This window comes from Phocoena sinus, chromosome 10 (assembly GCF_008692025.1).
Source record: "Phocoena sinus isolate mPhoSin1 chromosome 10, mPhoSin1.pri, whole genome shotgun sequence".
Taxonomy (NCBI): Eukaryota; Metazoa; Chordata; class Mammalia; order Artiodactyla; family Phocoenidae; genus Phocoena; species Phocoena sinus.
Window position 1 is genome coordinate 35,407,458 of NC_045772.1, and position 72,089 is coordinate 35,479,546.

Sequence of the window (72,089 nt, forward strand, 5' to 3'; positions counted from 1 at the left end):
CTAAAAGCTGATTCTTTGAGAAGATAAACAAAACTGATAAAACATTAGCCAGACTCATCAAGAAAGAAAGGGAGAAGACTCAAATCAATAGAATTAGAAATGAAAAAGGAGAAGTAACAACTGACACTGCACAGATACAAAGTATCATGAGAGATTACTACAAGCAACAATATGCCATTGAAATGGACAACCAGGAAGACATGGACACATTCTTAGAAAACCACAACTTTCCAAGACTGAACCAGGAAGAAATAGAAAATATAAACAGACCAATCACAGGTACTGAAATTGATACTGTGATTAAGACTCTTCCAACAATCAAATGCCCAGGACCAGATGGCTTTACAGGCAAATTGTATCAAACATTTTGAGAAGAGCTAACACCTATCCTTCTCAAACTCTTCCAAAATACAGCAGAGGGAAGAACACTTCCAGACTCATTCTAGAAGACACCGTCACCCTGATACCAAAACCAGACAAAGATGTCACAAAGAAAGAAAACTACAGGCCAATATTACTGATGAACATAGATGCAAAAATCCTCAACAAAATACTAGCAAACAGAATCCAACAGCACATTAAAAGGATCATACACCATGATCAAGTGGGGTTTATCTCAGGACTGCAAGGATTCTTCAATATATGCAAATCAATCAATGTGATACACCATATTAACAAATGAAAGGAGAAAAACCATATGATCATATCAATAAATGCAGAGAAAGCTTTCGACAAAATTCAACACCCATTTATGATAAAAACCCTCAGGAAAGTAGGCATAGAGGGAAGTTTCCTCAACATAATAAAGCCATATATGACAAACCCACAGCCAACATCGTCCTCAATGGTGAAAAACTGAAACCATTTCCACTAAGATCAGGAACAAGGTTGCCCACTCTCACCACTATTATTCAACATAGTTTTGGAAGTTTTAGCCACAGCAATCAGAGAAGAAAAAGAAATAAAAGGAATCCAAATCGGAAAAGAAGAAGTAAAGCTGTCACTCTTTGCAGATGACATGATACTGTACATCGAGAATCATAAAGATGCTACCAGAAAAGTACTAGAGCTAATTAATGTGTTTGGTAAAGTAGCAGGATACAAAATAAATGCACAGAAATATTTCATTCCTATACACCAATGATGAAAAATCTGAAAGAGAAATTAAGAAAACATTCCCATTTACCATTGCAGCAAAATGAATAAAATATCTAGGAATAAACCTACATAAGGAGACAAAAGACCTGTATGCAGAAAACTATAAGACACTGGTGAAAGAAATTAAAGATGATACAAGTAGATGGAGAGATATACCATGTTCTTGGATTGGAAGAATCAACATTGTGAAAATGACCAAACTACCCGAAGCAATGTACAGATGAAATGCAATCCCTATCAAACTACCACTGGCATTTTTCACAGAACTAGAACAAAAAATTTCACAATTTGTACGGAAACACAAAAGACCCCGAATAGCAAACGCAATCTTGAGAAAGAACGGAGCTGGAGGAATCAGGCTCCCTGAGTTCAGTGTATACTGCAAAGCTACAGTAATCAAGACAGTATGGTACTGGCACAAAAACACAAATATAGATCAATGGAACAGGATAGAAACCCAGAGGTAAACCCACGCACATATGGTCATCTTAGTTTTGATAAAGGAGGCAAGATTACACAATGGAGAAGACAGCCTCTTCAATAGGTAGTGCTGGGAAAACTGGACAGCTACATGTAAAATAATGATATTAGAACACTCCCTAACACCATACACAAAAATAAACTCAAAATGGATTAAAGACCTAAATGTAAGGCCTGACACTATAAAAATGTTAGAGGAAAACATAGGTAGAACACTCTATGATATAAATCACAGCAATATCCTTTTTGACCCACCTCCTAGAGAAATGGAAATAAAAACAAAAATAAACAAATGGGATCTAATGAAATTTAAAAGCTTTGGCACAGCAAAGGACACCATAAACAAGACGACAAGACAACCCTCAGAATGGGAGAGAATATTTGCAAATGAGGCAAATGACAAAGGATTAATCTCCAAAATTTACCAGCAGCTCATGCAGCTGAATATTAAAAGAACAAACAACTCAATCCATAAATGGACAGAAGACCTACGTAGACATTTCTCCAAAGTAGATATACAGATTGCCAACAAACACATGAAAGAATGCTCAGCATCACTAATCATTAGAGAAATGCAAATCAAAACTACAATGAGATATCATCTCACACAGGTCAGAATAGCCATCTTCAAATAATCTACAAACAATAAATGCTGGAGAGGGTGGGGAGAAAAGGGAACCCTCTTGCACTGTTGGTGGGAATGTAAATTGATACAGCCACTATGTAGAATAGTATGGAGGTTCCTTGAAAAACTAAAAATAGAACTACCATATGACCCAGCAATCCCACTACTGGGAATATACCCTGAGAAAACCATAATTCAAAAAGAGTCATGTCACAGCTTACCCTTCCCCCTCGCCATAATCAAGTCCATTCTCTAGTAGGTCTGTGTCTTTATTCCTGTCTTACCCCTCGGTTCTTCATGACATTTGTTTTTTCTTAAATTCCATATATATGTGTTAGCATACGGTATTTGTCTTTCTCTTTCTGGCTTACTTCACACTGTATGGCAGACTCTAGGTCCATCCACCTCATTACAAATAGCTCAATTTCGTTTCTTTTTATGGCTGAGTAATATGTACATATATACACTACCAAATGTAAAATAGATAGACGGTGGAAGCAGTCGCATAGCACAGGGAGATCAGCTCGGTGCTTTGTGACCACCTAGAGGGGTGGGATAGGGAGGGTGGGAGGGAGGGAGATGCAAGAGGGAAGAGATATTGGGATATATGTATATGTATAACTGATTCACTTTGTTATAAAGCAGAAACTAACACACCATTGTAAATTAATAAATAAATAAATGCAAAATAAAGACTCCCAGACAAAAAAAAAAAAAAGAGGTAACTGTAAAGTTAAATTCCCCTCTATACAAAGTTATGTTTACTTATACCTCCTTCTTTGTGTTTGAAAACATTTGATCAGTATAGAGCAGGGTTATCTTAACTATGCATGACTGGCAAATTTATTATCTAAATTATTAATTTTAAATAAAATAAGTTTATATCCCATAAGTAATTCCCTGGTGATAGAAAAACCTTAGAAGCAAATTAGATAGTAAGGAAAAGTTATGTTTTAATGTAAACTGTTTAGGAAAATCCATATTACAGGTATTATATTTTCTGGCAATCAGCAGTTGACTATACTGAAAACAACAGTGAAATAATGGTTTACATTTAGATGTGTTCATACTTGGTAATAAACAGATTTCTATAAACTGGACTCGATTAAATGGTTATAAAGATAATTTCCTATAAAACCAGTCATTGCATTTTAATCACTGTCTGCAATCTCACTCTGCAGAAAATATTTGAATATCTATCATCATTCCTTAGCTATTATTAGAAAATAAATGTAGCTCAGGGATTTAAGTGTCCCAGAAAACACAATTTTTAAAGCACATTAAAAAGCTCATGGCTTTAGAAAAATAAAAGGTTTTTGCATGACTATTTACCAAAAAAAGTATAAACTACTACTTTGTGAAATCAAACAATTTCACATGTAAGTTTTAGTATCCTTCATTCTGATTTTTTAAAAATCTCTCTTAAAAATATTATAGCATATTTTGGCTGATGTAAAATTTTTAATGTCAAAGGTATACTTTTTTTCAGATTACATTTTTATTTATTCAATCACCATGGCTACTCACATTCAACTCTTTACACCTGCTGGTGAATCAAAGCCAACTTCTAAGATGTTTTGGCATCTTACTTCTTCATAGGGGAAAAGAGAAAGTCAACTCTGGTTTTGCTGACCTTAAATTATAGCTTACATGGATATAGCAGCAGATATCCATGTCATCTCCCTCTGTTGGTCTGCTTTACTCTCAGTGGTTCTTTTCTTCATGAGACTCTGCATGTAAAGATTAGTTGAGTATACATATAAAGGGGAATAATTTTGTTGGTGCTTCAGGATGCTTTGCCTGATCCAACTGTAATAAATTATGGCATGTCTTTATGATTACTTATACTAGATGACTGAATAATATCTCACATATTACTGAACTGTTTAAGTAATCATGTCTGCTATTGTAAGCTTTATCTGAGACTAATGGACTACAATGTGAGTTGTGAGACCTCAATTCAAGCTCTTGTTATAATATGATACTTAACTTCTTTGTCCCAAAGGTTACATGATATGCAAAGATTATAAAAATATGTGTGCATGAACATGTGACTATTGACTAATAATTCTGGCTTCTTTTCTGATTAAGTAAAGAAAAAAGAAAGCACCTCAATATTAATAATCAAGTTTGTTACTGTTACCCATCCATAAAAGAAAACATTTTTAAGAAAAAAGTATAGTTTAATTGATTGTATAAAATGAAAATCTTAAAATTTTTGGCATACATTTATAATTGTATACATATTTATTTATCCAAGTTCTGAAATATTATTCATTCTTTCTTTTGACTCTTTGGTTTTTAGGTGCCAGTGAAAATGGAATTTTTGTTGAATTTCCTGTATTACCCAATTTATTAATGTATGGTTTGAAGCTACAGCATCTTAGGGGACTTAATTTTTTTAACTTTTAAAACCAAGATGGTGTGTTCAAGTAAATGCATTTGTTTTTATTAACTACATAACAAAATGGGTTTAAAAAATGGACAATGAATTTTACTCCCGTTAGATATAGTCACCTTGAATAAAGTCTGTAGTGTTGGGCTTCCCTGGTGGCACAGTGGTTGAGAGTCCACGTGCCGATGCAGGGGACACGGGTTCGTGCCCTGGTCCGGGAGGATCACACATGCCGCGGAGCGGCTGGGCCCGTGAGCCATGGCTGCTGAGCCTGTGCGTCCGGAGCTTGTGTTCCATAATGAGAGAGGCCACAACAGTGAGAGGCCCGCGTACCGCAAAAAAAAAAAAAAAAGTCTGTAGTGTTTACTACGTCTAACCACTTGAAAGACATTATGCAAAGCTTTTAGACAGTATGTTGTGACAATAAAACCAAAACAGCACAAATAATACCAACAGAGCAAATCAGTAAGGGGGTGAGATGTGCCAACCAAAACTTGCTAAATCTAATGTTATGCTATCCCAAAAGAACAACATATTTGCTATACAGAGAGCTGCAATTGAAGAGGGTGTAGAGATATTCTTTTTAGAAAAAATTATTGGAAAGACGCTGTAGGAGTAATCATTGAAAAATTCAGGATAATGGCTTTTCTGAATTGTAACTGTTTTAGAAGAAATAAAGTCAGGAAGATATTAATAGTGATATAATAAATTTGTTTTTGAGAATGGCTTTCTGTATAAAATTTATCATAGGAAAATATATCATAGGAAAATACCAGTTCCAAACAAAAACAAGTTGAATAGATGTGTTAGACATATGTTGGGTATACATTTATCATGATCTAAAAACAATATTCCATTTATATATTTTACCATATTTAATGTACTATCTTTTTGATTAATTTCAGTATAAGAGTAATTATATAATATCTTGTCAAGGGAAGCTATTCATGTTTTTCTCCTTGTGAGGGCAGAAAAGATATTCTACATATGTGTAATCACGCCTCGAGCACATGATTTTCCACTTTTCCAAGAAGCCTACAAAACATTCCCACATACTTAAATTTATGCTCAACATCACTAATTATTAGCGAAATTCAAATGAAAACTACAATGAGGTATCACCTCACACCTGTCAGAAAGGCCATCATCAAAAAATCCACAAACAAGAAATACTGGAGAGGGTATGGAGAAAAGGGAACCCTCTTACACCGTTGGTGGGAACGTAAATTGGTGCAGCCACTATGGAGAATAGTGTGGAGGTTCCTTAAAAAAACTAAAATATAGAGCTACCATATGATCCAGCAATCCCACTCCTGGGCATATATCTGGAGAAAAGCATAAGTCGAAAAGATACACGCATCCCAGTGTTCACTGCAGCACTATTTACAATAGCCTGGACAAGGAAACAACCTAAATGTCCATCAACGGAGGAATGGATAAAGAAGATGTGGTACATATATACAATGGAATATTACTCAGCTATGAAAAAGAATGTAATAATGCCATTTGCAGCGACATGGATGGGCCTAGAGACTGCCATTCTGAGTGAAGTAAGTCAGACAGAGAAAGACAAATATCATATGATACCGCTTATATGTGGAATCTAAAAAATGGTACAAATGAATTTATGTATGAAACAGAAATTGAGTCACAGATGTAGAAAACAAACTTATGGTTACCAAGGGGGAAGCAGGGGTGGGATAAATTGGGAGATTGGGACTGACATATACACAGTGCTATTGGGTTGGCCAAAAACCCATAGCATCTTATGGAAAATCCCGAACGAACTTTTTGGCCAATCCAATATATATAAAACAGATAACTAATAAGGACCTACTGCATAGCACAGGGAGCTCTACTCAATACTCTGCAATGGTCTATATGGGAAAAGAATCTAAAAAAGAGTGGATACATGTATATTTATAACTGATTCATTCTGCTGTACAGCAGAAACAAACATTGTAAGCCAATAAAAATAACTGCCTATTTTTTATTTGCCTATATTTTTTATGTACTTGGCATCCAACCCATGCCAAATACATAAAATGATTACAAATTTAGGTATCTCGTTTAGCAGTAGAACTTAAAAACGTGTCTTAAAAGAATGCATCATCATTCGTGGTGAGGAGAAATTGCAGTAGACCTCTAATGTGAACAATTAGAACTATATTCTAAGCCTGTTTTATACCACACTAGATGCTGTACTAGTCATATTAACTAAACGTCTCTATTAGAATTAAAATTCATTTAATTCTACTAGAACCATGAGTTTTTATTAAATCCACTGAACACTGAACATACAATCAGTACTCATCAAAATAACTGGTAGAACTTTTGCTTAAAAGTAAGTATGCAAGTATGGTATAGTTGGGGAGGTAAGTCCAACATTTTCTTACAGAGTTGCCCATGACTACCATTGGATTCACTTAAAGCAAGAGTTAAGTGGTCCATGCCCTCAAAATTTAGGTGATATATTCTTAAGCTATGTTGAGAACTTATACACAATTTTTCTCTAACTTGTCACCACCTATAACAAAGCAAATAGACTATTGTGGAAATATATCTGAGTTGGATGTAAAAAAATCCATTCAGTTATTAGAAAACTTATAGGAACATATGCTAAATTACATCAAATTCATAAGGAAAATAAAATAGAAACATATGTCCATAGGATTCTCCACAGGAGTAGAAAGAGGAGGAGATTATATATGTGTATGTATGTGTATATGTATATATTACATATATATACATATACACATACATACACATATATATGGGGAGAGAGAGAAACAGAGAGAGAGAGAAAGATTTATTTCAAGAAGTTGGCTTACCCAATAAGCTTATTGGCTTACTCAATAATGAGCTAAGCAAGTTGAAATGTGTATGGCTGGCTCATAGGCTAGAAACTCAGACAGTGGACACCACAGACTTGAGGCAGAATTTCTTCTTCCTCGAAGAAACCTGTTTTGCTAAGTTGCCACATAAATCTAACCATCGCAAGAACTAATCAATTAGTTTGTGACAACACAGCTGTAGTTATGAGAATATGGAATGAAACAGATTTTACATAATACTCTCCTATTAATGCTCAACATGGCCATTTCTTTAGAGTAGAGCTATTGAAGATATCTGACCATGGTGAGAATCTGGGTCCCTCCATCTCTACAGTAATGAAGCTTAGTTTTCTGTGGGTCTATCAATCACTTAGTTTTCTTAGTTAATTAAAGAGACAGTATTGGTACAGAATGAAAATAACTGCATATTCTTGCTCTCTCCTTGAGTTTTATGGAAGGGATGATTTTCTAATGGGAGTGGTCAAGCAATCATATTCTGAGACATGGAATCTGCTATACAGCTGACTGACTTTATTACCACTTCCCCCTCCAGACTTTTACATTGATGTTGTCATGCATTTTGGTTCCAAATTTATTTCAAATTACACAGTCTTTTTAAATACTGTTTTGTATGGACAACATTCATTTATATTTATCCATATTTTCCCCTTTCCACTGTTACTTGTTTTTTCTTGTATCTCCATGTTTACATCTTGAACTTTTCCCTTTTGACTACAGAAATAAATTTTATGTTATTTTTATTGCAGGTTTGTGTAGTGAGAAACTTCCTCAGTATTTTTTCTTGTTTTACAATACATCTTCAAATTTATTTAAAGTTTTTTTCTGGGTATAGAATTCTTGTTTAGAGCTATTGTCTTTCAGCAGGTTAAAGATAGTACTCCACAGTCCTTGTCTTTGAATCAGTTTTGTTGAGAAGTCAGGTCTCAGACTTATTACTCTTCTGAAATTAACGTGTCTTCTTTCACTAACTACTTTAAAGACTTCCTATTTGCCTTTGGTTTCATTTATGATATATTTTGTTATAATTTTCTTTATATACGTTCTGCTTGTGATTCATTTCAATATGTGGATTGATGTCTTGCATTAGCTTTGAAAAATTCTTGGCAAGTATTTCTTCAAATATTGCTTCATCTCCATTCCATTCTGTCTCTGGGACTCAAGGCAGACATATTAGACGTTTCCAGTGCATCTCATGTATATTTATGCTCTATTTTTCTATTAACATTCTTTGTTTCTCTGTTTCAATTTGACTGTTTTTATTCACCTATGTTCCATTTCACAATGATTAAGTTTTCTGCTCTGTCAAATGTATTGTGAAATCCATATGCTACATTTTCAATCAGGTATTTGATTTTCCACTTCCTAAACTTCCATTTAATGCTCTCTTATAGATTTCAATTCTCCAATGAATTTTTCCATAATTTCAAATACTTTTTTCCATTTTTTGCATTTTCTGGAACATATCAGTTGTTACTTAAACTTTTTTCTATTAATTCTAATGTCTGAATTACCTTTTGGTTTCCCTCTATTGTCTGTTGCCTTCTCTAGGTTATCGGTCTTACTGTCTTATATTTTAACATGCCTAATAATTTTTTACTTTATGTCAATAAATTTGTTAGAAAAAGATCATAGAGGCTCCAGATGATGCTGTATTCCAAGAGAAGGTATCTTTCTTCTGTTAGGTGATAGGACTGAATTAGAGATGCTGTGTGGGGATGAAATAGTCTTTGGTGCCTTCAAATTATTTATTTTTTTAATTTATCCAGCTTTTTTCTAGTTGTTATCAGCAGAAGTATTGGCTTCCTATTACCTAACGTATCCTACTTGTACTGGAAGTCATAAGTGGCTATTTTAAATAAAGAATGAATAATTTTCCACAAGATGAGTGGAATGCTTGGAGAAGGAAATGAAAATTTAAGAAAATCCTAATCTAATTTTGATAATGTTCAAGATTCAATAAGCCTGAATCAAAGCTAATATAAGAATAAAAGTAAGATCATATACTAAAAAAAAAAATCTAGATTGTTTAGGAAAGAAAGAAATATTTGTTTTTCCCTATGGTGGTACTCAACAAAAATTAACATTTACTTTCTTCTTTTAGCTCCATCATTCATTCAGTTGTTGTGACGATAAAATGTTATTTCAGATACATGTCATTAGTAATTGTAGATTATGTTCATTTAATTTTTATGTCATGATTCTTACAGGTGCTTTCATTATCATGGTGGTAATAATTATTAGTAAATACAAGTTTTCATAGTTTTACTGATAATTTCTTTCCCTTGTCTCTTTTTTCTTGATTTCTTTAAAGAATAAAATAATTTATCGATAGATTATGTTTTGACTATATTTTTCAGGAGATTTTATGGATGTTTTATTTCTTCCACCCTTAGATATCTGATACTTTGTGTCTTTTGCACTTACACAAGGATTATAATACACCTGGTTAAAGTTCTTCAATTGAAGTACTTTTTCCTTAAACAATTATTACTAAATATTTTTATCACTTAGAACTAATGTTAAGCCCCCACATTATTCTATTATGAAAGTCTGTTTTTGTTTTCCCCTCATATGGCTTAGCCACATTAATTGTTCTCAAGATAAACTTAAAATACCAGGATATTTCTTGAGAGAGGTCAAATTCTATAGATTTTGCTTGTTAATCAGTGAGACATTAGGGGAATTATCTTCTATCTTTTCTTTGATTATTTTCTATTCCATTATAACCTGTTCTCTAATTCTAGAATATTAATTTGTCAGTGTTCCTTCTTTACTCTGTTTTCCATTATTTATGTTTTCTGTAACTGAGTCATTTTATACTTGGATAAAGGACAACAATCCTAATATTAAATGAAGTGATTGGATGTTATTATAATGATACATGTATATGTGAAAAAGACATTTATTTTACACATAAATATACTTAATAAAAACTGAAAAACTCTGATAAAATGCTTGGATCTGGGGACCATAGAAAGAAGCAACACAGCACAGTAGATAAAAGCACTGTCACTAGAATCAGTCAACCTATGAACCTGTGGCACTCTTTAGAAGTTATCTGACCTCAGACAAGTTACTTAACTTTTCTGTATCTCTGCTTATTAAATTACATACGGAGATAATACAATTGCCTACCAAATGGATAAAAATACCTCAGGTTAATCCTTCTGGAATACATAGGAAGAAAGTATAAGTTCTCCCAATAAGAAACTGTGTATTTCTTATTGAATAATTCTTATTTACACTCTGTCATATTCATATTCTTATTGAATGATGTAGTATTCTTTTGAATATTCTTATATCAGTACTACATATTGGAATACTTTGCTTGCTAGATTTATTTTTCCTGAATAAAATCCCCAACCAGATTACACTATAGACGGTTGTTGTTTTTTTTTGCAGTCTAAAAGTGGTGATACTCAAAGTATAAAGGAAACCTCCTCCTTATTTAATTCAATAAGAAATTTACATTAAGTATCTTTATAATTAAGTTTATTCAAGATAATTAAAAATAATTGCATAAGCCATAAAAATATTAATAAAAATTAAAGATAACTCCAATATGTATTAGGTGACATGAATAAAATAGTAGCAAACATTAGTAATCTTTCCCCTCATAGCATCCTTTTCTTTTAATGCTATACTTTTGTTATTGTTATTATGTCAAATATACTTTAAAAAAGTCATTGCTGCCACTCATGAACATAAAGCAAATCAAACCCTGCTAATACTTCTGCTTTTCTTCTTCATCTTAAAGTTATTTCCTAGAAAATTTTTTCATAGAAAAGTTTAAGCAGCATTCCTCACCTCAATTTGATGATTATTATCACTCTTAAAAAAAAAACTTTTACATCAATAATAAGACAATATACAATAGCTATAACTATCAAAACTTTGGAGTTTCTCAAGTGTAAAACTCATCACGACATAGCAATAGAGATTTGGCTTTTGTGTTTTTTTGAAGAATTGATCTAAACTCCACATCCTTAGCTGGAATCCTGCAGTATTTTCTTTGGCTTTCATGTTTTGAAATGTGGCAGTGTAGTTGTAAATGCAATATCTGATGGAGACTGTTGAGTGCCAAAGGGCCCACAATTTGAATTGACAAAGATCCCATTAAAGAGATCAAGAGTTAACATTTCATAATGTTTTTATAAAAGAAATTGACAGAGCGCTGACTCATCCAATTAGAAAACTGGCATAGAAATAAGCCAGGCAGAAAAGCTGGAAATGGACCTCAAATACGGTCCTAGAGAAAAAGAAAGTTAATTAGATTACTTTACAGAAAGCAAAGACTTTAAATTACTAAGACAATGTCTTGAAAAATTTTAACTAGTGAGAGCTGTATTTTCCAAGTTGCAAATTTCTAAGGGAAAGAGAATAATGAACATAGTGGAGGTGAAGTCTAGAAAGTGGTAAGTAGGCAAAGGATTCTCTCTGATAGCTTTGTAGTTAGTAACTTTACTCTTCAGTGGAAAAGTTTGGGCAGTTCAAAGGCTAGTGAAAGGCACATTTTATATCTCTTTTTCATTTTTTAAATCTTTTTCAATGTACCTCGTCTTTGAAAACAGTTTCCATTTTCCCTCATATTTTCTTCTTCAATATTCTACTCATTATGGTGTCTAAGTAATCAGTTTAGAATGTTTCCAGTCTTTAAGCAAAAGACTATTTTAGAATTTGATCAAGATTATAATACCGCTTAAAATGTTAAATGGACTTGCATCAAATGCCAGCCAAATTACATAATTTACTGGGAAGTCACATCATAAATAGAAAACAATGGTAATATTCTGTAATATAAAATAATGGTTTTACTGCACTGTAATTTTTTTATATTTCCCAGTGAAGTTATGTAGAACTTGAGGTTAGATAATACATGTTATGCATGTAATAGCTTCTCAGATCTTTCATGATTGCATATGTTTACTTTTATCTTTTTTTTGATAGCTCAATTCAGCTAGCTGCTATTTACATGGTTCCTTGCAGATAATTATTTTATTATAAAAACATTAATAAGAGTTATGAACTTTAATGAAAATAGTGATATTTATTATTATTAAATGGATAAATCATATTTTGATATAGTAAACATTTCCCTTATTTAAACCTTAATTGAAAGCAAAATAAGATGACTTGTATGCAGAAAGGGTGATGGTAATTGAAAAATTTATTTAGTATGCCAGTTTTTTCCTCAGAATGTCATTTCCATCCTAGCTTTCATATTGCATCCTTGAATAATCCAAAGCCTCAATATTTCTAAAGATTATCAAAAAGAAATTACTTCATAAATTAGAAGTCCCCAAAATTAACTGTTTCAAGATTTGAGTCTTTGAGATGTCACCTATTTTGAAACAAAGAAGAAATTCTAACACTTATAAATAACTTTTTCTCTTTAATTTTTATTTACAATTCTTTTGATTCCAGTGTTGAAGATGTAGTGTCATAAAAATAGCTCATTCAGAAATGTTTCTAAGTCCTGGAAAGATCATATTCTGGATAGACATTATGTGTAACTGAGGTTAAAATTAAACTGCTTCTCCACAAACCCCTTGCAGGACATTTGGTCCTATCCAAAATGCCCATAAGATATTTGGCCCATGCCGAAAGGTACTTGATCCTGTCCAAAACAATTTGTCCTGGATCAAATATGCTTGTGGACATTTTGGACAGGACCAAATTTCAAGGACTTTTTTGCATGGACCAAATGATTTATGGAAAAAATGTCTTATGGAACAATGTCTTATGGATGTTTTGGACAGAACAAAATGTCTGCTAACCCACAAACCTTGTCTCTGAAATTGTATCATGTTTCCTTTCAACTGTGTTTCTTAAAGGTAGTCTTTCTCTCATTTCTCTATTGCCATAATTCATTTATTGTTTATATGGTCACTGACTGAAACTAAAATATAGATGCAATAAAACCTCATATTCCTCTTGTTCATTAATAATCCTCTAATCCATGTTTTTTTTAACATCTTTATTGGAGTATAATTGTTTTACGATGTGTTAGTTTCTGCTGTATAACAAAGTGAATCAGCTATACATATACATATACTCCCATATCCCCTCCCTCTTGGGTCTTCCTCCTACCCTCCCTATCCCACCCCTCTAGGTGGTCACAAAACACTGAGCTGATCTCCCTGGGCTATGGCGGCTGCTTCCCACTAGCTATCTATTTTACATTTGGTAGTGTATATATGTCAGTTTTATTTAAATTAATACATGCTGATGAATATTTCTATTATAAAGATACTGAGCTTTCAATTCAAAGCATACTATAGCCACTTCCTTTCAGCTATTTCTTTACATAACAAGAACTTTATGGAATATGCTGATTGTAAATTTCAATGGGAAAACCACAGCTTTTATACACAGCAGGACAAATTACAGAATCCTTTAAAACTGTAACATTTAGCTTGAATCTTAAAGATGGAAAAATCTATAATGGTTTTGCTGATGCCTGCACAAAAACAAAATAACTCATTTAGTTGTTAAAACTTCATAGAAAGTTACTCTTTAAAGTTTACCAAAGTCTTCTCCTACCTATATTTTGTGTTAACCTGTTCTAAGCATAGAAGTAATAATCCTTTCACAATAGTTATCTTGATTTTATTCTTAGTCTAAAATGAATACTGATATGGAGAAATCATAAAATACTTTTCTGCATCAGTTTCCAATTTTTAAAAAGCTATTAAAATACTGTTTATTGTCTAATGAAAATGTTAAAGTTATCATTGCAATTAATAAAACTTTGGAAAATACAAAAAGAAAAGCAAATAATAATAACAATAGTAGTAGTTTCCACAACACAGGTAATATGATCAGTAACAGTTTGTGTTACACCACTTATTCATTCTTGCAATAATTCTGAATATAGTTAAGATTATACTGTAAATGTCATTTTTATCCTGCTTTTGCTTACTGAAGATTCTTCCTATCATTCTGTTTTTTTCTCTCATTCTGTATCAGAGGAGAATTACTGTGTTACTTATATATTTTTTACTTGCGATATAATGAACCATAATAAATTATCAGCCAAGTGGTAATAACAGGGGTTATAAAATTAGATTCCTGCAGTTTGAATATGAACTATATAATTTATTAGCTATGCTACGTGAACAAATAATCTAACATCACTTAACGTTTTTTATCTACTAAATATGCAAAATAGCACTACCCACTGTATGTCAGTGTTTTGAGGATTAAAGTAAGTAATTCATTCAAAATCTTTAGCACATAGAAAATGCTTAATAGGGGCTTCCCTGGTGGCGCAGTGGTTGAGAGTCCACCTGCCGATGCAGGGGACACCGGTTCGTGCCCCGGTCCGGGAAGATCCCACATGCCGCGCAGCGGCTAAGCCCGTGAGCCACGGCCTCTGAGCCTGCACGTCGGAGCCTGTGCTCCACAACGGGAGAGGCCACAACAGTGAGAGGCCCGCGTACCGCAAAAAAAAAAAAAAAAAAAAAAAAAAAAAAAAAAAAAAAAAAAAAAAAAGAAAATGCTTAATAAGTTCTAGCTTTCTCTCTTCCTCTTTCTAATTTTTCTCTCCTTTGTCAATTACTACTGCTGCTGCTATCACTATTCTCAGGTCAATTACTATTACAAGTAGCGATACGAATACTATCTTCTAATACTAGGTCTAATACTATATTCTACTGAGCAGAAAATGTCAGATTTTGCTTGTCATAACGACCTCCAAGTTCATCCACGTTGCCAAAAATGGCAGAATTGTTTTCCTTTTTTTCTGCCTTGCTGCACGACATGCTGGATCTTAGTTCCCCAACCAGGGATCGAACCTGTGCCCCCGGCAGTGGAAGAATACTGTTCCACTGTGTGTCAAATTTCCTTTATCCATTTGTGCAGAAATGAACATTCAGGTTGCTTCTACGTCTTGGCTATTGTGAATAATGCTGCAATAAACATGGGGGTGTAGATATCTCTTTGATATCCTGGTTACATTCCTTTGGATATATACCCAAAAATGGGATTGCTGGATCATATAGTTCTATTTTTAATTTTCTAAGGAACTTCTATACTGTTTTCCACAGTGTACAAGGGTTCCCTTTTCACTACATCCTCACCAACACTTGTAATCATTTGGGTTTTTTTATAATAACCATTTTATCTGGTGTGAGGTGATAGCTTATTGTGGTTTTGATTTGTCTTTACCTGATTATTAGTGATGTTGAGCATCTTTTCATATACCTGCTGTCCATTTGTATGTCTCCTTTGAAGAAACGTCTGTTCAGTTATTTGCCCATTTTTTTGCTACTGAGTTGTAACAGTTTCTTATGTATTTTGGAGTACATGATACTACTTATTTGTGAAATATAAAATAGTCAAACTCATAGAAGCAAGGGTAAAATGGTAGTTGCCAAGGCCTGGGAGGTGGAGGAAATGGGGAGTTATCAGTCAAAGGGTACAAAGTTTCAATTATCAAGATGAATAAGTTCTAGAGATTTGCTGTAGAGCATAATGACTCAGTTAACAATACTGTACTGTATACTTAAAATATGGTTAAGGGGATAGGTCTTATGTTAAGTATTTTTATCACAAAATTAATAAGAAGATAATAAAAAGGGCAGGAGAAAACTTTGGGAGGTGATGAATATGTTAATGGCATAGATTGTGGTGATGATTTCACAGATGTATACTTCTCTCCAAACTCATCAAGTTGTATGCATAAAAAAATACATAGCTTTTTGTATGTCAACCATATTGCTATAAAGTGGTTTTAAAAGGAAATAAATAAAAACCTCCATCAGAGAAAACAAAAAAGAAAGCGTCAGATTTTGGAGTCAGACAAACAGACAAAATCTTTAGCAGAATTTTATTAACTGTGTGGATTGAGAAAAGTATGTAATCTCTCTTCAACGCAGACTTCTCATTTCTAAACATGGGGATAATAATACAGCCACAACGCTGTCCTTTTTTTATGCATGCCAATGTGGCTTGCAAAACTTCTGGCACACATTAGGCATCAGGTAAGTATTAGTTCCTGTTTCTTCTCCCAGTTTCCCCTCTGCAGTTCAATTATTGGAATCTAATTTTGTTCTAAATCTAATGATCATCAATATGTTCTATAATTTATATTCACCATTTAGTGATGAAAAATATGAATTGCTGAAGGTCCAAATATCTAAAACAGTAAGAGAAGGAAAAGGAGGAAACATTGAAAATGTCACTGATGTTGTAAAATGATTTTCAACATTTCTATTCCTAAAAATCTGTTTTAATAGCTGGAACAGGGAAATTCAAAAGGTTAGAAGAATTTTAACTTAGTTTATTGTAATCTTGTCCATATTTTCTCTAAAGAAAATATGTTATCGATTTATGAGATAGAAATCTCTGATTATGTTCAGTTGCATAGGATTGACCTTTGTGTAGAGTTGCAATTAATACATTACTTTTATTTCAAAATAAATCCCTCAAGAGATGTTAGCTGTTAACTTGGAAAGTGAAATCCTTTTCCACTGGATTAAATACGTCTACATCAAGAGTTATAATAACATTTTAATATTGTAATACTAAGCTAGACCAGTTAATTGTGACCCTTTAACACTTAAAAACAACTTTTTATTTGAATAATGCACTTTTTAAACAAATATGTTTATAATTACAATGAAGGTCTGGAAATAATGTAGGTATTTGCAGAAATCTGGAGGCAAAGGTTGCAAGAAAAACTTTAAACACCTGTTCAAATAGAAGCCATTGGGTATGTTTGAAAAGTATCTCCTGCATAAGATCCGTATATAGAAATCTCCCTTCTGAAATGGTTTCATATTTGATCGCCACAAGACCAATGTTGTGACATTCTATATGTACAAGTTAAGAAAAAAGGATCCGGAGATCACAAGCTCCCCAGTTCATGACAAAATTTTAAAAGGATAAATAATTTTCATGAAGTACTATCAACTATGGTTTTGTTTGAATGCCATTATACATTTTTCTATGCACTTAAATAGATGTTTAGACCATTAAATTTCCATTTCAAACATTTTGATGGGTAGATATTTTTACAGTATAAGCTCCTTATTTTTCTTCTGCAAAGCAATTAGATATAGGCTATTGCTGAATTACAATGTTTGACTAGTCCCTGTATTTTAGTACTTTATATGTCAGTGACATAAACCTAAGATATAGGTTTGAAATCTTGGCATGAGAACACTAGTATCACCAGAAAAGAAAAACAGCTAACGGGGAAGTTATTTAGAATTGAAAAGACAAACAAAAGAGAGGGAAAATGATCTAATTAAGGTCTACGCTAACAAGTAAAAATGATGCATTGATTTTTCCCCATTGTCTGATGCAGTGTACATTGTTACCAAGAAATATTTGCTCATTTAAAATAGAAGCCCCAGTTGATTCTTGCAGTTCGCATGAAAAACTCTCATGTGTAGGGTTGATGCTGTGTGGAGTGGGGTTTGGGATCCAACTCATTCTCTCTCTCTTTTTTTTTTTTCTTTTAAGTCCATCCTAGGGCTAGGCGGGGAGGCTGGAGAATGGTCGCTTCTCAAGACTTTAGTGTGTGCTGAGCTTTCTTTTTGATGCTGACAGGGGAGGATGGGCTCTGGGATGGTGAGTGAGTCCCCTATATCAAACCCTTTGGTGAGCACGAGACTGAGTGCATGAGTTTCGGTTTATTTTTTTATGAATGTCCAGAACTGTTTCCCCCTGCCCTCCCAGATTTGTGTGGCCAGTTAGAAATGTCTGGTTTGTGTTCATCTCTCTCTCATTTCTGGAGCAGGGGCTGAGACCCTGCCACATCTCCTGTGCTCTGCATCCATGCCTTGGACATTAAAGGTCGATTGATGCAAAAAATAAATAAAATAAATAAATAAACAAATAAAATAAAATAGAAGCCCCAAAGTGAGTGCTTGGAAGTTCAGTTAAGCATAATAGAATTAGTTATATAATGAGAAGATGAGTAAAAGCTTTGAGGGTTAGACTTTATTTTTTCATTTAGGAAGAGAATTTATTGTCCCAAGAGGCCATTTGGTGAATCAGTCACTTCCAAGACACCAGAAAATAACTTGAGAGCTCAAAGCAAACAGAGAAAGCTTGATCACCTACTTAATAAAATTGGTACCCTTTAAGAATTAATACATTATATATCTGTTTTTTCTGAGATCGTCGTTTCCAGTTTCTGCTATTCAGATTCCTGGTGCCCTTCACGTACAGGGATTCTCCACCTCAGCACTATTGATTTTTTGCGCTGGATAGTGTTTGTTTTAAAGGAGATGTCCTGTGCATTGTAGGATGCTTAAGAGCCTTTCTAGCCTCTACTCACTAGAAGCTAATACCACATTCTACCTCAATCATGACAGTCAAAAGTGACTCTGCATTTTACTGATCTTCCCCAGGGAGACAACATTGCCCCATATGAGAACTTTTTAATTCCTAGTGGGAATGTAAAGCATTGTTTATCTATTATTTTAGGATATTTAAGGGTTTTTTTCCAGTTTTTGGCTATTGTGAGTAAAACTGTTTGGAACATCTGTTTACAAATCTTTCAGTGGATGTTTTTATTTTTCTTGGGTAATGCCTAGTAAAATTACAGGGGGATAATTTTTCTGGGACATCAACTTTCTCCACTGGTTTCTGCTAAGTGTTCCTCATTCTTATGTGGTCTATGCAGTTCACTGCTAAATTATCTATTTTCAACCTCAGGGTCTTTTTAAGTTTGGTATTCTTTTTCAAAGGCTTACAGGTCTCTCCTAAGAATGGGAGTCACTTTTGTTACAGCTGGCCCATGTTAGGCTGTGAAAAACGCTGGGCTTTTTCAGATCCTTTCATGACACGTCTAGGAAATGGAATATTCCTGTTCCTCCTTTGGAATGTTGAGATATGAGAACTTTACTTGACTCACTAGGCCCACTCCATCTACATTTCTTTTCTGATACCTTACATTCTCCACTGGTTTTATCTGAAAGGAAAAAAACAAAAACAAACACTCTAGGCTCACATCCAACAAACATGTGAAATTCTTCTGTTGCCCCACTACACCAGGTCCTTTTGTGGAGATAATTTCTGGACCCAGAGCTCAGATGTCTACAATAGCTCTTCCCCCATCACTACCTCATTAACTTCCTCTCCTCACCAGGAAACAGAAGAACAGATATATCAATCTGTGCTCCAGGGATTAAGTCAGATCAAAAAGCCCCTGCTGTGACCACTGCTTCTTCTCACCCACCAACCCAAAGAGTGGACATTGGAAAGCTCTTCAGAGCCTCGTGTGTCCTCAACCTTGACAGCTAGAAGCAACAGCCAAGACTTACAGGAAAATTATCTATATGCTGCTTTCCTTTCCAAGACTTGCACAAATGCATCAAATTATCAGAAAAAAAATTATATGCAGAACTCTGGCTTCAAAGAGACTCTCTTTTCCAATTTCTTTAAATAAGAAGAAGGAGGACTATATTAGAATCAGTTCAAATACCCTCCTACTGAGGCCGATTTACTATTTAGCTAGTGAGGGGTAAAACCCTGGCACCTCTCTTATACAGATTTCAATGACTGCTGGAGTATTGGGGAATTGAAGAGTGTTCTAAGTGAAGTAGGAAAGTCAGGTGCAGACAAGAAGTATTACAGTATGAGCACTTATGGTAAAATGCTAAAAGACATCTCAGAAGAAAGAAGTGTGAATCTCTATAGAACATGTGGGAGAAAAAAAAACAGCCCTAATTTTGTATTAATATTTTTGTGTTATTTTTCTTAAAGTTTCCCCAAATTACATAAGTTTTAGGTCTCACAAAACCTGTTTTTGCTCCTGCTTTGTACAGATTACAGGAGGGATGTTGAAATAAACAATTGCCTGTAGTTCAGGAAATATATACGGTCTGGAGATATATTTCTGGGAATTGTCAGCAGATAGAAGGAACTTAAAGCCATGAGTCTATCACCAAGGGAGTAAATACATATAGAAAAGAGGTCTAAAGAAGGATCCCTGAGGCAAACCCCAAATTTAGAGGCCCTGGAGACAGTGATGTTAGACACACTGCAAAAGATGAAAAAGTCAGTAAAGGATAATGGAAAAGAACAGTGAAACAAAAAAATTAAGAAATGTGGTGGTTCAGACGCCAAACGAAAATAAGTTTCTCTAAGAGAAGTGATCAGCCATGCCACATGATGGCTATTCTCATTAATACCAAAGATATACACAGTAACAATAACAACAACAAAAGCAATAGCTAACACAGACCATAATTACCTTGTGACAAGCGGTGTTCTAAGCACTTTAGGTCTAGTCGAACTCACTTAATCCTCACAACAATCTTATGAGGCAAGTCTTAGTAACATTTCCAATTTTGAAAAATTAGAACTCTATGATCCACAAAGGTTAAGCAGTGACACGACCAAGATGATACAACAGGTAAGTAGACAGGATTTGCTCCCAGGCCACCTGGCTCTGGAGTCTACATGGTTCACAACTCTTTTATAGACCATTTGTATATCCTTTCTGTGAATTTTGCCAATGACTATTTCAGACTTGAATGTGTTCATTGTCCATGGAATCTATCTGTTTAGTATAATTATGGGTAATTCATTTCCTTCTTACAAACTAATAACTTATATAATATATAAGGGGACTCCACTGTCTATGTTTTTTGAGTCCAAGACTTTATCCCTGGGAGTCATATTTTTCCTCACTTTATCCTCCATTCTATTACGGTCATCTATCTGCATTTTTCATCTAATTGTCAAACACTGACATACCGCTAAAACGTAAAGAAGGGCAGAAACTGAGCTGTCGATGAACGTTTCAGTGCACCTGTTTCTAATTAGGAGATGGCAGTGGCTGTTAAATGCCTCTCTGTATATCTGGATGGACACTCTTGAGACCACTTCGTCTATTTATCCTCTGAGTTACTCCAGAACTAGTCCAGCAGGGAGGGTCTTCATCCCTATTGCAAGGGATTCTTCCCGCCAGGAGGCACACCCTCCAGCAGAGCCCAAACCATAATTGAGATTTCCTGGCAAATTCCATGTGTGAAGAATCAAACCCTGAGAAACCCTGCAAGAGGAACTTTCCATTGATTTCAGCTGTGCCTAATTTGCCATAAAACTTTAGAGAAGGTAGTAAATTGGTTAGTGTTTTCAGATAGATTTTCCTATTATAGAGGACAAAAAAAACCAGGGAGGAGATGCACTATTTTGTCTTTGAAGGTGAAAGAAATCTGCTCTTTATGCCACTTCAGATACCCATAACTAAACAGGGATGGACATGTTGAAGGGGTGGGTAGAATTCATGTTTTGATGTGAATTTTATTTCAGTGGAACAAAGCTGATCGTTTTCAGCTTATAAAAACAGGCACAGAAAGAATGAAAATCAGACACCCTAAAATTATTTAGTGGAAACTGTGTGATTTGATGTGACAGAGTGTCACTAATACCTATGGTTCAATCTGTATTTATAAACAGTTTGCTACTTGTCACAAATCCAGAAAACAAATACATTTGCTGTACTGTAATGCCCTTAGGAAGAATCACATTTGATCATCTACCTTGGTCCACTCCGAAAGATTTTACTGAAATAAAAGAATCACAGTTTATTTGAACTAAAGGTTCCACTGGATTTATAAAACAGCGTGTCAAAAACTTATTTCTTTGAAAAATTAAAAAGATCCTCAAAGGGTTTGGGGGTATGTGGAAATCCGGTCTCAAATAAAAAGAGGGAGAAATCTCATACTCACTAGGAATGAGTAAAGCAGAAATAATAATTACTTTATTAAAATGATGTATAGCACATATTAAACAAAAAGTAATACCATAATCAAATTTATCTGAGAATTTTACAAAGAATAATTAGAGTACCTGACTGCTATCGTTTCAGTGTTTATATTCTGAGAAAAGATTGTTTTGTCATCAGTTTTGTTTAATAAAAGGTGTCAAGGGCTTTCCTGGTGGTGCGGTGGTTAAGAATCCGCCTGCCAATGCAGGGGAAACGGGTTCGAGCCCTGGTCCGGGAAGATCCCACATGCCACGAAGCAACTAAGCCCGTGCGCCACAACTACTGAGCCTGCGTTCTAGAGCCCGAGAGCCACAACTACAGAAGCCTGAGCGCCTAGAGTCCATGCTCTGCAACAAGAGAAGCCACCTAAATGAGAAGCCCATGCACCGCAACCAAGACCCAATGCAGCCAAAAGTAAATAAATTAAATAAAATTTTTAAATAAAGGTGCCCATAATTGTACCAAATCCATTAGGTATTCTTTTCTGGAGGTCATAATATTCTGTTTCTTTAAATTATTTGTTAAATATTTAGCCATTCCAACAACTTAGAGAATTACTTATTTCCCTAAAAAAGCATATGACAATTGTTTTGAAGTACCCCATACCCTTATCCCAGTTCACACCTAATTATATTCATGACTACTCTCTGTTTCTTAATTAATAGTGTTGAATTTTAAAGTAGGGAAACAGTTCAAGTTACAAATATTCTACATATATATTAAGATAGATAGATAGGTAGACAGACATAGGTGATATTTTAGGTATCATGGATGGAGAGCAGATTTGAAAGTGGAACTTTCATGTACTGACAAAATATTATTAGCTAAAAGTGTTATCTATAATACATTATGTCTTTATTTCCTGGCCTATGGAGTCAGGCCTACCCACTTTTGAATCTGGGCTTTCTTCCTCAGCAGCTATGTTACTTTGGGCTTGTTAATTAATAGACTTGGCTCCCAGTAACCTTATATGTATAATTGGGATACTAACATAATTTACTTGACAGAGGAGTTATTGGACAAAATACAATAACATACAAAAAGCAAAGGAAAACATTTGCTTCGTAATAAATATTCAATATATGGTAACTATTTTTCTTCTCCTTATTAAATTATATGGGTTGATGTTATAAAGACAATACATTTTTGGATATATGTAAATTGTAGAAGTTTATTATATTTCAAATACAGATGACCTGAAGATTTAGACCCTGTTAACCCTTTTTTCTCACTTTTCTATTATATATATTATAGTTTTTAAATGAGTTGAATAATTCTAAAAATGAATGTCTACATCATCTAGAGTATACAGAGCTAATATTATCAAAAAATAAGTGTTCTCAAAATGAGTCAAACTTTTAGGAATGCCTTGGCCAACAAATAGTTATAGAATTGACAGTTTTAAGGTGGCTTTGAAATTTATATCATTATTGTCACTTGTTAAATTCTGATTATAAATATCTATATCTTGTTTAATTGAAGAGTATCACTTAATGATAATAAAGGTTTTGTGAAAACTGATAGTTCTCCACAAAATCTTTTTTCGTTATGACATTCTAGCTCACTACATTATTTCAAGATACAATCCATCCTCATAATTTACAGTAGTCATAATCTACAAAGTGGCTGCAAATGCTAAATTAATGAATACTGAATCATTGCTCCTAGGAGAAATACAGGGTTAAGTTCTTGTGAGCCTCTGGTCACAACACTTCTAGCAACTAATCATTAGGTAACTTGTTTTATGTGTTTCTGCTTAAAGACACTTTAATATACATTATTGATTCATTAACACTGAACTCAGTGAACTCAGTAGAAGTCAACTGCATTATAACTCCTGCCTGAACAAACACATCTAACACATGCATCATGCATTTTTTCCTTAAGGCACACCACTGCCTATCTGTGCTTAGGAACAGGAGACCCACTTCAACACTATGCTTGGGTACCATTTTAAACAATAGAACCGCCAACAAAAAGCACAAAAACTGGCACTAAATAGACCACAAAAAGAACACATTTACAGTATAAGAGCTGAAGCAAGAATTAACAGCGTCACTCTGTCAGGCCTCGGCTGGGAACATGTATGTCAGGCAATTCAAATTTTTTGCTTCTCCCCTCAAATCTGTAAATAACCATGAAAGTGTCATGAGTATTGACTTGAGGGTTACAAATAAATTTTCTCCAGTAGGCAAATTTGCAAATATGGAATTTATGAATAAAGAGAATTGACTATTTGCAGCAAAATTCTGTCTCCAATGGATGTCTAGTGGAACTGGATCCTATTTTTCAAGTTGACATGTATTAACCATGAACTTCACGTCCTAGAAAGTATGTGAACCAGCCAAATCCAAAAAGAAATTATCACCAATAATGTCTTCACTTTGAGAGTTGGCTAAAATTGATGTAATAATGAACACAGACCGATTTTGATGCACCTAGAAAGACATCTAGTTTAGAAAATTTTTCTTTACCATAAAGAAGTTTTCCTTATAACACAATTTTTTTTCATTTCTGAAAACAACAATGAAAAAACAACAGCAACGAAAGAGGAGCTTTACTTCTTTTTCTTGATCCAGGAATGCAAAATTACTACTCTAAACGTCTACATACATCTTAGAAGTAAACACAATTAGATATACCTTCATTATGTAGTCTCCAGCTTTACTCCAGACAACAGTGGTGCATGTGACACCACAATTTGTAGCGTCTTCAGTCATGGAAGAAAAACAACACAGATGTTGCCAAAATCAAAAATAAAATAAAGACAGGAGGTTTTCTGACTAGGTGATAAGAAAGTAAGTTTCCAGAAAGGAAACACTGACTTGTTGAAGACCTTTTTTGCCTTAAGATGGGCATCTCAGTCATAATTCAATCCATCCATGAGTTTCATTTTTTTTCTGTCTCCTAAAAGCTATTTGAAATGGAGAAACTAATCAAGCAGATAGATTTTGACATTTTCTAAATTCATTGGAAGAGGATGGACAATGATTAGAACATTTCTAAAGAGAGTTTTAGTTTTATAAAAATGATGATCCCTGAAATACTATTAATTCACACTTGAATATTTAAATAGTAAAATATATTTTGAAGCTATGCTTCATAATTTTTCACACTATAAAGTGTAACAAAAGGACTTTATCAGTAATCACATTTTTCATTTACTGGCTCTTCTATAACTACAAACATAAAAGGATATATTTGAAGAAAAAAGGAAAGCTTAATGTCAGCTGAAACAGGGGGAAAAAAAAGATCACTGTGTTGTGCAAGGTGTAGGTGATGTCCAGTGATATGGTGGATAATTTTTAACAATCCGTTCTCCAAACACACACACACAAAGACACATATGAACAACTCTTTATTTTGTAGTACTTTTCAATTTTCACTGTGTAAAGAAGTACTCCCACCATGGCTGATTTTAAAGTACCAACAGGTCACTAAAGATGAAACACAGAGATGGGAAGCAATGGAAACATTCAGTTCGGACAAGATCATGAAAGTTGGCTCCAGCACACCATTGATTATATCTCTAAAAAATTCTTTTCATAAATATGAATTTTTCACCAACCAACTGATAAAATTATATTCTTAAGGAATAGGGTTTGTCTTGCATTATATGTAATATGAGGGTAAAAAGTGCCAATATTCTTGAAACTTAACTGAGCTTCTTTATTTTTTCTAAAGTTTTTAATATACTATTGAAATATTGTTATTAACACATCTTTAAAGATACAAATTATCATTTATATATACCTACTTGCTATATAAATAATTACTATGTATAAGCATATAGTTCGTCAAATATTTACATTGAAATGGTCAGGCTGAAAATAAATCTTGTTTTCCTTTTGGCATCCTTCTTAATGCCTAAAAGGGCAGTGCATGGGTATATGTGTTTGTGCATGTGGGTATATATATGGATGAGTATGAAGATGAATGTGATGGTGAGAAAGAAAGAAAAAGAGTGTGGGGGAGAGAGAGAAATTATCTTTCCTAAGTACTATTAACATATTCCCAACAAGCTTAATTACCAAGAAAACAAATAACTTACTGGGTGAATAGGAAATGATTTTTGACAAGGTATCATAAAAATATCAATAATATGTTAAAAGGATTAAGGGTTTTTTCAGTTAAAATTTTTCAAAATATATTAAAAGGATTGAGGGTCTTTTTTTGTTAAATTTGCATTCTTTGTTTTTTTTTTTTATTTTACTTGACATTTTCTTTTTATTCTGGAATTAAGATTTCAGAATAGGATTATATTTTCATCCTACTTTTGTTTGAAATTTGTAATAGAGTCTGAATCATCAAAGCGTGTTTTAGGTATTTGAAGAAGCAGTAGATGAGAAATTGGGAATCACAGCTTAGGAGCACTGGTACAGATTCTGCTCAAATTTTGTAAAAGTGATCTTTTTATTTTAGACTGTAATTGCAGAATTTTGCATAAGCTCATGTTTAAAACATCTAATTCCACTCACTACCAAATTAATGTACTACTTTTCACAATTACTTCTACTGCAAACATTTTCAAGTTAAAGATTATAAGGTTTTTACTTGAATCTGATTTCATATTCAAACCTATTTTTGTATTCAAAATGAATTAAAATAAATATATCTTTAACCACTACTATTTGTTTGCTAATGTTTATTTAACAATAAGGTTACTAAAGTGTAATTTCAAATGGTAAAATTATGACTCATGCAAAGACAAAATGAGCACATGTCAATATTTTATTAAACTTATTACTTAATTAGGAAACAATAAGATGTTAAAATTATGTCAAAAAGCATTTGATGATTTCATATTTAAGACACATTTACAGATACATTTCAATTAATGAATGGAACTTAGGTATTAGATGCTAAATTGGTTATGTCTTACAGTGCAACGGCCATAAATTTCCACTAAAGAGAAATTATTTGTGCCTTTATGTAAAATTATCTACATTTTAACATGTGAAACAGTAAATATAATTAAATAGAAGTACCATTAAATATTATTAAATATTGTTTGACAATATAGTTTGCTACTTAAAAGTAGACTTACCCCATGCAATTTAGTTCACTTTAAATTGGGGTCTTCAAACATATATGGTTGCAGAGACTAAGTAGGTTATATGCAAGCGTGAGACCAGAGACTGAGGAAGACAGGAGAGCCACAGCTTATCTAAAAGGAATAGCTCTCTGTCTGACTTCACTCAGTATGACAGTCTCTAGGTCACTCCATGTTGCTGCAAATGGCATCATTTCATTATTTTTTATGGCTGAGTAATATTCCATTGTGTATATGTACCACATCTTCTTTATCCATTCCTCTCTTGATGGACATTTAAACTGCTTCCATGTCCTTGTTACTGTAAATTGTGCTGCAGTGAACATTGGGGTGCATGTATCTTTTCAAATTATGGTTTTCTCCATATCCCAGGAGTGGGATTGCTGGATCATATGGTAGCTCTATTTTTAGTTTTTTTAAGGAGCCTCCATACTGTTTCTCCATAGTGGCTGTACCAGTTTACATTCCCACCAACAACATAGGAGGGTTCCCTTTTCTACACAACCTCTCCAGAGTTTACCGTTTGTAGATTTTTTTTGTGATGGCCATTCTGACCAGTGTGAGATTTTTTTTGTGATGGCCATTCTGACCAGTGTGAGGTGATACCTCATTGTAGTTTTGATATTGCTTATATGTGGAATCTAAAAAATAGGGTTCAGGGACTTCCCCAGCAGTCCAGTGGTTAAGACTTCATCTTCCAATGCAGGGGATGCAGGTTTGATCCCTGGTCGGGGAGCTAAGATCTCACATGCCTCACGGCCAAAAAACCAAAAACATAATACAGAAGCAATATTGTAACAAATTCAATAAAAACTTTAAAAGATGGTCCACATCAAAAAAAAATGTTTAAAAAACAAAAATAAAATAATTTAAAAAGGGTACAAATGAACTTATCTACAAAACACAAATGGAGTTACAGATGTAGAAAACAAAGTTATGGTTATCAGGGGGTAAGGGGGGAGGGATAAATTGGAAGATTGGGATTGACACATACACACTACTATATATAAAATATATAACTAATAAGGACCTACTGTATAGCACAGGGAACTCTACTCAATACTCTCTAATGGCCTATATTGGAAAATAATATAAAAATGAATCATTATATGTATAACCGATTCACTTTGCTGTACAACTGAAACTAACACAACACTGTAAATCAACTATACTCCAACAAAAGTTAAAAAGATAAAAAATAAATAAAAGGAATAGTTGCCTAGTTTTTGAAGTTAAGTCAACACTTTCTGTGAAAGCTCAAGTTGCCCTGGGCCTGTGACTTGACAGTTTTCAAGCTGTGGTTTAGGAAGTGTATCCCATCCTATACCCTAATTCTCATATTCTTTCTGCCTGTACTTCCACCAGCAGTCCTAATAAAAATTACAATATTTATCCAGTATCTTCTATGTGTAAGCCTTGTTTAAGGCATTTATATGTATTAATTTTTAAAAGTTTATTTTATCTTTATTTTACAGAGAAGTGAACTGTCCCTTACACAGGAAGCAGCAGATCAAGTATTCAAATGGCCACTGGTTAAACTCCACACCACACCTGCTGATCCATCACACCGTGCTGCCTCTTCATAAATATGCCAATCAGAAAGTAGACTAACATTCATCATCAGTAAAACTAGATATTCCTGCTGGCGTAACACCTATTGCAAGATTCGAAAATCTATGCACACCCACCACTTAGTTCTCAAATGCTTTTAATTAATTTTGTACTGGTTAATGGTGTTGAGTATAACTCAGAGGTTTGTAGTTGAATGTTAACTGGTGTTTTGACTTTTAAATTGTCAACTATATTGACATTATTTGGCTCTGAGGGTATGTATGAAGCTAGACCAGAATACATGTTATTTAGGCAATTTATTTTTTTAATTCCCAATTTTTTATATTTTTGATAGATTTTTTTTTAGCAGTTTCAAGTTCATAACAAAATTGAACAGAAAGTTCATAGAGTTCCCACAGGCCCCATGCCCCACTCATGCACAACCTCCCCAACTATCAAGCCCCTCTCAAAGACAGGTACATTTTTAAAAATCAATGAACCTACACTGACACACTCTTGGTGATGTAAATTCAATGAGTTAGATAAATGTATAATGGCATGTATCCACCATTATATTATCACACAAACTAGTTTCACTGCCCTAAATATCCTCTGTTGATTCATTCTTTCTTCCCCCCATTCCCTGGCAATCACTGATCTTTTAACTGGCTCCATAGTTTTGCTTTCTCCAGAATGTCATGCAGTTGGAATCATACAGTATGCAGCCTTTTCAAATTGGCTTCTTTCACAGTCTTTTCGTGGTTTGTAGCTCATTTCTTTTTAGTGCTGAATAATATTACATTGTCTGGATGTACCACAGTTTATTTATTCATTCACTGACTGAAGAACATCATGATTGCTTCCAAGCTTTGGCAGTTATGAATAAAGCCACCATAACATCCATGTGCAGGCTTTCGTGTGGACATAAGTTTTCAAACCACTCCGGAGCACAATCACTGGATCATAAGACCATGTTTAGTTTTTAAGAAACTTTCACAGTTTTCCAAAGTAGCTGTGCTATCTTGCATTCCCACCAGCAATGAAGTAGAATTCCTGTTGCTCTACATTTTCACCAGCATTTGGTAACATCAATATTTTGGATTTTAGTTATTCTAATAGGTATGTAATGACAACTTTTCACATGATTATTTTCTATCAATATATATATTTTTTGTAAGGCATCTATTTAGATCGTTTGCCCATTTAAAACTTGAATTGTTTTCTTACTGTTGACTTTTAAGCGTTCTTTGTATACTTTGGGAATATAGTACTTTATTATGTATGTCTTTTGCAAATAATTTCTTTCAATCTGTGGCTAGTCTTCCCATTCTCCTGACAGTGCCTGTGGACTTAATTTTAATTAAGTCCAACATACTAATTATTTCCTTCCTGTATGATGTCTTTAGTGTTGTATCTAAACAATCATTGCCAAACCCAAGGCCATCTAGACTTTTTTCTATTTCCAAAAAGTTGTATAGCTTTGTGTTTTACATTTAAATTTATGAACCATTTTGACAACTTTTGTGAAAGATGTAATGTGTATGTCTATATATATAAAATAGATATAAGATATATATATGTTATATATAAATCAAGTTTTGGAATAACTGACATCTTGACAATGCTGCTAAGTCTTCATATCCATGAACATGGAATATCTCTCCATTTATTTAGTTCTTTGATTTGTTTCATCAGTTTTATAGTTTTTCTCACATAGACCTTGTACATATTTTGTTATATTTATGCCTAAGTATTTCATATTGTGGTGCTAATATAAATGTTATTGTATTTTGAATTTCAAATTTCAATTGTCCATTGCTGATAATAAAGGAAAGAGGATGACATTTGTATATTAACCTTGTATTTTATAACTCTGCTATTCATTATTGCTTATAGGTAATTTGGTGATTTATTTTTATATGTCAGAATGAAGTTTAAAGACACTGAAACTAGAACCACCTCATGTACAAGCAAGTCAATACAAACAGCCAGGAGAAGAAGGACTGCATATAGGTGCATCCATCCCACTGTCCAACAAAATGTCTTATGTAGTATTCCCTGGTTCCTAATACTCAGTTCTCTTCCAAGATTTTATCCCTCCTAGCTGCTTCATAGTATCTTGAACTGTGCCATCTCTGAGTTAGTGAGAAAAATATGGATGACCCTGTGAAGCATAAACAGATCTCTTAATTGAAACTTATTATTTCAACTCTAGCAATGGTTGGTAACAAAGTAGAAATTGGCCAAATTTCACTGCTGCTTCATGAGTGCAATTATAGGCAGCTACAGACTGCTTTCTGACTTTTGTCCCCAACATATTTGGGGAAAAAATAAGTTGTAGTCTGTGACTTTCGTGTCTTCATTTTGTCATTGTTTGTATAACATTCTGGCAAGTGTCACCCTTTATTAGAACTCAGTGGAGATGGCAGTCTACTACCCAAGCCCACTAACCTACACATTGATGTTGCTGAGCCAGTTATATAGAGATAAATTCCTTCCTATGACACAAATACAGACATTTGCAACAGCCACTTATTTCCTATCAAATCTGCAGTATAAATTCTGTGCTATTTACTTAAGATCCCGTAAACAAGTTTACATCTCAATTTTGGCTTAACTAAGCAATTTACCATCTTATTTTATACTTCTCTTGCCAGTCACTAATGGGGGAAGAGTCATACAGACATGCAAATTGTTTTAGGACAAATCAGAGCCTTCAAAATATACAGACGTATAACAATAACAAGAAATAACTCTAAGGTTCAATTTTGAAACAGGTTAATTTCTCCAGAAAGCAGAGACTGAGATTTGCATGCAGAAATTATATTAGGGAATGCTCTTAAGAACTATAACTCTGAGGGTTTGTAGCACTGCAGCTGTAACAGCTCTTCAGAGTTGTGGGCTGAAAATAGAATTTAAGGCCTTCATGTTTTCATTGTTGTGTCATCTTTTCCTCTGCAATTCCCTAATGAGAAATTTCCATTCTTCTTATAACTTCCTAAAACGAAGCTGTACAAGGACCAGATGAGGCACTGGGCTCAGATACTAATCCCAACTCTACTATTTACTAGACATATTACTTTATGTCTTTTGAATTGAATTTTGTCATCTATAACATTAAGGGATGTAAATAATGATTCTACAGAATCTAAAATGCTCTTGGACTTCCCTGGTGGTGCAGTGGTTAAGATTCCAGCTGTCAATGCAGGGGACATGAGTTCAAGCCCTGGTCTGGGAAGATCCCACATGCCATGGAGCAACTAAGCCCATGCGCCACAACTACTGAGCCTGCATGCCTAGAGCCCATGCTCTACAACAAGAGAAGCCACCGCAATGAGAAGCCCGCATACCACAAGGAAGAGTAGCCCCTGCTCGCTGCAAGTAGAGAAAGCCCGTGTGCAGCAACAAAGACCTAACGCAGCCAAAAGTAAATAAATAAATAAATTTATAAATAAAATAAAATAAAATAAAATGCTCTGAATGTGCTTAAATAATCACAGATGAAATGAAATGATGACTATGACTCTCATTAATATAGTATTTGGGTGGGGAAAAGGAAATAGGTATATAAATAAAATAAGATTTAAGGTAGGGGACGGATTTATATCAGTTTATTTTGAAAGTCCCGCTACCTTGGTTCATGTCTGAAACATTCCCTAATAAAAAGTACATGAAAAAGACCTGATTCTAAAAGTCTAACTTCTACATTTTGTTTACAAAAATATTGATCAAAAGTTAATATAAAATATAAGGGATCATTTTCTTAGTCTATAAACTATATCCAAAATTTCTGTCATGTGAGCATACAAACATGCATCCCAAAACAACAACATAAACATCCTGAGAATTTCAAGTTTTCCTAATACTAATATTAAAGTTTAGGGTTTTTTTCTCATTATTAAAAATTAATATTGTGCTATTTTGTCACCCCCTGAAAAATAGCACTATGGCTTCATATTCACAAGTAAGGAGACTCTCTCAAGGTCATTAAACTTGTATTGACTTCTATGTCTACTCTATTAATTTATGATTACCTTAAGCCTAAGCCTTATCTATGTAAACACGGTGCTATGTTTAAAAGCAAAAAAAATCACACTTCATTTTGGTATTCTTCATAAAGACATTCATATAACATTCTACTCTAGTTACTGCACAAAATGTTTTACTTTCATTATTACTATTATTATATCATCATTAATACCAATTTCCTCTGTTACATTATGAATTTGTTGAGGAGTGGGATTTTAATATAATTTTTTATTTTTTAGCAATTAACATAGCATCTGGCATGGAACAAGTATAAAATGAATTGTTATTAAAATAAATTTAATTAATTTAATTCTATTCGCTTCTTTTTTTTCTGCTCCTGCTTTTTTTTTTTTTTTTCCCCTAGTTTTTCCTCTGGCCATTTATTTTTCTTATAAAACTTTTATTTCTTTTATTTAAAAAATTCATTTTTCTTGTGGTATTTTGTCATCTCCTAAAGAATAGGACACCATGGCTCTGTAAACACAGGCTTGAAGACTCTTTCCAGTATATGAAACTTTTCTTGACTTCTAGGTGTAACTTAGCAAGTTATAATGGCCTTAAACCATAATCTTTCTCCTGTGCTCATTCTCACTGTTGATCTGCTTTTGGTTTTCCTTTGTTTTCTTTTTCAAGACAGTCTTTTATTATTACCTGACAGTAAGGTTCAATACATAATAGAGAGAAGTTCCTTTAATACCTGGATAATGGGAATCTTAATGATGATTATAAAAGAAAAGAATAACACCTTTTAACATGAAAAAAAGTTAGTGAAGTATGAAATAGAAATAAGCCTATCCCCAGTGAGATATCATTTTACACAAATATTACCTAATGTATTAAAAAGTAAAATTGATTATCTCCTGCTCAAATGTGTGCCGACTACACTGTCTAGTCTTCCTGGTGACTTTTCTAGACCATGGATTAATTTCTCAAAATGATGTGAAGACTGTTGTGGAATTCAACAGGAATATTCAAAAGGAACACATTTTCATTTGAGTAATGAGTTATTATTTGAATCAGTCACTCAGTGAAACAATGGCACACCAGAAAAATATAAAAGTGTCTGTGAAGTATGAAGGGGTAATAGAAATAAAGGGTGCCTGTAGTATAATGGACAGCACTAGGTCATATTTGTGCTTCTTGCATACACTTACCATCTTAATCAGTTTGGGCAGCCATAACAGAACACCATAGATGAGGTGGCTTATAAACAACAGAAATTTATTTCTCACAGTTCTAGAGACTGGGAAGTTCAAGCTCAAGGTGCTGGCAGATTCTGGCCTGCTGAGATCCCACCTCCTGGTTCATAGATTGCCATCTTTTTGCTGTGTCCTCACATGGAGGAAGAGGAAGAGAGCTCTCTGGAGTTTCTTTTATAAGAAACTAATTCCGTCATGAGGGCTCCAACCTCATGATCTAATCACCTCCCAAAGACCCCACTTCCTAATGTTATCACATTGCGGGTTAGGATTTGAACATATAGATTTTGGCGGGACACAAACATTGATCCATAGCACTTACATATGAAGCAGAAGGATAACAGACTTCTATCTTTTCCTTTCCATCCACGAGAAAACATTAAACCAACTGTGATGGGAAAGTAATTAAGGTAGGAAATTGTATAAAAAACTTCTAACATCTATCTTTGATGCTAAAGATAGCTCTTATCCTGCCAGGCTCCTCTTTCTCAACTGTGATTATTTATTTATTTATTTTGGAGATTGTTTTTCCCATGAATAGTTGCAATGTTCATTGCACATTAGTATTCATGAATAAATGCCACAACACATTTTCTAAACTTCATGATATATAAAATGGACATAAATTGGAGAAAAAATTTTGTTAATTTTTCATACATATACTGTGGACAGGAAAACACAACCTACCAAAGGTTTCTCTAATGAGACTTCAAAGGTGTAGGAGTTTCCTAAAGTAAAAGGTCTTCTGAACATCACAGTATCCAGAGAGGAACAGAGGAACATGTCCTTAGAATGAGTGAAAGTTGAGGGTGGATTGCTTAGGATTTGAGTAGTTTTGGGTCAAACATACCATGAACAGTGATGTAAAGCTCACAGGCATTGTTTGAAAAATGGGAAATTATCTCATATATTTATGTTTAAGAGTTACCAATGACTGTTGTCTTGTGAGAAATTAGCACTTCTTTCACTGCAAAGTCAATGCCATCTCTCTGGGAAATGGAAATCTTGTTTAAATAAAGCTCATTTAAGCTTTATTTTGTCAGATACCTCATGATGACAGTGACTCAAATACCAATTCCTTTATGAAGCTTACAAGGAATATGTGCAAAGTACTATGCTGAGAGGACATGTAAATATATACACAAACATGCACTTTCCTTGCTCTTGAAGAATATGCAAACTGAAAGTAAGAGCAGACATAACCCAATACTGTAACAAAGGATACAAAATAAAATATGACAGGATAGGGATATTGTTCCAGTGTTATGGGAGTTTAGAAGAGGACTAGATTAATTCTGGCTGGGGGAAAATTTTTGTGGTTGGCAGAGGGATTTGAGTTGGGATTTCCATATTAGAAGATGCGGATTTAAGGAGGATTAGTATTCTGGGGAAAGGGATTGTGTAGGCCCGAAACAATATATCAGGAAGATGAAAGGTGTATGTGAGGGATTTTGTTTAGTTTGATTAAAAAAAAATTCAGTGAGAGGGAAGCATGATTGCTACTTTGGAGTAGAGTTGTGGCGGGATTTTAACAGGCAAGCTATGAGTTGCTAGTTTAAGCACTGAGATAGGAAGTGTTACTGTTTATGAAGATAAATAACTACAGTTAAAAAGGCATTACTTTGTTGTATAAGGATAAAAAAGCAGATTTTGTGTTGTGACAACTGTTTACAAAGACTATGTGATTTTGACTTCCTATGTCTAGTGCTAAGTTTCTAACAGTCACCCTACATAAAAATTCACTGAATTTATTTGCTTCAGGTTTGGGTCTGTTGGCAAAGGTGCTGAAAATATTTGGCTAGTTATTTTGCTGCATTAGACTTAATTATTTTATTGGCATTTAAAACAAATCTCTAAAACTCTGGGGCACTGAGCTGATTTGACTACAGAAGGAATCCCCTTGGAGCTTCTGTTAGACCATTTCAGTGTCCATTGCAATGAACGTTCTCAGGACATGGTTTAGGAGATACACCGATAACTTTCTATGAAAATTAACTGCGAATATACTTCTGAAAAAGTTTAGTGGGGTTATCGAAAAAGAAACACATGGTATAACTATAGTACTTGTGTTGATGTTAACTCACTGGTAAGTGATTTCACTGGGATTATCATAGTTACCCACTGAGCACTGCTCTTAGTTTTTACCAAACTACTTCTAGAAGGATCTTTCTGGAAGTTCTGCCCTCTTGCTTTTCACCTCTTTCTAGGGCTTTACAGCATGCTGATATCAGAGTGAGAACACAAATATTTTGTTCCTAAGAAATAATGGGTATTGGCATATACACTCTAAAAACATTCTTATCCACAATTCAACATCTCATGACCTTGGGAAGCTATAGACTAAAAGGTCTCCCTATATCCTGTTATTTCTGAGAATACCATAAGTAGAGAACTTCAGGAAAAGTTTCAACAGGAGCACTGCCAATTTCAGAGGTTCTAGGTCCACTAAATTCACTTTCAAGGCAAACATGACAACATTTTTTTTTAAACTATGTAATATATTCTTTAGCATTTCCAAAACTTCATGCACCAGTGCACAATAAAGTATGAGAAATAATATACAGTTTAGCATGTATTTATTTAAAAAATTTATGGGAAAAAAGAAACAAAATAGTTTTAAGCATTAGTTTTAAAGCATTCAATAAACAATAGTAGGCAGGAAGATATAATGTTGTTACTACTCACTTAAACTGTCCTCTTATTAATGAGTATCTTGGAATAAGGTAATTCCCAACCTCAGCTCTCAATCCCATCTATCTCTAGCTTTCACCCCCATACACCTACTTTTAAGGAGAAAATGGCAAGTAAATATATTCTTTTTAAAAGACAGACTATAGAGACACATAATTATGTGTGACTGTAGAACAGAATCATCAATATATTACTGGAAAAATATTTTATTTATTTTTCTCCTTTGATACCTGTGGTGTGAGTCTGAGTGCAGAAAATGAGAGACTCTAAGTACATAAACTCAAGAGGAAAGAGAAGACATAGGCCCTTAAAAAATAATTAGCAAAAATATGATTTTTTTCACTAGATACAATCTTAGTGACCACTGAGATCTTGCTTGAAATACACCCTATCTGAAATAGAAAACAAAACAAACACTTTAAAATAAAAATTAATTTAGAGAACAGATTTATTTGTTTAAAAAAAACAAATATCGGTTTGAAATATTCTAAATACACATCAACTTATTATCTTCATAATAGGTGCAAAAGAAATTGAAATACTATTTTATTTTTAAGTGTTAATTTATTTCTATTATGTATTTATCATTATATTCAAATTTATGATTTAAATGTAAATCTTTCACATGTGGATACTGAATAAAGTATCCACATAATCAATTAAAAACTTAATTGTTCATTTAGTTGTTTGTAGAAAAACTAGTATTTAGTAATGTCTCAACAAAAACATATTGTAATTTAGGACCTAAGTTTTATACACACACATACACAATCATAGACTAAGCCATAGAAAAGAAAAGCAGGAGGGAGTGGGGAGGAAGAAAGAATTTGATGAGCAGTTTTTTTGAGTGAGCTCATCTTTGTCTATAAGATTTCGTTAAGAAAAAAGCCAGCCCTCTGACATCAGCATGGTCTTTTGTTATGATATTACATCTCATTTTTTTTTTTTTTTACAATTACCTTCTAACTCTTGACTTGCTCTGTGATAAAATTCTTGTGAATCCTCTCAAGTTCTAAAATAATGAAATATAAATATCTCCTGTAATATGTATTAACTATATTCTACACAATGCAATTGATTTGTTAAATTTTGTCTAAGAATCCCTTTCAGTCTAATGAGACAAACAATATTTAAATAAATTCCTTCAAAATGGTTGTTGTAATAATAATCATAATTAGGCATGGCAGCCATCAGTTAAATCATGTGATTCAGTGGGGACTCACTGGATTTTATTCTTTCTACATAAGCACTGTACAGTTAATAGAAGTGGTTTGTCGTCAACACTGGAAATTATTCACAAACATTTTAATGAGGTGATTCTTACAAAGGGATGAAATTAAATTTGACAATTATCTTGTTTTACTAATTGTTTTCTAGACGTCCAGAGGCATTTTGATAAGCCTTTTGTTTCAATTCAGCCAATTTTTTTGAGAAACTATAGTCTGTGTAAAGAAGTCTGTTTGAGCCCTAATAAAAAGAATGTTTTTCAGCCCCAAATTCTTTAAGCAATTTGAACAGGAAGCAGGTAAACAGAGCTGTGAAGAACTCCCTCAGGGATTGTAAAGAAAATGTCCATTATGACCTTTTGAAATCTGAGCCAGGAAAAAGAAAAAAAAAAATCAGGGGCATCAAAATAGACAAATGGGAGTTGTCAGTGGTTTCATGGGGACTAGCCATTCAAAGTACAGGATGTAACTGCATTTGTTGACTAAATACTGAATGAAGAGAAAATGATACTTTTTATTTGGAAAACAAAAACATGAATCTATTTATCTGAATAAAACAATTTATAAAAATTTTTGTTAAGTCCTATGGAGAAAACTGCTTTATAATAACTGAGTGCTGTTATTTACTGACATTTAGGAAAATTTTCGTGTATGTGGCTAGGGGTCTTACCTTTTTAAAACTGTGTGATTCAGGTAAATTCGAACTAAATATAAGCTTCACTACTAGAACAATATTGGATTATTTTACCAATTGTCATGGATAAGCATATTACACTTAGCAATTTGGCTGACTTGAAAGATATTTTGGCACAGGGTGTAAGGGCCAACTTAATTAAAGGCTGCGATATCCTGATGTAGGCTTAAGTGACACTGACTCTCACAATACATAATTAAATTCTCTCTATGGTGATCTTTCACATGAGAATTGTTGTAGCTTTCTATAAATCATGCACTGAAACTGTGCGTTGAGAAAATACCTTCAAATTTTGTTGGTTATAGAGATAGAAGGGCACTGCAGTCATCTAATTAAAATAAAATAATTCTTTTATTAGATACACTTAAATGTACTTGCAGTAATTGTAACAGCGGCTATACAGAAAAATACTTTAATTTTCATATTAAAATGAGCCCCTTAAAAAGTGCTCATCAGTTGCAAAAATTAAATGGAGATACAAAAAAAAAAAAAAGTATCATTTTCCTAATGAATGGGCTAAACTTAAAGAGAAACAAAGTGAATGCAATAGTGTACTCATAGGCAAGAATCCAAAAGCAGAATTTAACCAAGATTTACTTTTGTTAATTCTTAAAAACAATTACTATGCTGTGATTTTTTAAATGATTCTTGAATTTCCTTAGCTCAAAACACCCAAGTACTAAGAAATGGAAAATTCCATTATTTACATCTAACTGCACATACAAATGGCTAATGTCCCCAGAAATCAGGCTACCTTTTGTTTCTGATTTTTTTTTCTTTTAATGAAGAGGGGGCCAACTTCCCCCCTCTGAGTTATTTGACTGATTTTGCAACCTCGCATTTAAGAATGGAGGATAACAGGGTTATTCCCCATGAGTGACTCCATCACTTCACTCATGTCTAAACTATTTTTATAGCTTGGCCATTGTCCAGAATCCTAACAGCAAGAATACTGACAAAACTCATGGTGCATTTAGAACTGCCTGGCTGCATCTGAACCTTTAAAATTCACCAAAGGGTGGGTTGATATATGGAAAGAATAGTGGTGTTTTGGCTCGTCAGGCCACTCAGGTTTCATATGTTCTGGTTTCAATAAGATTTCAAAGATTTCCCAAACCTTTGAAGTGTCATTTTAAAAAGTGTACACACATACACACCCAAAGTAACATAATGTGAATTTCTGAATCATCAACATGGAAAGCAATAAACTATATAATATTTTGGTAAAATACAGGGAAAGGCATTTGAAATTGCTTTAAAAATGGCCACAGCAGGTAACTATACAGAGTTTACAAACTGCAAGCAGCATGCTAAGCAAATATGTGTATTCTCTCCTGAAATGCTCCAATAGCTTTGTGAGACACGTTAGAAATTATTGTACTACAATTTAGAATATAGAAATTGAAATAGAATATAGAAATAATAATAATACAGAAGTTATTCTATAATTTTAAATGTATATCATAGATGGGGATACAGACACAGAAAAATTAAGTAAGTAATCCAAGGTCACAGACAGAGTGAAGAGAAGAGCAATTACTTGAACTCAGGCAGTCTGATTCCAGAAATTGTACCTTTAGCTACTATGTTATGCAGCCTCCCATTTCTAAACCAATAAGCCATATGGTAACAAAATATTTTATATTTTTAAAGAAAAATCATAAATGTCAGTGATTCTAATGTTTAATTATGGTAACTCACAGATATTCTATTTTCAAAATTATTCCATATACTTTTTAAAGAGGAGATGTACAGCCAAGCTACATATGTATAATTATTCTCATTATGAATTCTTACTAAGGAAAATTATTGTTTGTTTTTTAACAGAAAAAGTATTTTCAAAAATTTAAATGTCCAAACTTGTTAGTTAAAATGTTTGTACCAAGGGGGTCTATACAGTTAAATCAACTTACTATCCAATTAATAGAGCTTATCCAATTCTCAAAATTCAATGTTATGATTCATTTTCTAATTGTGCTACTATTATGAGTAGATGGAAGATTTTTTCCCAATAAAGAACACATTTAACTTAGAGGGCCTAAATGTCTATATTGATTTTATTAATATGGTTTTAGATTAGAAAATTAACATAGGACTGCAGGCCCGTTTCAAAGTATTTTATCTCCAGCATAAAACTGTCATTTACATTTGTCATTATGTTCTCTAGTAGGATTATTTTATGTATTTCATTTTGTGTTTACTGCGCAGGAGATCTGATTGGTACAATTTTTTCAAAAGTCTGAGCTACACTTTCCTGTGGTTGTGTGACTTAGCGTTTTTGCTCTTACACATCTGATATCTGCTGTCATCTTGTGGTAGTAAACTCTGACAGCTAAGGTAAAAAATTATGGTTGGTTGTAAAAGTCATATTGCAATTACCATGGGAATGAAAAATCAATTAAAATAATGGTAAAAGTACATCTTTGAAGAAGGTATTAAAATTATAGAGACCTGCTTCTGGAAGATGGAAAAGAAATCACCTACATCCTATAAATAGTAGTTTTCAGAAATACTAATTTAAGTAACCCTTAGAAAGTATTTGGACTCAAAAAACATGTCAGCCTCTGTAAGACCAATGTGAAAGAAATATTTAGAATTATACAAAAGAATTAAAATTTACACACTAAAGATGATTCAAAAACTGTTGGTCTTGACTTTTGAACAACTGTGCTTACATATTAGTGTGAAAACAACTGCATATTAACTGTATATTTTTGTAGAACCCTTAGAATTAATAAAATTTATATCAATGTATATTCATGTTAGTGTTAAGTATAATATGTAAGAAGAAACTAGAAATTATTTTACTTGGAGTCAAGTCAGAAGTTATTGATCATATTCTAATTTTGATCCTATCATTTTGGACAAGTCACTGATTTTTTTTTAATATAATTCATTTTATCTGTCAAATCACAGAAAGAGCTAATATATACATCTTAATATTAAACTGTGCCATTAAATCTAAATATCATTCAAAAAAAGACAGATTGACAAAGCAGATTTAAAAAATGACCCAACTATATGAATATGAGAAACATACCTCATATTCAACAATATAGGTAGGTTGAAAGTAATAACATGGAATAAGACATACCATGAAAACATTAATTTTAAAAAAGTAGTTATATTAATATCTGAAAAAAGAGACTGTAGAGCAAAGAAAATTACTAGAGCTAAATGGACATTATGTAATGATAAAAGGATCAGTCCACCAGTCAGACTTAATAGTCTTACCTTCTTTTTCAAGTATATTTTAGCTTAGTAATTCTAAGTTAGACAGGTTTTTGTTTTGTCTTGTTTTGTTTTTTTTACTTTTTATCTCATTACTTTAAAAATGCTTTCCATTATATCAATATAACAGTTTGCATTATTCCTGACAAGAATTCAGGTAACATTCTTATCATTGTTCTCTACCTGTTATATGTCTTTTTATCTCTGGCAGCTTTCATGATTTTCCTCTTTAATTTTGGTTTTCAGGAATTACTTCAAAGTGTCTAGGTGTCATTTTATCATATTTACTCTATACGGAATTTCCTGAGGTCCTAGTATATGTACTGATAGACTGATGTTTCTATGGAAAATTTTGACCAGTTTCTCTTATATAGCTTGTCTGTTCAATTTTCTTTCTTCTACTTGTTCTAAAATTAATCATTATGTTACATTTCAACTCATTGATAACTAAGTTCACTAACCCTTAGTCCCAACTTTCCAATTCTAGGATTTTAATTTGATTGTCGTTTATGTGTTTGTTTTTTAAAGACTTCTTTAAAAGGTAATTTTAGGCTTACAACAAAATTGAGCAGGAGGTACAGAGATTTCCGATACACCCTCTGCCCCCACGCACGCAAAGATTTCCCCATTATCAACATACTCAACAGAATGATACATTTTTTACCAAAGATGAACTTACATGGACTTACCATAATCAAATAAGGTAAAGGTCAAAGTCCACAGTTTACCTTAGGTTCACTCTTGATGCTATACATTCTATGGGTTTGAACAAATCTATAATGATATATATCTGTCATTATTCTCTCATTTTCACTGCACTAAAATGATTGTTTTTATAGTCTTCAGTTCTCTGAAGATAGTCGCCATCTGTTCATTCATTAGTTTTACCTTTTCTTGCAGATCATGATCTGCTAATTCCACTGTCTGAGTCATCACTTGTTCTGCATTTATTTGTTTTGATTATGAGTTCCATTTTTTTGCCTTTCACTTTTTAAAAATTTTGTAATGTTTACCAGAATTTATTAATAGATTAACAGTGGAAGCTGATATATATTATTATTTTGCTTTATTCATTTTGCTTTTCCCTGAAAAGCACATTCCTTCCTATGTCTCCTGGCTAAAGTGAGGAGATGACCATTCACATTTCACCAGGTGCAAACTGATTTGGGGTGGGCCACAGGTTTTGATAATTGCTGTGGCTGCTAGAGCCAGTATATTTGATCTTATCAAGGTTGACTCCTGCGAGTTGGGCTGTTATTTACCTTTAGATTCATTAGTAGCATAGCTTCTAGTTTCAGAGACTTCAAATATAATACACAAATACTATGATAATTGTTTCTGACTTTCAGTCTCAACTTCATTGAACAAGTATTTGTGTTATTTTAAGAACAGTAGTTACCAAGGTAAATTGGCATTCTGCAACTGAAATTATAGTTAGATGAATATGAATTATAGATAACTATTCCACAAATATAACTAAATGTTATAGAACGAAACTGTGTTGTCATAAAGGTTCTTGGTTTTATAAGCCACAGAAACTCTTTAAATTCCTCCCAGAAAATAATAATTCATATTTTCAATGATAAGGGAAAACTCTTTGTCACCATTTTATGTTTGATTTTTCTTTTTGTAAGAATGTACAAGTTAACTTTTTAACCTAAAATCCAGTTCTGTCATGGTTCTTTGTTTCCATCAGCAAGTTTGTTAAAACCCCCAATCCCTGAAAACGTTTAGTTTCCTCACATAAAATAATAAACCTTAAGGATACATAAACCTTAAAATTCTGTTTAAAGAGAAAACTTATTTGAAAAACTAATAAGGCCAAGTCATGAGGTTAATAGTATTCTCATTGATTTTATTAATTATTATTTTATATTTTTCAAAAAGTTATTTTTACACAGTTTCTCATTATTTCTATTTGTCCAAATACATTCTGATAACTCTGTGAGTTAGAAAGCTGTTGTTAAAATAATTTGAGTATGATAATATAGAGATGATACTTATCTCCTCTGTTAAGGACAGAAATAGTACTAATTACAAAGTCTTCATATTTCCAATTCTTCCCATTTCTACTATTCAAATTAATGACAAATATGTACATATATATCTAGAGAGAGAGAGAGAGAGAGAGAGACATAGACAAAGTATTCCAGTATGTGCAAGATACTGGGATAATTCTTAGAAATTTTATCAAGCACTAATACTATTGATATATTTATTATATAATCTGCATGCACAAAACCATATTTTTCCAATACATAATGGAAAGTATTTATTATTTTCAAAAGAACCTGAAATTTGTAGTTTAAGGAAGTTGAATTTGAAATTAGCTATACACTAGTTTGTCACAAGTTCATTAAAATATGGATAAGTATTATTTTTCAGTAGTTTTAGGAAGAATACATGAGACATAAATGGAATGTGCCTGGCATATTGATTATCCTAATTAATATAAATAATTGTATAGGGAACTCAAATGGGGTGTTCAGAGAACATTCAAGAATACAAAACATTAAAGGTGCAATTTTTACTCTGGCATTGATTTTCTGTCTGCCTCTCAGCTTCTCCATGACAACTCTGGAAATACTTAACCATCACACAGAGTTTTCATATGGATTAACCAGTAGGTGGCTTTATGCTACTCTATGAAATGTATTCACATGGTGAGTTCTGCCATCTACTAAGAAAATGATGCAGTGTTCGTTTAAGAAAATACAACATCCATAGTCACCAGAGGCATTTTGAACGGCCTCCTTGTAATAATAATGTATTTATTCTACTCCATCCACACACTCGATGCCTCTTGTACCCAGCAGTACTCATATCAGGGAATAAACTTTCAATGAGTGACCACAGAACATAAAACATAAAAGAAAAGAGCTTGCAGTTTTCCCTGTGAGTCAAGCTGTTTGAAAGCTTCCCTTGTTCTTATTTTTAAAATTAAGTTTCCTTTCATTAACCCAGTTTATAGTATGTGCACATGATTTACTAAAACAGAGTTCACTACTCATGAATACATCTATTAGACAAATGAATTCTTTTTATTTTTGGTCTATTTGCACTGAGGAAAATTGAGAGAAGGTAAGAATTCATTATACAAAGGAATATGGAAAGGCCCCTGTAGTTACAAGACATGTAAGGCTGTTTATAAGGTAGCTTGATGGAAAAAGAGAAACTAACTTTTTAAAATTAAACAAAAGAATAATTAATACATCCTGATGTTACAAAATCAGATATGACAATGCCTGTGATTTTTATGTCAGTCTGCTTATTTACATTACATAAAAAAGTTAAAAAATAAAAAGTTACATGTTTCTTTGCTACCATTTTGTCATATATCTAGAGAAACTTCCTTCTTAATTACCTGGGTCAAAGATACCAAGTGCCAATAATTTACCAAATTATTTGCCAAAGCAACCCTCACTATTTGGGTTTTTATTAGTTGGTTTCCACCAGAGAAAACTTTTTTCAAACATCCCTTTTATCGCATCTTGGAGTAATTAATCTTGCTTGAGTCTTTCTTAGTGGGCAGCTCATTAATTTTCATGATGTTCTTTCATTGCTGATTAGCCCTCATTTAAAACACAACAAACAAAACCATCATTTTTTCAATTTTTCCAAGGTGTATGTCCCTGACACTTCTTTCTAAATCTATTTATCTCACTTCTTCCTAAAGCTGTCTGTCTGTCTATCTATCTATCATCTATCTTAAGATAGATATCTATATACATACGTGTGTTTATGTATCTATATATATTTGCATCTATATTTACATCTAATATGATAGTGAAAATTATCTACAGGAGAATTTATACATGAAAGCGGAGGGTAAAATCCTGTGGCTAGTAAGTGCATACTTGACAGAATGAGTGACATTTGAGACTATTGATGAATTAGATTTTGACAGGTTTATGGCAACTACTTGATAAGTTTCCCATTGTCTAACTGTGATGGATCATGGAACTTGCTGAAAATAATACTGGCAAGAAAACTAGTGCTCATGTGATCTTAGAATCTCTAAGAACATAATAGTAAAATAGTAAAATCAATGATTTCTATTAAGTAGAAACCTTCTGTGTGTGGTATGGTTTCAGAGACTCTAACCTGATGCTACCTGTTAACAGAGTCAATGTTTCCATATTGTCTGGGTGTCTTCCAGGTTAAATTGACTGAGCCTGGATTATATTAGTGGTACTATAGTAGCAAAATTGCATCTGGAGACCATACGCACACTTTCTTTCCTACCAATTTTCACTTAGTTTTATTTACTGAACTTATGGAAGTGCTGAGTGAGTCATGGCAAGCTGCCTGTCAAGTGAAAGGTGCCATCCAGCCTGGCTGAAGTAAGCTAAGGGACTCAACATCTTTATATATGTGACTGGTAGGCAACAACATGGCTATTTCATAATTGCATACGTAAGCAATAAAATCACTATTATTATATGCACAAAATTATAGTTGTTGGAGTATTTTTGTCATTTTATCTAATGTGGGAATGCCTTCCATCCAACCTTCTATTGAGATGTCCACTCAGATTCTTTGCGTATTTCCAATACAAGCCTACATTAATCAAACACTTACATTGTTGAGTTGTTCCAATGGCTGGCTATTTCTTAACTTCTAGATTTACAAGAAAAGGAGGAAAAAATACTAGCTTAGCAGGCAAATTTGTCAAGAAGACGTTGGGATATAATATCTGTAGGCAATAGGTACAGGTGATTCCATTATCAAATTAGAAGTTGTACTGAATAAACTCACAGTAACTTTCAACTGTAATCCTGTAAGTTTAAACACCATGCATGTCAGTTTCTGAAAAAAGAAATCTCTAATCCTTTCACTTAATATTTGTCTTTTGCATTTCCCAAACATTCGTCTCAGGTCTTTAAAACAATTACTTTTAATGGGGGGCAATTTTGCTGCTCAAGGGACATTTTGGCAATGTCTAGAGATATTTTTGTTTGTCACAACTGGGGAGGATGGGTGCTACTGCGTCTAGTGGGTAGAGGCCATGGATGCTGCTAAACATCCTACAATAAACAGTGCAGCCCACAACAAGAGTTATTTGACCCAAATTGTCAATTTTTCCAAGGCTGAGAAACAGTGATCTAAGGATACACAAAATTAATCTAATTATTTTAACATATATACTTTTAAATTGAAGTCATATTGAATATTATGTAAGATACAAGTATACTACATAGTGATTTGATATTTGAATACGTTATGGAATGATCACCACGGCAAACCTGAAAATCCTCTGTTCCCATACAAAGTTATGGCAATAACAATATTAATGACCATATTCCTTACACTGTATATTACATCCCAGTGGCTTATTTATAACTGGAAGTTTTTACTTCTTAATCCCTTACACCTACCTCACCCCTCTAACACCCCTCCCCTCTGGCAACCACTGGTTTCTTCTTTCTCTGTAACTATGTATCTGTTTTCATTTTATTTTCTTTGTTTGCTTTCTTTTTTTAGACTCCCCTTTATGAGATCAAAAAGTATTTGTCTTTCTATGTCTTATTTCACTTAGCATAATACACCCTAGATCCATCCATGTTGTCACAAATGGCAGGATTTCATTTTTCATGGCTGACTAATATTCCAGTGTGTGTGTATGTATAGATATTCACACACACACAATGCAATATATATATATATAGAAGATATATATATATATACCACATCTTCTTTATCCATTCATTTATCGACGAACAATTTATCTTTTCAAATTAGTGTTTTTGTTTTCTTCAGGTAAATACCCAGAAGTGAAACTGCTAGATTGTATGGGAGTTCTACTTTGCATTTTTGGAGGAACATCCGTACTGCTTTCCATAGAGGCTGTATCAATTTACAACCCCACACAATAGTCCATGAGGGTTCCCTTTTCTCCACATCCTTGACAACACTTGTTATTTGTTCTTTTTGATGATTGCCCTTCTGACAGGTGTGAAGTGGTATCTCATTGTGGTTTTGATTTGCATTTCTCTGATATTAGTGATGTTGAGCATCTTTTCAGTTGTCTGTTGACCATCTCCATATCTTCTTTGGAAAAATGTCTATTCAGGTCCTCTGACCATCTTTTTTTTTTTTAAATCTTTATTGGAATATAATTCCTTTACAATGGTGTGTTAGTTTCTGCTTTATAACAAAGTGAATCAGTTATACATATACATATGTTCTCATATCTCTTCCCTCTTGCATCTCCCTCCCTCCCACCCTCCCTATCCCACCCCTCTAGGTGGAGGCCATCTTTTAATCAGGATTTATTTTTATTTTTATTTTTCGGTAGACGGGCCTCTCACTGTTGTGGCCTCTCCCGTTGCGGAGCACAGGCTCCAGATGTGCAGGCTCAGCAGCCATGGCTTACGGGCCCAGCTGCTCCGCGGCATGTGGGATCTTCCTGGACCGGGGCACGCATCGGCAGGCGGACTCTCAACCACTGCGCCACCAGGGAAGCCCCAGGATTTATTTTTTGATGTTGAGTTGTATAAATTCTCTGCATATTTTGGATTTATAACACATTAATGGTTGTATGATTTGTAAATATCTTCTCCCATTTTGTAGGTTGCTTTTTCTTTGATAGTTTCCTTCACTATGCAAATCTTTCTAGTTTGATATAGTCACATTTGTTTATTTTTGCTTTTGTTTCCCATATTGTTTTCTACATTTATGAGAGTACATTAAGAAACTGAGGCAGATGACTTGAGCAGTGTCACAGAGCTAGAACATATCTTCCAGTTGATCCCAGATTTGCCTGGATTCACATAATCAATGCTTTATCTGCTTTATCCACAGTATGTAAGATAATGCTTGTTTGCTTCTCATGGCAAAGGTATCATTAATTCAGAGGTAAATCATGACTCTCCTTGTTAATAACTGTTTCCAAGACAGTTAACCAAAACCAGAAGAATTTTTAAAGCCCTTTACCATGTTTTTACCTCTCTAGCTATAGGGTATATGCCTAGGTGTTCTTTCATCTCTAATGATATTGCCAAAAGTGATTCATTTTCTTACCTTTCCACTCTATGGGATGTTTGCCAGTTACTTAATTCTGCATACTGTTCCTTTCTATTAGGTGGGAGGAGAGAAATGAGGAGTGGAAACTTTAAGTCTTCTGTAGTTTACTTAAGTCTGTATCTAGCAAATGTTTGCTCATTCCTTGTTTTGAGTAGTGATGCACAATTCTCCTTATATATGCATTCTACAGATCATTCATTACAAATTTGCACAAATAGTAGGGCATACTTGTAGATATCTATGGCCAATTTATACTCATGACTCAAATATATTTTTTTAATTTAGTAAGTGAAGAACATTCTTTTATAACTCAGCAAAGTAATGTTGGAGTAGAATAGCAAGGTCCAGTTTAATGTCACTGATGATATCTGTGATAGTAAAGAAACTGGAAGCAAAAGTGGGACACATACCAGCCTCAATTTGTAGAGGGCATGGAAATCTCTGTAGGACAAAGCTGTGAGAGAAATTAAAATCAGAAACACAAATTGTGAAACATAAGCTACCACTCTATTTTGGTTTGCAGAGTGGTATGAAAGTAGTTTTTTTTTAACAGAAAAATAATCATGAGGAGTTTGGTATAGTCAACTCATAGTGACTCTTTAATCCTATTTTCTCCACCAGAGTTGTGTTCACACACATTTGCCAAAGTTTTAAAATTTCCATTGTAAAGACATAGTTCTTATTCTTCAATATTCAACATTTCGTTCATGGAGAATGAAAAGTTTTATTTAAATGTTTCTATATTTTTTCTTTCAGTTTTATTGATATATAATTGACATACAGCATTATATAAGTTTAAGGGGTACAGCACAATGATCTGAAATACTTACATCATGAAATGATTGTCACAATAAATTTAGTAAAAATCCATCATCTCATATATAATGAAAAGAAAGAAAAAAAATAGTTTTTCCTTGTGATGAGAACTCTTAGGATTTACTCTCTTAACTTTCCTATATAACATACAACAGTGTTAATTATATTAATCGTGTTGTACATTACATCCCTCGTACTTACTTATCTTACAACTGGAAGTTTGTACCTTTTGGCTACCTCCATCCTATTCTTCCTCCACCTCTGATAAGCACAAATCTGATCTCTTTTTCTGTGAATGTGCTTGTTTGCTTGCTTTTTGAAGTATAATTGACCTACAACACTGTTAGTTCCTGCTGCTCAACATAGTGATTTGATATTTCCATATATTACAAAATAATCCCAAAAATATATTTTAAAATTTCTATATTTTTTAAACTATTGACCTAATTTTTTATAAGCTTTCTTCTTCTTTAGTAAAAATTTCCTTTTGAAGACAGATGTAACTTTTCAGGTATTTTCAACTAGTCTGTGTTCTCCCCACTCCTACCTGCCACCTGCCCTCTAAACACTTCTCCCTGATTCAGCTCAGCAACAGTCATGTCCAGGAAGATTTTTTTCTTTTGGCAACAAAAGTGAGAACAAAAAGCAGCTGAGATGGAGGCTGTATGGCGGCAAATACAAAAACTGTAACGTGCTTCTAGGAAAATACAGAGACCTCACTATAAGAAAGATAGCCACTCTGGATAAGGGAATAAGAGTAATTATCCTGAAGAAGGCTTGAGTACAGAATGACAGCTCCTGAATCTGCTCTACTTAAACTTGTACCTCTACACTGCTGAAATTGAGGAAACTGAGTCCCCTTGTTTTAGCCTTATCAACAGTATCTTGGTACTAACGCTAGAGGACAGTGCTGAGTGCCAAGTATTATTTGCCAGCATAATCCAATACTTATCAACGAGCCGTGTTCCCATTTCTCTTCCCTAGATCTTAGTAATCCCTAGTTAAAAAAATAAATTTAAGCTGTGGTGATTTTTTAAAACTTCTATTCTTTATACATTTTTTCAAAGTGTATTTTACTGATTTTTCAAAGGATTCACTTACTCTTTCATTCTAACAGCTATGTTGGTGTTATTTGATCATTGATCATGTTTTTTCTTTTAATTATAATAGAGTATGTTCTAAGTTTATCTAAAATATTTAATATACATTCTAATTCTTAATGTGGTTTTGAGTGCTTATTATTTTTTTAATTTTTAATAAAATATTTTAACATACACCATTGTAGTTATTTTTAAATTCATATCTAAATTTTGAGTAGTTTATGAAGAAACAAATGCTCATTGCTACAACAAATATGCAATGAGAACTTACATATCATTCTATATTTGCTTTAATTGAGAGATCAAGTAACTGCTTTTTGAGCATCTGCAAACTGCCCATGGATGTGGTAAGAGAAGAAGATAAATAAACAAGCAATACAATATGCCTGCCTTAGAGACATTACACTCTTGTGGGAAAGACCAAAAGCAACAAATACAACAAAATGCTTATACAGAACATATATATGTATAAAATAGTCTGTGAGCACAAAAAAGGGATATATTTAATTTTAGCTGGGTGGGAAATAAAAGGCTTGACAAGCGAGCACAAATTTTTTCCAGAAAAGTTATAAACCATCCTAAAATCCACAATCTTAATTTTCTTGATTTAATGACAGCCTTGGTATTACTGAGTAGACTGTTCAACTGAAATTATATATTCTTTGGGTAGGTAATGTATCGTTACTTTTTGCTGGTGTTCACAAAAACAAAACAAAACAAAAAAACACACACACTGACTAAACAGAAGAGCTGGTGTTTTTAATCATTTTCATGGCAGTGACCACCTAGAGGGGTGGGATAGGGAGGGTGGGAGGGAGGGAGATGCAAGAGCGAAGAGATATGGGGACATATGTATATGTATAACTGATTCACTTTGTTATAAAGCAGAAACTAACACACCATTGTAAAGCAATTATACTCCAATAAAGATGTTAAAAAAAAAAACCACATCAATATAGCCAGAGTCTTTGTAGGTATATGTGGTTGTTATATCAGAAACCCTTTACAATATGAAAACAGAATTCACTCTCTCTCACTTTCCTGTAGAGACTGTTATCTCTCAAAATAACCTATTTCATTTTGAGATACCTATAACTTTCAGCCCAGAAGCTTGTACCATTTTAATAAACCACAATATGATGTGTCCAAATAATGGAATTACACTTTAATTATTTTTAATTAAATTTCAATAGAGCCAAAACCAAGTTCAAAATGGAATAAGTTTTCTATGGTCTTTCTTATAATGGTTTATTCACATTTGTATCCATTCAGATCTAATTCAGTATCTATCCAAAATCAGGCATTAGATATATGGTTATTTGAGCTTTTATACTTTCTGAAAAATGGACATTTAAAGCAATCTGCAGTTTACAATAAAAAATGTTAGGCTTGAGGACCATATTCATGCATATGATTTTAAACTGAAAATGCATAAGAAACAAACTTTCCCACGTGAATTTTATAAAAAAAGAAAAAAAAAAAAACCTCACAGCATAGTCCAGGTACAATAAACTTCAAGAGTGCCACACAATTTGTTTAAACTTTTTTTTTGTTTCAATTTCTTCTGAGATTAAACAGACTTCTACGTCTATTGCATCAATGTGTTCATTGACTTTCCGGACTAATCAGACGTTTTCAAATTGCAATGATTACAAGAAATTAATGAACTCCTTTGTCCTGTGTAAATCTGGAATTAATTTGGTGATGTACAGTGAATGGAATCTGAAATATTTCAACAAAATTCAAAATAAAATATTTATTTCAGTGAGTTTTTGCCACAATTGACCTTACTATCCTGACACTTCCACAGTCATATTTCAAATGAAAAGAAAAAATACTTTATTTCAAGTGAGTGAAAGTTGAAATAAAGAAAAATTAAAAGACTTTTAGAATCGTTGACGTTCTTAAAACCAATACTAATGCATCAAGGCTCCAATTATTTCTATTCACTTTACATATACACACACATCTCTATATTTATATCATATGTATCATATTTACTTGAAGAGTTTTAATTACTTTACTTGATTAATTTACTTGAAGTAAATTAATTAATTTACTTGAAGGGTTTTAATTTAAAATAATTTCTTGAATTATTTTTTATACTGTCTTCCGTTTGGTTTCCTCTACTCTCTTTCTCCACAGTCCTTTTAGTTGGAATTTGGTTGTCCTAGATTGCTTAAATATGTTAACCTAGCTTCTCTAATTCTTTTGGCTGTGATTGTTCGTTTTTCTGTTTATGTACTCTTCAATTCCCTGAATATATTTTTTCTCCAGGGACAATTTTGGTTTTGTTGAGAAATTAATTATATGATTAAATTAATAAAGTAAAAGGAGAGGCTACTATGTGGTTTTCATTCATGAATGAAACCTGCCAACTGATATATTTCATTCTAGAATGAGTTGGTGAAGAGTCTGACATTTTACTGAGCATTCCCAAATGCCAGAATGCAGATGATTTATTCTGGGTTACAACTGCAGCTATTCTAGTCCTTTCCAGTCATATAATTATATTTACTTCTATGCATTTACCTAAGGGGGGGATGTTTGCCATCTAATCATCCTGTGTGCAGGAATGGGTGATTTGGCATTGGCAGATCATCTCTCTCCTCTTTCTTCAGCCTTCTCTGAGGATGTCCTGCACTACGACTTCCACTGCCTTACTTTATCTAGCAAACATACTAAGTGTTCTTCTTCCAGGTATTTTTTACAACCGTTTTCCATTAATTGCCTCTCCACCACTGTTCTGTTTATTGATGTGGGTTTATATGTCTTTTAAATCTTGTAATGAGGTTCCAGGAGGGCTAGCAGAACAATCTAGTTCAAAATATTGAACCAGAATCACCAAATACCTATTAATGTTTGTTGTTTTGATCAGTCTAAACCCGTGGCAAGAGATACTATCTTACTCATCTTTCCTTTGTTAGTACTTGGCATAGTGTCTGGCTCATAGTTGGCACTTGATGATGTCCATATGAGTAATTAATGTTTTTCTGTAATATGTTCCTTTTTCAACACTCTTTACTTTTCTCAAGCGTATGAAAGAAAGAGATTCTCTTTCTATAGGTACGTGTATGCATTCTTATTCTTCATAATTCCCCAAAAGGGCATCTAAGAGAATGCCATTGAATGTCCTCTAGTTCATCCCAATTTCAGTAAAACATATATGACATCATGGACTTTGGAAGGCAAGTAAATTATAAACACCAAAATGAAAGTACATTTAATGTGACTGAGTTATTAAATGCTCCCAAATGGATTATGTAATTGATCAAGAAACCCATTAGTTTAAATGCTCAAACATATTTGTTAGTGTGGTATATCACGTTGACTGATTTGCAGATATTAAACCACTTTTGCATCCCTGGGATAAATCCCACTTGAACATGGTGTATGATCCCTTTAATGTATTGTTGAATTTGGTTTGCTAATATTTTGTTGAGGATTTTTGCATCTGTGTTAGTCGGTGACATTGGCCTATAATTTTTTTGTGGTGTCTTTGTTTGATCTTGCTACCAGGGTGATGCTGGCCTGGTAGAATGAGTTTGGAAGCACTCTTTCCTCTTCAATTTTTGGTCATAGTTTTAGAAAGATAGGTGTTCATTATTCTTTAAATGTTTAATAGAATTCACCTGTGAAGTTATCTGGTCCTGAAATTTTCATTGTTGGCAGTTTGTTTGATTATTGATTCAATTTCATTACTGGTAATCATTCTGTTCATTTTTTCTCTTTCTTCCTGATGCAGTCTTAAGAAATTGTACATTTCTAGGAATTTATCCACTTCTTCTAGTCTGTCAACTTTCTTGCACTATAATTTTTCATAGTAATCTCTTATAATCCTTTGTATTTCTATGGTGTTGGTTGTAACTTCTATTTCATTTCTGATTTTATTTATTTGGGCTCTCTTTTATTCTTGATGAGTCTTGCTAAAGGTTGATAAATTTATTTTACCTTTTCAAAAAATTAGCTCTTAGTTTCACTAATCTTTTCTATTTTTTTAATTCTCTATTTCATTTATTTCTGTTCTGACCTTTATTATTTCTTTCCTTCTACTAACTTTGAGTTTTGTTTGTTCTGCTTTTTTCTATTCCTTTAGGAGTAAGGTTAGGTTGTTCATTTGAGATTTTTCTCATTTCCCGAAGTAGGCTGTATTGCCATGTACTTTTCTTTTGCTGCATCCCACAGATTTTGGATTATTGCATTTCCATTTTCATTTGTCTCCAGGTATTTTATTGATTTCTTCTTTGATTTCTTCAGTGACTCATTGGTTGTTTAGTAGCATATTGTATAGTCTCCACCCGTTTGTGTTTTTGCAGTTTTTTTTTTTTCTTTACTTTGAGTCTCATAGTTGTGTGGTCAGAAAGATGCTTGATATGATTTCAATCATCTTAAATTTATTGAGACTTCTTTTGTGACCTAGCATGTGATGTATCTTGGAGAATGTTCCATGTACACTTGAAAAGAATGTGTATTCTGCTTCTTTTGGATAGAATTTTCTATATACATATAAAGTTCATATATAAAAGTTCATTTACATATATAAATAAAGTTCATTTGGTTTAATCTATCATAAGGCCAGTATTTCCTTAAGGATTTTCTGTCTGCATGATCTGTCCATTGATGTAAGTGGGGCCCATAAAATTTTAAAAATATATAAATAGATAATCTGAAATATGTAGTACTGGCTTAGAATATGGAAGGACAGGCAGTACTGCAGGCTAAAAAGCTGGTGACCCTTATTACGTTTTGGCAAACATTTGGTTAAATTGCTGTTATTTGTTAACCTAGAAGGCACACCACATGCCCATAAACCTATAGCTATACTGAACAGTTCGGGGTATATCATATGTTTGGAGAAATTATTCAAATGTAATTAGAAGGAGATATTATTTTTGTTCAGAGATTTGCTCTGAGGTCTCTCCTTTAGAATTTCAGCTAGATCTTGTGAGTTAGAACTGAGGTTAAAAAACAGTCTAAGACAGGGGTTTCAGATAGCATACTGCTTCAGATGTTCTGATTAAAAACAGGGGGAGACAGATGATTCACTCACAGAAGCCAGTAACCAAAAAAAGATAATCAATAGATTTAAACATGATGTCAAGAATATCATGATGTCAAGATTTTTGACATGATGTCAAGATTTTTAGGTTTGGTTACTCAACAGTGGAATGAATCAACTAGAAACCTACTACATAAATTTACTGCCAGAGAAATAAGTCTGAATTACAAAATTATCTTGGATTGTTTTATTCCTATAATGGCCCCGAGATTTCCAAACCTTCCCTAGCAGAAAATAGATTCAAAAAGCTCACCATTTCTGGAGAAGGCACACATTTCAACACTCATTAAAATGTGACCATGCAAAAAAAAAAAAAATGATAGATTAATCAGTGTAGACTGAGTTTCACTGCAAGACTAAAATCTCTATAGCATAAGACCAAAAAAAAAAAAATCTTATTTCTTATATCTACCATGTTTAATGTAAAACCAGACATCTCTCCAGGGCAGATGGCTCCCATGTAAATATATGATTCCACCACCATTAGGATGCTTCCATTATTTCACTGGCCAAAGAAAGCCATGTGGCCATATGTAACTTCAAGTGGGCATAGAAGAACAATTTTTTCCTCTGCCTATAAGTGGAGAGAAGCTCATTAGTACTGAATATTAATAATATCTACCCTAAACCAATTTTAAAAATATCTCTCAAAGAACAAAACCAGGAACCATAGAAAACAAGGTATACAGAGTTATTTCCATAGAAAAGAGCAAGGTGCAGGCTGATGGGCTAACAGAAGTACTTAACTCTATTGACAGAATAGGATTCCCCTCAATTCCAGCCTATCAGGAGTTGATAACTGAATGTGTTTGCATTCTTCCTTCTTCCAAGTGGGAGTTTTTTATTGTATTCAACAAGTTCCAGTTTTGTCATTTTATATTCAATGTGAGAAGATAACTAGCATGTTTTATTAAAAAAAATTAAATCAGTTTCATATGCTAATTGGATAGAAGGGAGATCACATTATTCAGAGATCCTGAATTTTAAACTGGATGAAATAACCATATGGGACTTTGGATTTTCTTCATTGGAGAGAGAGTAAATGTGTTCTATATTTGGAGAAAATGATATGAATTGATATTTGGTGGAAGAGAATTGAAGATCATTATTGAGAAAGTAAAATGTTCCTGGGATCCATTATAACCTTCCTCTTGTGTAACTGAACCCCTAAGATTTTAGTTAAGCACATGACCACTATCTCATTCTGGGTCCTCTGAGAAGCATATGACAAAGTACAATTAGATGTAAAGGAGATTTAAACTCCAGGCTAAGTGAAAAAGGATTAAGAGCTGGCGAGGAGCACTTTCAGACTATGATAAAGTATGGCATCTGTGAAAGGAAGAATGGAATGTAAAATGATTAGGTAATGAGGTCTGAGTTTAGTGCAGCTTTGAGGAAGCATATGCCAGACATTTAAAGAGACCCAGAAAAAAATGATTACCCATCAGAGAGGTTCTAAACAGAAACAATCTAGCTTTAGTAACCCAACAAGCACAACTGTTGACTTGGTATAGGCCAAAGAGAGCATATCATTGGCTAGAATGCTACAGTGAATCCAAAAGTCCAGCAGCTGGATGACATCTGTCAATTACATTTCTCCTAAACTATTCTCTTAAAGAGAGATTTGAGCCGTGTATTTTCATGACTGACACATTACTCAACTAGAAACTACCTTTATCAGTCTCTCTTGAAGCTAGGTATATAAATGACTGATTTTGGTCAATGGAATAAGTGATTTTTGCAACTTATAGCATTTTATAAGGCAATTTCTTGCTTTCCATTTTCTCTTTCCCTCATTACAAAAGTGTGTATTATATCATGTGAAATAAGAAAAAGGCCTTAGGTAATGATAAATTGAAAAGATATAAGAAATATGAATTTCTTTATGACTTTCAGGTGGGCTGCTTGCCATGCTAGTTTAGCAGTCCATTCTTAAATCAATTGCCCATCTCTAGATTGTTACTTGAGAAATAATTAATCTCCTAACTTGTTTGGGTAAAAGATGTTAAGAGTCTTTTTGTGGTAGCAATTAAACCTACCTAATACAAACAAACATTACCCAAATATGAAAGCAAAGGTAACCAAGCTTCAGAAATTTGTTCTTTAAGTTTCTATCACTAGTAATCAATAGAACTAGTGCTCAAATTCCAATTGTAGAACAATCTCTAACCAGAAATATTATTAGTGTTTAAGATCCTTCCTAGATTCAGACAATTGGCGTTCAAATTCTGGCTTCACTATTACTAGCTGTGTGATCATTGATGTCATTTATAATAACTTCTCTAAACCTCAAGTTCTCTTTCTACTTTGACGTGGTCATTATAATTGTACATATTTAATAAGATTATGAATATAACTTAAAGAGGATGGTATCCCCAATAAATGTAGAACTTAAACATTATTGATAATTATTTAATATTACTAGTACTTTTGTTCTATATCCCTTCCATTACTCTCTTTTTCCCTAACTGTTCTAAACCCACACTTACTTGCACTCACTTTTTGTAGATGCACAAATACAGTTGCTAATATTTTAAAATAATCCCACTATAATCCTAAATGGAGATATCCTTTATTTATATGTTCATTTATAAATTTTACTTTATAAAGTAAAAACGAAAACACAGAACAGACTTTTATAACACAGTATGGACTATTAAAGGGTATTTCATTAGTTTAAAATGTGCAGAAATGAAAGAAAACTTGAAGGATTAGGAGAGATGTCAGAAAAAAGTTTGAAGTATTAGGGGACAATTAAAAATGTGACCAACAGTGAACTAGCTATCAATAACCATACGGATCAGTTAATGAAATATAACCAGTGACTCTGACAAGCCTTCAGAAAATATAAAGAATGTAATGCTATTTGTTGGTGTGGAAAAGATATTGTCTATGAGGAAAAAATAGATATAGAGTTAGGAAGAGTAAGGTTTTGTTGTTGTTGTTTGAGTGATTGTTCAAACATATTTTTATGAATATTGAAATGAGGGGGAAAAACAAACTTCATATGAGACAAATTAAAGTCAAATTTATTATAATCAATGTATTTTAAATATATTTATTTAGGTGAAGAAATTACACTCTGAGAGTACTGACATAGGGAAGGGAGATAATAAAATGCACATATATTTTATGGCAGTGAGTTTTTGGAATAACATCTTTTAAAAACCTGGAATTTTAATGGCAGCATTGGGCTAAAAGTGCATTTGGCTTCTGAAAAGGAGGCCTGGAGTTGACTTGAGGTGTTTCCAATTAGAGACAGCAAGTTCTGGCACAAATCTATACACACCATCTGTGATTAAACATGCAAATACCTACTAGCTATGAGAGGTTAACTACTCTCTTGATCAATATCATGTTACTCTAAATTGCTGCTCTAGATGTTTGTTTTTAAACATCTTAACATTTAAACTCATTCTTTTTTTTTTTTCTTGTCTTTCACTAAAGACAAACCTTAAGATCTAAATTGGTTCCAGTTTGAACAGAATGAGGTTATCATTATCAAAAACATTTACTATTTTCCTGTTAGTTTTTGAGTTGTTGCAAAGTAGATAAAATTGCCTCAACACCTTTGCCTCTTTCCTCTCTGGTAAAAATGGAAATATTCCTCCCATAGCAAGGCTAATCTCACCATCTCTATGCTATATTCTATCACCTCCTCTTCATGCCTTTAATAATTGTCTCTTTTATTCACACCCAAAGACCAAGTGTCTCTTTCATTCCCGCTAAGACTTGTGTCCAACCTTTCTTTATTCACACCTCAAACTCTTGTAGACTGGGGTCTATACTCAAATCTTTACCAAAACAAGTCTGGTTAAAGTTGTGAATGGTCACTTTGTAGGAAAACTGACTTTTAGCTATTATTTTTCATGGTTTCTCTTTGATTTAATCAACCTCTCTTTTTCTTCCCATGATTTTTTACCTTGAGATCTGCAATAAAACACCTTCCCATATTTCCCCCTACATATATAGCAACTTTTTCTCCATCTTTTTCATGGCATTTTTCCCTATGCTAAATTTTTATCTGTTGGTGTTCACCAGTTTTCACCACCCACTATCATGTCTTCTAATGGCAGACTCTACTTAGTGAAAACATTCATTTCCATGACTTCTTTCATCACCTAGATTTTTAAAATCTTTCCAGAGTTCTGCTCTAAGATTATATTTACTTATTTACTTCTATATTAGAAATTCTGATTTGGACATCCTAGAACAAACACTTCACACAAAATGTTTTCAAACCAATTTGTCTCCCATTTACCACAAAATCTCTCCCTTTTCTGGTGTTAATAGAGACGGACATTGTGTAATAGCCAGTGTCTAAAGCTAGAAATCTAGTTTTTAGTTGTCAGTATTTCCTCTCTTTTATCCCTGCATCCAAACACTGATCCATTCTCCTTGTCTCCATTGACATTTCTTATTTCACATGACTTAACTTCTTATTTCATACCTCTCACCAGATTAATTCCACAGCCTTCTGATTATCCTTCCTTTTTCTATGTTTGTCTTTTCTCCACTCTTCTCCATTTTCCACATTGATTCCAGAATATTCCTTTTACCAAAATAATCACATTATTCCTTTCATACTTCTTTATTGATGGGAGAATCAATAATAATTCAGACTAAACTAGAAAATATATAGAAATAAAACTTCCATTTGATCCTAGAAGAATACTTCTTATCTCACACAAGCAACTTCTATCAAAACTACAAATAGTTTTAATTTGAAGCAATGGGAACTAGGTTGAAGGTATGTAGAATTCAGTGCAAGTTCTAATCATGTTCCTGTTTCAAAGCATTGCTGTAAAGATAGGATATGATAAGCCAAATGTATTTTGCACTCTATATAGTTTCAAATATAAGCATTATTTGTATTCATATCACTGTTCTCTACCTTCTTTCACTAACTCATTGTGGTTATGCTTTTCTACATGCATTTTCTATTCCTACTCTTTGCTGTAATTAAAACCTGATTCTCTCCCTAAATCTTTAAATAATCTTTTAAAAATCATTGTTTAGCATTATTTAAGACTTCTTAAAATATAACAACAGCTGTTTCACATTTTTCCCCTGTCAATTCCCTGCTATTGTGTTAGCAACCTGACAGCACATTCTTTTAACCATTCAGGATCCTGGACCATATAGTCATTTAATGCCTATGCAGACCCCTTCTTTCTTGCCCAATTAGGAACTAATATGATACATCAAACTTGAACAAATGATCTTTAATTCATGTATAATAACATCTGCTTCTCTCAAGTCATTATTCATTTTACATTTGCTCAGATCCAGTTTCTATTCTAGAATCAGCTGGCATGTTGTATGACACCAAAAATGTTTATTAAATGAATAAAGTCAAATCCGGATATATGTTGAGCCCCTATTATGTTCTCTGCTTTGGTGTGTGTTGCAACTGAAATAGAGAAAACTGAATCAGGGCTATCAAGAAATTAACATAGCAATAAATATATAGCATTTTAAGGAAATTAGCACTAGCCTGGGTAAAGTTGGATTTAGAGTAGGGAAGAAGATGGTGGTAGGAGAAATTAAAATGATAGATTATATTACACAGAATATAAAATGAGGAAATGAATTTTTTCTATTTTGTTCATTATTCTTTTTGTGGTTTTAAAATTCATTTCTTTATCTCAGTAGTTAGAAGGATAGCACATAGTTGACACTGATTTTTTTTTTTTAATAAATTGCTTCCCTTAGAAGAGAGAGACATGGCTTTATAGAGGATTTGGAATTTGAGGGAAAAAAGCATTAAGATTTCAATGATCAGATATGCAAAGTTAGAAAATTCTAGGTTCATAAGATGCTGATAATTATGGACCTTCCCCCACTAAGCCCTCATTCTCCTATAGAAGAAAAGCAACAATAGATGCTTTTCCATTTTGTTTTCCTTCACTGTGGGAGTAAGGATGGAGGGAAGTCAGAAATAGAGTTTAGTTAAATATCATAAGAGATTCTGAACGCACTTTGAAGAATCTCTACCTATTTGGACACCAACGGAAAACAATATTGATTTCTGAAGCAAAATAAGCATAGCACATCGAATTATAATTTCACAGGATAACTACGCAAGGGAACTGTATGGTTATGTCAAGGGGGAAATACATAAGGGGAGAGACCATTAGTGAAACATGTCAAAATGGGATTCTTCCTATCTCAGAGGTGGTTCAGGCTAAAGAGGTCAAGACTAAACTACAGATCCAAATACCCCACATTCTAAATCCAGTTGCTAAACCAGCTGTACAAGGTATGCTAAGAGATTATAATAGTGGTTCTACTAGCATTAGGCTTTCATCCCCCACCCCCAGGCAATATAAGAAAGACAAAGAATTTATTGAGCTTTTGATGGGACTAGAGAGTGAGGTTTTCTTCACAAAAGAGCTGTTAGTTTATTATGTAATATATGGATGATTTCCATCAACTCCAGTCCAAGGAAAAAGATATCAAAGAGAACAAACTTGGAGATCTTTAAAACAAAACTTTATAGATATAGTTGAAACTATCCTTGTACTTCCTCCACAATCTCACATTTTTCTTTTTTCTTCAAAGCTAAGTACTACTGCATCTATGTTCTTATCATTTGGTGCACATGTACATACCTATATTTGCACATATCTATATACATAAGTGTACATATATACTACATATACATGTATAAAAAGTGACAAAACACTGGTGTGTATAATCAACAAAACTTGCTATCATAATATATGTTTGCAACCTTTCTTTACACAAAATTGTTTTTACAATCTTGTAAAACTGGATAATTCAATTTGGATAATTCAAGTATTCAAGTACAACTGCATTCACTTTGCTGTTGTTTGATGATCCATTGTATTTATAGTTTATTCATGCTTTACAATCTTGAAATCTACTTCATTTGTTTTCTTTTCTAATGCAAATAATGTTGAAATGAGTAACATTACACTTATCTCATCATACAAGTATAGGAAAGTTTTCTCTGGGATATATTGGTACCAGGGGTTTTCCTGCATCTTAGAATATGAGTATAAGACTTTATCTGATTTAATAATAATGATAGCCAAAATGTTTAAGTTCTGTTTCTGAATAATCTATTTGCCTATCCCTGGTTCAACACCCAAATTCTTGAATTTTATAGATTTGTGTCTTAAACCTTTAAATGTCATATCTTCTCTCCTTGGGTTTATGTTATATTGTTTGGCCTATTCATGGCTTTTAAAATTCCCTAAAAATTTAATGAAGGGTTTTTCAATTTTAATGGGAAAAAAAAAGTGGTGGTTTTGATTTCACTGCTTTGAATTTATAAATTAATTTATAGAGAATTGATATATTGAATATTGAACATTCCCATTCATGAACACGGTACATCTTTGTACATAATTATCTTATTTTAAAACATTCATTAAAAATTATAATTATACCTATAAATATCTTGCCTTTTTGGCTTATTCCTAGGTACTGGAACATGCTACTACTATTGTGAGATATTTTTAAATTACACTTTCTAATTAGTTGTTGCTAGTATATAAAATTTTTTTAAATGAGTGTATATCCATGAACTTGCTATGCTCAGGCAATATTTAATAAATAAGCATTTTTTTCTAGTTTTTCTCTTGGAAATAAGAATACTATCTGTAAATGAAGAAAAGTAATCCTAATTTCTCATGTGCATCTATATCACTATTATTATCATTATTATGATTTCACCTAGGACCGCCCATGTAATACCAAAAGCAGTAAAATAATGATGATATTTTTACTTTTATTGATACCTAAAGAAACATTTCTAATAGCTCTCCATTTACTAAAATGTGTGTAGGTTTTTGTTTTTATTTTGTTAATGTGGTTAGGGATATTTACTTCTATTCCTTCTTTGCAAAAATGTTGAATTTTAGTAATAAGTATTCAGTATTTAACAAATAATTTTTTGTATATGCTGAAATCATTATCAAAATGTTACATTTTATTTTAATAATAAGGTAAAACGTACTGCTAGATTAAACAACCTAGTGTTAAATAGTCATTCCATTCCTGGTTCCTTGGCTCTCCAAAATATATGCACCTTCTTCATGTATGAGGCTGACTACCTTATTCTCATTCATACTTCTGAGTTTCCACTGTTGCATGGAATTATTTTTTTCCTCCTCTAAAACCTTGAAGGACAATATAACCTCACTTCAATTCTAAAATTTCTTCTCAGACCCTTAGAATCCATATCAATGGCAGGTTCCCTTAATTTATATTGTCTTTACAGTCATTACAGCATGTAAATATTTAACTCAAGCCACTTTTCTTTCCCTAAGTTTATTATAAACTGTTTGAAGGAAAGAATCTTGCCTTAGATTCCTTTGCATCTCTTCCATTTTTTACCGTACTGTGGTATAAGATGAATAATTAATATATAATGATTGATTCATTCATTAAAAGAGAGCAAAGATAGAGACAGAATACATAAATGGGGAGAAGAACACACACACACACACACACACAGAAAAATATGCAGAGCTCAAGTTATGTATTTGCGATAAAGGAATGAACAGTAGGAATACAGTAAAATGTTTTTTTAAAAATAGCTTACAAGATTGACCAAGGCAGAAAGATGAATAGAAGAGTACTTTAGTGGATAGTGTTTGAAAGTAACTACTTTGGGAAATTTTGATTTTCTATTAAATTATTACTGCTATTTGTTCAATTAAAAAAAAGCAGCATTCACAACTCAACAGCTCACCTCTGAATGTTATGGCAGTAAGGGGCAAGTAGAAAGGGTACTGATTAGACAAGAAGACAGATTATATATATATACATATATATATATATATATATATATTTCTAAACCAATTTGTAAAAACTGTATTTGTTGTGCACAAACTTTTTATACTAAATAAATATCAAACTACATTCTTCTAAAAGATGTTTCTAATATTTCTTAAGTTAACTCCATATATATTATGTACAATGAAGACATTTTTAAAAAGCAATAACTTGGGCAAAACAACCCTAATGGTTTGTTAAACCATTCCTATGTTCTTATTTTAAAATCCTAAGATTGTGCTTCTGTATAAAGTTTGTACATACAGCAGTGTAAAATACTGACACATTTAAAAAATAAAAACAAAGTTGAAACTCAGAATCCTTTTGATTATATGCTCTTATGTTTTTGAAAAAGAGAAAAAATAATGCAAGACTCAGAATTTGGGAGTGGTTAGTGTGCCTTGTCTTCATTTTACTTTTTGACTGGTTGCCTGTATGCTGATGACAATGTAGCTGAGCTGTCTGTGCTACTGCTGCTGCTATAGCCATATCTTTTAAATAAAGTTTTGTCATTAATCATCTGTTTGACTCTGAGCAAAACACCAAAGAAATTATCTCTTAGTCCTTTTATAAACTGATGTGAGATGAATAGTTCGCCTATACCAGCATTTCTTAAAGTGTGTTATTTGGAACAGTAGTCCCACGATATATTCCTCAAACAGCTATTTGTATATGTGTAGATAGATGGATAGATAATATGTATGTGTGCCTGCGTGTGTGTACACACACATTTTTTCCCCTAGAAATGCTGCCTACTATATCATCCCTTAGAGATTTACAATGCTCTTGAACCATATTACATAAGATCTCAGAATTCCTGCTGTAAAGAAAATTGTTCGACCATATGCTCCAACATTTTTACAAAATACTTTTAAAACACAGAACTGACATTTTCAAGGTCACCGTCATATCATAATTATTCTTATTTGATAACTCTAACCCTAGCAACCTATTTTGAGGGAAAATAATTATTGAGCTGCAAAAACAATGCCCCACATAATCATCTCATTGACTGTAGCATTTTAAGCTGACAATTTGTCCCAGGCTAAGAGTTTTTAATATTTAAGACAGACTAGAATACTAGCCTAGTATTGGAATACTAGAATACTAGAATACCAAAGTTGTCTTGGGTGAAATAATATAAGAATTCTGGGCATGATTATCACATGGAGAAAGACCCAAGAATTCATTTATGTGCTTATCTCAAGAAACAGCAGAAGAAATATTAGACATGTATAAGTTGTGTTCACGCATGTTTATACGTTTGTTCTTTGGAAATAATCACTTTTCAATTTGCACATAAATCTTTGATTTTCAGGATACTGCAGAAACTTCTTTTTTTAAACATGATGTAGTTGAAGCTTTATGTATTTATATATTATTCTTCTGATAAATTAGTCAAAAATAGAACAATGCTTAAGTGGTATGATTTTTAATAAATATCTTGAGCAGTGGAAGTTTCAGAGTAAAAAAAAATGAAAGTATAGAATAGAAACATAATTTAGGGATCTTTAAGGGATCTTCTGAGCACTCTCAAAATTAACAGAAAATTAAACTTGATTTTTAAAATAATTGCATTTTTAAAGAAAAGCCTTTTTTCTTTGCTAAAAAATGAATAGTGCTGCTTTAATAAACGTTGAATGTTTAATCTTTAGTTATAATAAGCAAGTTACGAAAACTCCAGTCTTGTGAGAATTGAAAGAAGGAAAAGCAATGGGTATAAAGAACATTACAAAGACAGAGTGAAAGAAATTTTCATGACTTTCCTGAACAAATAAAAATATTTGTGAAAAGAGCTTCAAGATGGAGGAGGAGTAAGATGTGGAGATCACCTTCCTCCCCACAAATATATCAAAAATACATCTACATGTGGAACACCTACAGAACACTTACTGAACACTGGCAGAAGCCCTCAGACTTCCCAAAAGGCAAGAAACTCCCCACATACCTGGGTAGGTCAAAAGAAAAAAGAGAGACAAAAGAATAGGGACGAGACCTGCACCTCGGGGAGGGAGCTGTGAAGGAGGAAGTTTCCACATATTAGGAAGCCCCTTCACTGGCAGAGACAGAGCATGGGGTAAGCGGGGGGAGGGGGGGTTGGTAAGCGGAGGGGGGAAGCTTCAGAGCCACGAAGGAGAGGGCAGCAACAGGTGTGCAGAGGGCAAAGCAGAGAGACTCCCGCACTGAGGATCGGTGCTGACCAGCTCTCACCAGCTTGAGAGGCTTGTCTGCTCACCCGCCAGGGCGGGTGGGGGCTGAGAGCTGAGGCTCGGGCTTCAGAGGTCAGATCCCAGGGAGAGAACTCGGGTTGGCTGCTTGAAAACACAGCCTGAAGGGGGCTAGTGCGCCACAGCTAGCCGGGAGGGAGTCCGGGTAAAAGTATGGAGCTGCCTAAGAGGCACCACTGGTTTCAGGGTGCGCGAGAAGAGATTTCAGAGCACCACCTAAATGAGCTCCAGAGATGAGCATGAGCCGCGGCTACCAGCGCGGACCCCAGAGATGGGCATGAGACGCTGAGCCGCGGCTACCAGCGCGGACCCCAGAGACGGGCATGAGACGCTAAGGCTGCTGCTGCCGCCACCAAGAAGCCTGTGTGCAAGCACAGGTCACTATCCACACCTCCCATGCTGGGAGCCTGTGCAGCCCGCCACTGCCAGGGTCCCATGATCCAGGCACAACTTCCCCGGGAGAACATATGTAGTTCCTCGGGCTGTTGCAACGTCACGCTGGCCTCTGCCTCCACAGGTTGGCCTCGCATTCCGTACCCCTCCCCCCCGCTAGCCTGAGTGAGTCAGAGCCCCCAGTCATCTGTTACTTTAACCCCATGCAGTCTGGTGGAGGAGGAGCAGATGCCCTCAGGTGACCTACACGCAGAGGTGGGTCCAAATCCAAAGCTGAACCCCAGGAGCTGGGCGAAGAAAGAAGAGAAAGGGAAATTTCTCCCAGCAGCCTCAGAAGCAGCGGATTAAATCTCCACAATCAACTTGATGTACCCTGCATCCGTGGAATACCTGAATACACAACAAATTATCCCAAAATTCAGGCAGTGGACTTTGGAGCAATGATATATATATTTTTTCCTTTTTCTCTTTTGTGAGTGTGCATGTGTAGGCTTCTTTGTGTGATTTTGTCTGTACACTTTGATTTCACCATTTGTCCTAGGCTTCTGTCTGTCCTTTTTTGTTTTTTTTAGCGCAGTTTTTAGCACTTGTTATCATTAGTGGATTTGTTTTTTTGGTTTGGTTGCTCTCTTCTTTCTTTCTTTCTTTTTAATTTTTTTATCTTTAATAATTATTTATTATTTTAATTATTTTATTTTATTCTTTCTTTCTTTTTTTTTCCTCCATTTTCTTCAGAGCCGTGTGGCTGACAAAGTCTTTGTGCTCCAGCTGGGTGTCAAGCCTGAGGCTCTGAGGTAGGAGAGCCGAGTTCAGGACATTGGTCCACCAGAGACCTCCCAGACCCACATAATATCAAAGGGTGAAAGCTTTCTCAGAGATCTCCATCTCAACGCTAAGACCCAGCTCCACTCAATGACTGGCAAGCTATAGTGCTGGACACCCTATGCCAAACAACAAGACAGGAATACAACCCCACCAATCAGCAGACAGGCTGACTTAAATAATAATAAGTTCACAGACACCCTAAAATAAACACCGGACACAGCCCTGCCCACCAGAAAGACAAGATCCAGCCTCATCCAGAAGAACACAGGCACCAGTCCCCTCCACCAGGAAACCTACACAACCCACTGAAACAACCTTACCCACTGAGGGCAGACACCAAAAACAATGGGAACTATGAACCTGCAGCCTGCAAAAAGGAGATGCCAAACACAGTAAGTTAAGCAAAAAGAAGACAGAGAAATACACAGCAGATGAAGGAGCAAGGTAAAAATGCACCAGACCAAACAAATGGAGAGGAAATAGGCAGTCTACCTGAAAAAGAATTCAGAGTAATGATAGTATAGATGATCCAAAATCTTGGAAATAGAATGGAGAAAATAAAAGAAACATTTAACAAGGAACTAGAAGAACTAAAGAGCAAACAAACAATGATGAACAACACAATAAATGAAATTAAAAATTCTCTAGAAGAAATCAAAAGCAGAATAACTGAGGAAGAAGAATGGATAAGTGACCTGGAAGATAAAATAGTGGAAATAACTACTGCAAAGCAGAATAAAGGGAAAAAAATGAAAAGAATTGAGGACAATCTCAGAGACCTCTAGAACAACATTAAACATATCACCATTTGACTTACAGGGGTCCCAGAAGAAGAACAGAAAAAGAAAGGGGCTGAGAAAATATTTGAAGACATTATAGTTGAAAACTTCCCTAATATTGAAAAGGAAAGAGTCAGTCAAGTCCAGGAAGCACAGAGAGTCCCATACAGGATAAATCCAAGGAAAAACAGGCCACACGCATATTAATCAAACTATTAAAAATTAAATACAATGAAAAAATATTAAAAGCAGCAAAGGAAAAGCAACAAATAACATACAAGGGAATCCCCATAACGTTAACAGCTGATCTTTCAGGAGAAACTCTGCAAGCCAGAAGGGAGTGGCAGGACACATTTAAAGTGATGAAAGGTAAAAACTTACAACCAAGATTACTCTACCCAGCAAGGATCTCATTCAGAATTGTTGGAGAAATTAAAACCTTTACAGAGAAGAAAAAGCTAAGAGAATTCAGCACCAACAAACCGGCTTTACAACAGATGCTAAAAAACTTCTCCAGGCAGGAAACAAGATAAGGAAAAGACTTAAAGTAACAAACGTAAAACAATTAAGGAAATGGTAATAGGAACACACATATTGATAACTACCTTATGTAAATGGATTAAATGCTCCAACCAAAAGACATAGACTGGTTGAATGCATACAAAAACAAGTCCCATATATATGCTATCTACAAGAGATCTACCTCAGACCTAGGGACACATACAGACTGAAAGTGAGGGGATGGAAAAAGATATTCCATGCAAATGGAAATCAAAAGAAAGCTGCAGTAGCAATACTCATACCAGACAAAATTGAGTTTAACATAAAGACTATTACAAGAGACAATGCAGGACGCTACATAATGTCATGTGATCAATCCAAGAAGAAGATATAACAATTGTAAATATTTATGCACCCAACATAGGAGCACCTCAATACATAAGGCAAATGCTAACAGCCATAAAAGGGGAAACTGACAGTAACACAATCATAGTAGGGGATTTTTAACCCCACTTTCACGAATGGACAGATCATCCAAAATGAAAATAAGGAAACACAAGCTTCAAATGACACATTAAACAAGATGGACTTAATTGATATTTATAGGACATTCCATCCAAAAACACCAGAATACACTATCTTCTCATGTGCTCATGGAACATTCTCCAGGACAGATCATATCTTGGGTCATATATCAAGCCTTGGTAAAATTAAGAAAATTGAAATCATAGCGTTGTCCTGACCACAACGCTATGAGACTACATATCAATTACTGGAAAAAAAAACTGTTAAAAATACAACCACATGGAGATGAAACAATACACTACTAAATAATCAAGAGATCACTGATGAAATCAAGGTAATCAAAAGGATACCTAGAAACAAATGACAATGAAAACATGATGACCCAAACCTATGAGATGCAGCAAAAGCAGTTCAAGAGGGAAGTTTATAGCAATACATTTCTACCTCAAGAAACAAGAAACATCTAAAATAAACAACCTAACCTTACACATAAAGCAATTAGAGAAAGAAGAACAAAAATCCCAAAAGTTAGCAGAAGGAAAGAAATCATAAAGATCAGATCAGAAATAAATGAAAAAGAAATGAAGGAAACAATATCTAAGATCAATAAAGCTAAAAGCTAGTTCTTTAAGAAGATAAACAAAACTGATAAAACATTAGCCAGACTCATTAAGAAAGAAAGGGAGAAGACTCAAATCAATAGAATTACAAATGAAAAAGGGGAAGTAACAACTGACACTGCACAAATACAAAGGATCATGAGAGATTACTACAAGCAACTATAATAAAATGGACAACCTGGAAGAAATGGACAAATTCTTAGAAAAGCACAACCTCCCAAGACAGAACCAGAAAGAAATAGAAAATATAAACAGACCAATCGCAAGCACTGAAATCAAAACTGCAATTAAAAATCTTTCAACAAACAAAAGCCCAGGACCAGATGGATTCACAAGTGAATTCTATCAAACATTTACAGAGGAGCTAGCATCAATCCTCCTCAAACTCTGCCAAAATATAGCAGAGGGAGGAACACTCTCAAACTCATTCTATGAGGCCACCATCACCATGATAGCAAACCCAGACAAAGATGTCACAAAAAGTACAGAACGATATCACTGATGAACATATAGATGCAAAAATCCTCAACAAAATACAAGCAAACAGAATCCAAGAGCACATTAAAGGATCATACACCATGATCAAGTGGAGTTTATCCGAGGAATGCAAGGATTCTTCAATATATGCAAATCAATCAATGTGATACACCATATTAACAAACTGAAGGAGAAAAACCATATGATCATCTCAATAGATGCAGAAAAAGTTTTTGACAAGATTCAACACGCATTTATGATAAAAACCCTCCAGAAAGTAGGCATAGAGGGAATTTACCTCAACATAATAAAGGCAATATATGACAAACCCACAGTCAAGATCATTCTCAATGGTGAAAAACTGAAAACATTCCCACTAAGATCAGGAACAAAACAAGGTTGCCCAATCTAACCACTGTTATTCAACATAGTTTTGGAAGTTTTAGCCACAGTAATCAGAGAAGAAAAAGAAATTAAAAGAATCCAAATTGGAAAAGAAATAAAACTGTCACTGCTGGCAGATGATATGGTACTATACATAGAGAATCCCTAAGATGCTACCAGAAAACTACTAGAACTAATAAATGAATTTGGTAAAGTGGCAGGAAATAAAACTAATGCACAGAAATCTCTTGCATTCCTATACACTAATGATGAAAAATCTGAAAGAGAAATTAAGGAAACACTCCCTTTTACCATTGCAACAAAAAGAATAAAATACTTAGGAATAAGCCTACCTAAGGAGACAAAGGACCTGTACGTGAAAAACTATAAGACACTGATGAAATAAATTAAAGATGATACAGACAGATGGAGAGATATACCATGTTCATGGATTGGAAGGTTCAACATTGTGGAAATGACTATACTACACAAAGCAATCTACAGATTCAATGCAATCCCTATCAAAATACCAATGGCATTTTTTACAGAACTAGAACAAAAAAATTCACAATATGTATGGAAACACAAAAGGACCCCGAATAGCCAAAGCCATTTTGAGAAAGAAAAACA